At 45.8% G+C, this 72089-nt stretch overlaps 1 protein-coding gene across 2 annotated transcripts; it reads left to right on the top strand.

Moving 5' to 3' along the window:
* Positions 1-8332: 8332 nt before the first annotated feature.
* On the top strand, positions 8333-26775 carry LOC119168123 (mialostatin). 2 transcript variants are annotated; one of them, XM_037419534.2, is made up of 4 exons: positions 8333-8640; positions 11947-12015; positions 15946-15999; positions 26654-26775. In XM_037419534.2, exons 1-4 carry the CDS (start codon positions 8410-8412, stop codon positions 26750-26752), a joined length of 453 nt encoding a protein of 150 aa, XP_037275431.2. In that variant the 5' UTR covers positions 8333-8409; the 3' UTR covers positions 26753-26775. The 2 variants fall into 2 exon arrangements, with proteins under 2 accessions (XP_037275431.2, XP_037275432.2); XM_037419535.2 differs by having other exon boundaries at positions 11947-11991.
* The last annotated feature ends 45314 nt before the right edge of the window (positions 26776-72089 follow it).

Consider the following 72089-nt stretch of genomic DNA (forward strand, 5'->3'; position numbering starts at 1 on the left):
CAAATTTAAGGAAGATCACAGAATTGGCGAAGGCGGCCCTGCACTTGCGATGTTATTGGTGGCATAAATGAGCACTAAACGCTAGAAGCTTGTTTGCTGTGCAGCATGAGTGTACATTATATGGAGTTCTGCATGATTGCATAAGAGATGGTGTGGGAAGCGACCGGTCTGTAGTTTGAGCCGTTGGATGGCATCACATTGTGTTAAATTGTGGTACGCATGTTTCGAGCTGGTAGTACTGTAGGATGTCTGCATACGTGGTGAGTAGTTTGTCGCGCGACATATCTGTGTCAGGGAAAGGCGCACGGTGAACCCTACACTCGGCTCGGCAGCTAAGATCTTGTGCGAGTGTGTGCACCTGTGCGTTTCCGCTCAGCAACTCATGGGCTGGGGTCCAAAAGAGTAAGCGGGATGTAAAAAAAGAGGCAAGCAGAGAATAGGATGTGCAATGACTGGTGACAGACGTGGCTGTCATCATAGTTGTGGATCGTTTTTTGAGAGTTATTGGTGACAAATTCGCTAATAGAGTCAGCTTGCGCAAGCGCGATGGCAACCTCCTCTGCTTCGGTGATCATTTCTGTTTTGCGAATGCTGCGTGCTGTGTGCTGCGCTACGGTAAAATTTTGCCGGAAGAGGTAGTGCCAAGGCGCAGATATTGCTCATAATTGGTGACATTCATATATATTATTTGGACGTGCACACAATACAACACAGATAACACAAACACCCCAGAGTCATGGGAGCCCCTCTTGCTCGCGTGCGAACCAGAAGACTAACGCCGGCTCATCCAGCCCGTGGTGGAGGCTGCGGTATCCCAAGGGTACTCCGCCGACCTTTTCTCAGATAGTGCAACCAGTCTTGGTACTGGTCACCTCCAATTTTGTTTTATTTTTTGCGAGAAATAAAGACCCCACCACCACGATGGCATGCCTCATAATCACCTCGTAATACATATCTAGAATCAAAATTACTTCATAATGAAATATTAGTCATTCCACTGATGTGCAATTAATAATTGGTCGTGATAAGTTGTTTGCCATTGTTGCATGCCTACTCATTTAGCTTGCATTTTTTTCACACCTTGTGTACGTCAGAAATGTATATGTCTCTGTTCTATGTTTTGTTTTCTTTGTCCCCACAGGTAGTAGCTGTGTGCAATATTGATTTCCACCACCAAGTTGGAACGGCGACACCTAATATGACATCATTCAAGTGCAATGAGCCATTGTTCGACTGAATTACTTACCATTCCTTGTATGATAACAGGTTCAGTGCGGTGCAAATAACAACAAAGTGTTCTACTTCTCATCATAATCTTTCACTAAGCAGTGCAGTTTCAACAAGCGTGTTGTCTCATTTCTTGTCACCATATTATTGTAGTCAAATTTGTGCTACTTCATTTACGTGTTATCATGACCAATCACCAACTAACCAAGTTTTCAATCCTGCGTGATTTCTCTCCTTGAAATGCTTCAGTTTGCCTCGAAGAGCTGCAATAAAATGCATAAGAAAATTTATTAAATGTGTTGGCGATGAATCAATAAGAGACAAGGTTTTTCTGAAGAACACAGGTATATCCTAGGCCACTAATAATTCCTGTCCGGCCGGCCGCAATATTATTTAATGACGTCTCTCATAATCATATGGTGGTTTTGGGACGTTAAACCCCACATATCAATATTATTTAATGCTGCAGTGTTTGGAAGGAGAGTCTTAGACACGAACAAATGGTAGATTTTTTTTATTTGTGCCGCATATTACATCAGCTATCACTAGTATGCGGTGTGAGCGAGTGAGCCAGCAACTTTGTTTGGTCCAGTAAAGAAAGATAAAGAATCAGGTAAAAAAATGTGCTACAAGAAACGCAGAAAGATAGACACACACAAGAGGAAGATAAAGAAAAAAACGCGACCCAGCCCCGTTGTTTCCTTATTTCATATCGCAAGTGCGATTGTGCCAAGTGTTTCTTGCAGCATTGACTATCGCTTCGTAAACTAAAAAAAATCACGAGATAATGCGCAATGTCAGCGTGGTGAGGACGTTCACAGAAAAAACATGCGCATTGAGTTTCACATTAGAAAAAAACAGCAATTCCGTGTGGTTTCATGGCCTAGCCATGCTACCTAAGAAAAACAGCTTGGCCGTTGTTTCATCCGATCTTCCAAGAAATCATTGGTTTCATTTGTCTGGCTACTGAACACGTCTTCAACTATTGTGGCTCTAAAATCTTCATGACGTTATAGTCTTCTCGCCTTTAGGCGCGACAAAGGAACCTACTCGAGCAACCTTGTACGTGCGGCTGTACTGTGCGCGCTCTATACTCAAAATGTATAAATAAACAGCACAATACCTTGTTGGAATAGGTTGTTGGAAAAACAAACGCTCAGTGCCTTGCGAATGGACTGACGTTCATATTCGAGATTCTTACAAAAGCATTTTTGAGCAATTGACGTCGCATTTATAAGGAGCAAACGTAGCAACGTTGCCGTGCTGCTTGATGTTTTAAATGTTGTGCTGCAAAAACGCAGCAAAAGGTCTTGCGTCAGAGTTTTCTTAACAAAATAAATATAAGAATAGCTTGCGCAGCATTAGCGGAAAGCACCTAGGTTAGCTGTTGTTGGTCGTTCAGTGAAACTTTGATTGATTGATTTTGTGGGGTTTTACGTCCCAAAACCACGATATGATCATAAAAGACGCCGTAGCGAGGACTCCGAAAATTTCCACCCCCTGGAGTTCTTTAACGTGCATTCAAATATATGAGCAAACGGGCCTGCAACATTCCCGCCTCCATCGGAAATGCAGCCTGCAAAGCCGGGGTTCGATCCCGCGACCTGCGGGTCAGCAGCCGAGTACCTTAGCCACTAGACCACCGCGGCGGGGCCTGGTGAAACGCTGCTACCCTTTTGTTTGTTGCGCCATTGGTTACTGCTTCCCCTGAAGTGCCCAAATTTAGGCTGCGTTGACGTATGACGGCGATAACGAGTGCCTTCACTAACAATCGAACAGCGTAAAGAGACAGCACTCCCAGCGTCCAGACGCCTGCAAAACGCGAAGGTACAAAACGTTGTATAAGTAAACCAACATCATCAGCATACCACGAGGTGGTAGTATGCCGCACTAATGCCTAGACCAAAAACGCCAGGCCTGCACGGAAGGCGCCGCACAGTCACAGAGAAAGCTAGAAGAGCGCGTTTCAGTGCCTTTTCAAAACACTCATTCGGTAACTACTGCAAGCACACTTGCTTGATATCCACTAGGGCATTAATGACAAATTTTAGGTAGTAGGCCGGCATTCGCTGAGCTATTTTTCGTGATTCTTCTCAGAAGCGTGGTATCCGCTAAACAAGTGCAAGAAATTTTCTGCCAATTGTTCATGCAGTGGCCGATCACGATGAAGATTTATGGCTGAAGTGGGTATGCACCAGACGTAATGGGGTAACAAGAACAAGCTTTTGTGATGAGGTGGAGATGCTTTAAATGTTAATATATTTGAGATGACACCATCTGTCAAACCAGTCGGCCAAGTGCAAATAAAGTTTGACGATATCTTCCCCATGAACGCTAAACACTTGCCTCTAAACTTTTGATTGGTTTATTAGAACAACACCTGTCTCAATTAGGTACTAATATAGTAATTGGAACGGATGCATCTATGAGTAGCGAGAAGGCAGGTGTGGATATTTTTTCTCTCTCATTATTCTGGTCATTTTCATTACGCCTCCCAGATTATACACAGATATTTGAAGTGGAATTAATGGCCGTTATACTAGCTATTCGTAAACTTCCTGCGACTCATTCAACAGCTGTGATAGTGTCTGACTCGTATTCCGTGTGTTCATTTTTATCATCGTCGTCGACATCAGCAGTACTACAAACTTTTGAATCATTAATACCAGCAAACATTCGTCTAGTGCGAATGATATGGGTGCCAGGCCATCGTAGTATATTTATAAACGAGATGGCTGACACACTTGCGCGAACATCTCTTGATCTTCCGTTTGTGCCAATCATGCCTCCTACAGCTTATGTAACAGCAGCGAGATTTAGAAAACTTTCTGTTCTTGAAGACTCATCAAAAATCGTGATACCGAATCCAGATTTCTCACACCTGCACTTCACATGTGTAGTGGAGCATACGCACCAACGCGTATGCGCCTTCGGAAGACAACAAAAAGCCCGTGCTCTGATTGCGCGAGAACCTGTGCCGCCTTTGCCAGACTTGCTGTTCACCCATTTTCCGTTGCGACCTCGTAACGACTCCTCTGTTCGAAGAAACATCATCGCATTTGGTGGAGGCTGCTGAAATCCCTAAGCAGACCGGGAGCTCCGCTCTCGCAAGTTGGCCGAAAGACCTCCGTACAACATGACTGACGCAGTCGCCAACCAGCCCATCCCAGCACAGCCAGCACCATCGGCTGCCCCGTCGACCTGCCCCGGTGCTACCCGTCAGCGAGACCCACCAATCTTCAGCGGCAGTGGTGAGCAAGACCTCGAAGACTGGCTCTCCTTGTACGAACGCGTGAGTGCCAGCAACAAATGGGACAACGACTCTAAGCTTGCCTATGTTATCTTTTACTTGGCTGACGTCGCCAAGCTATGGTTCACCAACCGCGAAACCGCCATCGCCAGCTGGTCCACCTTTAAGACCCTCGTGACCGAAGCGTTCGGCCGACCAGAGGTCCGCAAGCTCCGCGCTGACCAGCGTCTGCGCCACCGAGCCCAGCAACCTAGCGAGACCTTTACTAGCTATATTGAGGATGTGCTCGACCTCTGCAGGCGTGTTAACTCATCCATGCCTGAAGAAGAGAAAATTCGACATATTCTCAAAGGCATCGAGGATGGCGCATTCCAGATGTTGCTGGCGAAAAGCCCGACCACGGTGGCAGTCCTCGTAAGCCTGTGCCAGAGCTTCGATGAATTGCGTCGTCAGCGTTCCATCGCCCGACAGAGTCTCCCATCACCAGATTCGATATCGGCCGTCGCACTCGCAAATGGCAACGTTCACCAAGGAACTCTGTCGAACCAGATTAAAGACTTCATCAGGGAGGAAGTCGCCCGACAGCTCTCCCTGCTGCCGCATAGCGACGCGCCCACGGCAAGCCTCCCTTCGAATATGCAGCAGGCCATACGCACTGAAATTTGCAATGCCCTCCTTACAGTTCCGGCCCCTTACCCATGCACTTCGGTGCCATCTGATCTCTCAACTGCTGGCTACGCACCAACTGCGCCGCCTTCACCTCTCAGTTACGCAGCTGTGGTCGCGCGCCCCCCACCGCATCCAGTCGCCTTATCGGCTCCACCTCCTCCAGCCTCGCCTCCAGCTTACAGGCCCCCACCTCGCTTTTTCCGTCCAGCTAATGAGTGGCGCACCAGAGACAATCGTCCCATCTGCTTCGCGTGTGGCATCGCTGGCCACATTGCACGCTTCTGCCGCCGCCGTCCCACACCTGCGCACGCATACTTCGGAGCTCCTACCTACGCACCGCAGCAGACCACCACGTCTGCACATGAACAGAGGCACTCTGACTCGGATCGCCACCCATCGACTGCTCGTTTCCCATCACCTCGTCGCCGATCGCCATCGCCTATGCGTCGTCGACCACCTCCTGAGGAGGGAAACTAATCAGTGCAGTTCCGGAGGCAAGAACTGCACCTTGTGCGCAATTCCCAAGGCCTCCATTTTCACCGCAAAATGTTGTTGATGTCGATGTTGAGGGAGTCGCCACATTAGCGTTAATTGATACCGGGGCCGCCGTTTCTGTGATGAACGCAAAATTTTGTAGGAAAGTGAAGAAAGTGACCACATCTCTCAGTGGCTTGGTGCTGTCCACGGCTAGTGCGCAACGCATTCATCCCTCGGCTGTGTGTACGGCGCGCGTCGTCATCCGAGACGTTTTGTACGTCGTACAGTTTTTTGTTCTACCATCTTGCTCTCATGACCTTATCCTGGGTTGGGATTTCTTATCACGTCATGAAGCTATCATCGATTGTTCCTGTGCCGAAGTGTCCCTTGTGCCAACATGTGAATTTCCACCACCTGTCCCCTCTCCTCTGCTCTGCGAACTCATCGCTGATGACGACATCACCTTGCCTCCTGAAGCTTCGGTCCCTATTATTAGCCTTTCATGTGTGGCGCAACCTGACGGCACGGTGGTGTTTACGCCATCTCCTGTTTTTACTGAACGCAAGGGCATCGTTCTCCCTTTTGCTGTTCTTACAATTGCGTCTGGTTTAACCGTAATGCTGGTCACCAACCACTGCAACTACCCCATTGGCTTACTTCGTGGTGAAACGTTAGGATATGTGCAACCTGTCGACCATATCGACGATATTATTCTTCCCGACGAAACGCCATGTCACATTGCTGCAATCACTCATGCGTCTGAGCCATCAAGTTCGTCAGCCTTCGACAATGCTATTTACACGACATCCTCGGTGAATTACATCATCGAGCCATTAACACAATCACCAGATTTGCGCCGTCGAGGACGCGAGACCGTACACGTCGACCGTCTCAAGCCCTACTACGACCCCCTCATTGTGCCTACTCCCTGAGTCGCCAGGATGGCTACCCTTCACCCCGGGGGTATTGTAGTGGAGCATACGCACCAACGCGTATGCGCCTTGGGAAGACAACAAAAAGCCCGTGCTCTGATTGCACGAGAACCTGTGCCGCCTTTGCCAGACTTGCTGTTCACCCATTTTCCGTCGCGACCTCGTAACGACTCCTCTGTTCGAAGAAACATCATCGCACATGGAATAATAAATGGTGTCCCACGCGTGAATTGGAAATCTTGATAACAAAATTACGTTGCTGTGTACCACCTCTTAATTTCTACTTAAACAAGTCTGGTCTGGTGCCATCCCCTCTGTGCTCAAGCTGTAACGAACCTGAACATATCGACCATTTTTTTATCACATGTCACCGTTTCAAAAATCAAAGAAAAAACTGCTTCGAAATTTTATTTAAAAAACTAGGAATATCACTTAATACTCCCAATATTTTGTCTTTTGGGGCCACTTCATTGGGACACAGTGACAGAAACATCTTCGGGGCTCTCTGCGAATTCATATATAACACGAAAAGATTACCTTGCTGAGTCAGCGATCAGCTCTCGAATTTTACTAGCCACACTACCACTTATTATTTAGCTGATACACTGCAATGATTCAGCTTTCAGGAGAATTTCATATAACGATTCCACCTCAGATATTCATCAAAAGCTATTATTTCTCTCCCCCCTTTTTTTCTTTTTTTTTACATCGCACCAAATTATTTCACAGTCAAAACACAGTAATCATATTTCCCTAGTCTAGAAAATCTAAAGCTATTTACTTGCAGTAACCACCGGCTTCTTGGCCGATCCCCCTTAGTGGGTGAGAGCCACAAAAGAAGGGAACAAGCAAGCAAACATTGGACGGGCCACTCGTTACGCTATTCGCATTGTGCGATGGCTGGTTGTTATTTCGCTGTTTTCAAACGCCTTATAAGTCGTAATAACGTGACTACTTTCCTAACATCAAGCCTGTCGAAGGCAAGTTTGCCAACAAGTCATGAGCACCAGAGTAGCTCAGTGGTAGAATACTGGGCTGGCACAGAGCGGATCCGGGTTGAAGCCCCACTGTGTTTTTGGTGCTATATTGCGGGCACCAGCAGCGGCGGTAGCGGGGGACAACTGCGCGTGACCAGAGCTGTGATCTCACAAAAGTTTTCACTGTAAAATAAACTGCCAATGCGATAGGCGTCATTGTTTAACGAGGACATGAACGTTTGTTGGTAGAGCTCTATGCAGATGGTTGAGAGAATCTGTGGAAACTCTTCAAAAATTGCTCAGCATTCTGCGCAAGTAATACGAATAATGAAACATAATCCAGGTATGGGTAAATTATGGGCAAGTGTATATATATACGTGTATATATTTTGGAGTGCTGCAAAATTTATTACACTAGAAAATAGAGTTCGTGTGTTGCGTTACCAGGTGAGCCTGGGGAAATATGTGTGTGTCAGTATGATTGGGTGTGATCGTTTCATATCGCAATCTTTTCTTTGATAATATATGGCTCGCTTCGTACGGCGCATAGACATTCCACGTATAGAGCTCATCTCTTTACTATGCACTCTTGCGTTATATAAACTGTTAAACTAACCTCCACAATATTTGCTAAAGATATTTTTTTACTGAAATTGGACATTTCGCCATAGCACATTTCAGCACTAAAAAGTACACTCTCATACTATGCTTTGTTGAAAGCACCGTCTTTCGCGGTGAAAGTAAAAAAAAGCAAGTTTTGTGGCTTATATGTCATCCATTGTAAGCCGAGTACAACAGAGGCGATGAACAAGTGCGAGCCGACAACGGTTTCTTTGAAAGGACACAATATCAGAGCTGACTCCACACACACAAGACGATGACCGGAATCCGCAGCGTCGTGCTAATTTTCTGCTTAGCTGCGGTAACGAATGCCAATTGGGAAACAGTGAGGCGTTCGACAAGTGGGCTTGTTGGAGGATGGAGGGAGCACAAGTACCCGTCGGAGTCGCAGAAGTTTATTACGCTTGCCTATCAAGCCTTCGCTGATGCCCTCGGTGAACCTTACTTGCACGGAACTAATTTAAGAGTTTCGAAAGCTTCGACACAGGTGAGATTCATACGTTTATGGCCAATTTTAGTGAAAAATTTGTTCTTAAAAAGATATCTTGACAATATCTATCTATCTATCTATCTATCTGCCTGCCTGCTTGCCTGCCTGGCTGTGCAACCGCAAACGTCTGCGATCTTGCGGTCGCGGTTTGTTCAACTTCTAGTATAACAAACTTATTATGGCACTGTATTGTAGCCTAAAAAACAGGAATCATAACCTTTCCACCTGATATGAACTCGTACGCCTTGCCATAAATAATGAGAAGTGTACGTCTTGAGAGACAAACCTTTTTGTTTTAGTACACAAGTATGCTCCTTACCAACCAGTAGCGATCACACAATTACAGATACGTTGATCTACCAACAAATTATTGTTTGCAGACAATACCAAACTTTGTCATTTTAAGATAAAGTTTTATTGGTTCATATAATAGATACATGCTGGAGTTTAACCCAAAAACATGATATGATCATGAGGGACGCCTTGTAGAAAGGTTCCAGAAAGCTTGACAACCTTGAAGTAGGTGCACGTTCTTTAACGTGCACTTGAGTTCAAGTAGACTAGACTCGTACATTAGACTCGTGCGTCTTCACCTCCAACGAAAGGGCAGCCACTGTGATTCACGTAAATTAACCATAACATGGGACAAGAATTCAATTATTTTATCTCCGTATCATTGTGGTAATTAGGCTGACAGCAGGGTTCAATCATTGTGTTCTATCACAGCAGTTTCTATGACGTGTTTTATACTGTTATATACGAGGCTGCGCTAAAGCATCTTTATCAAGCTTATGATCATTTTATTTATCTTTGGATTCGGCGACATTTTGAGGCGAACGGTTGAAATATATGAATCTGGCAAAGTCCAGGATCACACGGCAAATCATCAAAGGGAGGGGTGAGAACTTGGATGGCTCAAAGATCAAATTCGCTGAGCTGAGAATAATGCACAAATCTGCGTTAGTTTTTGCTATAGTTTGGTTGTTTTAGTTTTAGTAAAGATGGGGCTAAGTGGCGAATGAAGTAAGCCACTTGAGGTCAAAACCATAGAGTTTCTCAGTATACACTAGAGGGAACTCTGGCGCTATTGTCTCTGGGAGCTGCAACACACGGCGCTTCAGCGAGTATGGGAATGATGGGTAGTACACACATTTGTCTAATTTTCGTACTTCTGGCCTGCTTCTGGCTCCGTGTGTGTTCGTGTGAGTTGGAGCTGTTTTTGCACGAAAACATAAATTAGTACATGTTCACCGTTCGCGCTTCACAGCCCTATTCTTTCAGGCTTGCCATTTCGAATAAAGTCACTAAGTTCAAAAGTGTTCGTTCTTTCTTTCAAAACAAAACTGAAACACAGCAATAAACAAAGCCGCAAGTATGATTTGCCGCCCGCAAAAACGAAGACTAGGCAAATGTGTATACTACCGATCATTCCCATGGCCGCTGAATGATCGCAGCGCCAGAGTGCCCCCTAGTTAATTTTGGGAAACTCTATGGTCAAAACATCGTGTTGGCCTTGAAATAGGGAAAGACGCGCATCGGGCTGGGGACAGCAGAATATTTATTCAGAAGTTTCAGGTTCCCGAACCCAGATTTTCATCACTTCGACAGTTTTGAACTTTATATCTGTTAAGTATTAGTGTTTTTCTACTAAATAAAAATGCCCGTGAAATACAAAAAGTATCACATGACAAACACGCTTGTGCGACATTGCAAACAATCATAGCATTTGCCCCATTGTACTGTTTCGGCAGGGACGCAACAATGGTGGTGGCTTTACAATGAACACGTTTTGCTATCGGCTACAAGAATGATAACCGCTGTGACGGCTTATCGCTGTCATGAACCGTTGCGAGGGAAACGTGTCATTCGTACGCGGAGCGTTAGGGTGCACTATAGAAGCGTCGTGCGCACTGACACGTGAGCGAGTTCGCCTCGTGTAATTTTTTGTATTTCGTGGGCTTTTGTAATTAGCAGAAAGACACTGAAACCTAACAGATATAAACTTCAAAACTGTGAATTCGGACATTTTGCAAACCAATCTACAACTTTCTCAAGCAATTTTTATCCATCTTTGTTCCTTCAAAAGTTAGGTAAATAAACGAATTTATTTAAACAATATTTGAGAACACAAAAAGTAGTCTAACTCAAGGCAATGATGAGTGACATGCATTTGGTCGTATTGTAATTGCGTGTTCTGGCGTATTTTTAAACTGTGGCTAAAATTACCTGCGACACCCTGTATATGGCAGCGACCATGCATCTGAGGCTGCTCGATCTGCACATAACGGCACGCAATATGCAGCCATGTGGTTCTCAAGAATCAACGCAGCTACAAGGCTTTATTCACTGGCCCTTGACCTCACAGTTGCTCAGCAGAACTTGATGTTATTCACGAGCAGTCGTCTACATATGTTGGAACCCACTTTCAAGCTCTCTGTTCCATCAGAAATATCCCAAGCTGATGAGACCCTTGTGCGCTGCCTTATTAGGATGACCATAACCTGTAGGTGCAATGACTGCAGCTGCGAAAAAACAATCGCTCGTCTTCTGCGGAAGTGTGCCCGTCTGAGCGCGCCAAGACAAGGAGTTGTCAAAGCTCTAGATAGACTACATGGTCGCCCTTTGTCGGAATAAAGAATTTTGGGTCATTGCCATAGTAGATTTTCAGCGCAGAAGCCTTTCGAAGCATTATTACGTTTTTTGCCAACAACTGGCCTCAGAGACAAATTTTAAGGTCGGATTCTCTTTAGTTTTCCTTTTCCTCTTTTGCAATTTTCGTCTTCTCTTTCTGTCTTTTTGTAACATCTTTTTTCATCAACTTTGATTCCTTTCACTTTCTCTCTCCAGAACAGGATAGGTAGCTGGTCTAAGAACTGGCTAATCTCCCTGTCCTTCCGCTTATTTCTTTCTAACTGCTCCTCCTCTTCCTCCTCATTTGAGGTTTTTTATATCAGAGCTTGGCGTTTCATTCATTGACAGCATTGTTTCAGTTGTGCATCTATTGCGAGCTGCTGGGATTCAGGGAAAGAAGATTTACAAACGCTCTAAAAATTCACAAGTTTTGTACCTGTCGTCAAAACAGTTCCCCATCACGGCGGACAAATACTATTAGAGCGAAGCAACGCTAAACGTTCACAATACCGACATTTATATGAGCCACTATGAAGCAAACGAATGATTTCCCATTGATTGCATTTGTACTACTATGGTGTGACTTTACATTCATTGTAAACGTGCAATACAATACATTGCGCATTTCCACTGCCTCATTACGCGATTATATTATCTTACTGCTTTCGCCAGGTCGTCGCTGGTCTCAACCACAAGCTCGAAGTAGAGCAAGCTCAGGTGAGCTGTGGATTCAAGCGTCCGGTAAGTGTTGCCTAAGTACGCCGGCTTTTTTTTTTGCTTCCAATAGAGCATTTCACGTGAAATCAATATACTCCATTGAATTATTCCAAAAGTCAAGAAGGTAAATGAGCTAATATTCATTTGGCCGCTAAACTATGTATTGAAAATTCTAAGAACAAAAGTACGTCAACTAGAAATAGTCAATCAGTCTTAAAGTGGTCATGATCCCCCATTTTCAGCCATCATCAGTGTTGTGTGGGTTGATCTTTGTACGTTCACAAATAAGCTGGCAAAATCTCACCGAATTCGGTCGCGTCGGTTAATTATAATTGAATATTTTTATAAAAGAGCGAGGGTATTGGTGGTCGGGCAACACTGGCGTGCTCGCTAGCCGTGACGTAACAAATCGATTGCTTCGTGAGTATCTGCATGGTGTGCAGCATGAAGGACTATTGTGTTTCGTGGTCAGCTGCGCTTGCAATCGAGTTGTTTCAACATTATTCAACGTGTCACTGAAACTGGATGACTTGTAGCAGTTGAAGCAATGCCACCGCGTCACCCATGCTGCACTGTAGGGTGACAGAGCGTACAGAGTAGAGAGAGTATTGTGGCATTATTTAAGTTTCTTATAGAGCCCACCAAACGCAAGGCTTGGGAGATAAACGTGCGCAGGAAGGACTGGTGTGCAAGTGACGCATCTGTGTTGTGCTCAGCGCACTTTGCGGCAGGCTACATTCATAACCAGCGTCTTCTCGGCGAGTTCGGTATACCAGTGAAAAAACCGAGGCTGCGGCTGAATGCTGTGCCAACCTCGTGGTTGCGAATGCAGCGTCTCCTAATCGTTACATTTTTTGTCAACCTTACAAGCTTGAAATAAAGCTACTTATCAATGCGAAAGGTTGTCTGCAGCGTCTACCACAACAACGAGGTCGTAGGCATCTGTGTTCGCCCCATCTTCGATCCTTTCTGTGTCGCTAGAGTTGTTGGCGATGGTGTCGAAATAAAAAATGGCAGCATATCCACGGAGTAAATGATGGAGAGTGGGGCGAAGCATTCGTCCGTCCAAGCGTCCGTCTGTGTGATCGTCCATGCGTCTGTTCGTGCGCCCGTCCCTGCGTTCGTTCATGCATCCGCCCCTGCGTCCATTCATGCGTCCATCCATGCATCTGTCTGTGTGCCCGTTCGTCCATCTATTCAACACTCCAAGTCCCACCATCTCGCATCTTTTTATCATATATTCCCCATATAGAAGCACCGCAATTCAGTGGACATTCCAACGACTAAACGAGAGGTGGCACACACACACACTTTCTTACAGCTTGCGCTTTGGGTCTGCTTCCCACCTTCAACCACCTTGAGTTCATGGTATATACTAGTTCACTGTATTCATGGCACTGCGGCCCAATGCTCGCTAAACCTTTCTAAAATCAAGGAGGTTACGCCCAGCGAGTATAACGTAGCAACCTTTTCCTGTCAGATAGTGCTCAATGTATATGCCAGTGGCTGCTAATGTGAAATGAGAGACAGAAGGATTCAGCTTTTTATTTCTTACGGCTTGCGCTTCGTATCTGCTTCCCCCCTTTAACCACCTCGAATCCATTCATGATATATACTAGTTCCTTGTGTTCATGGCCCTGCGGCTCAACGCTCGCTAAACCTTTCTAAAACTAAGGAGGTTACACCCAGCAAGTATAATGTAGCAACCCTTTCTTGTCCGATAGTGCTCAATGTACATGCCAATGGCTGCTAATGGGGATCGCCGCGTGCGCGTTGACTAAAAGGCGAATGCTCCTGTCTCTCATTCCCCATCAGCAGCCATTGACATGTACATTGAGCACTATTTTGTATTGTTAAACAACGCAAAGAAGAAATCTCTCACTGGCACCACCTTGGAGGCCAAATGTTACACCTATTTTGGGTATGTGCCACTGGTGGTTACGTACTACGAGGGACGCACAAGCCACGCCATAAGGAGCTTCGCCCCTAAAATGCGCAGCATACACTACGTCATCGCCGCTTGTGCTTCTCGATGAATCTTTGGCCAAATCTTGAGCTGATTATGGTGCCGACAACATATCGATGGTACCGGTACCATATCGCAACATTTAAGACACATGCGGACCACGCAGAAAGCAACACCAGCAGCACAAGAAACACAATGACCACGTACCAAAGGGGCCGTTTGGTAGCAGATGACGGCAATGCTTCAATCGGTTTGTGACGTCATGCACGCCACAGCCAAATGAGAGTCGCCGGAGGTGGGCTGAGTTTAGATCCGAAGACTTTTACAGCTTATTTTGGACTGAAATATTCTTTGAACTTCCTGTTTTCACGCGTGTACAAGCATATTCACCCTCCACCTTCGTTGATCACCGAAAACCGTAAATTGTTTGGTGACGATGCCATGACCCCTTTAAGAAATGACAATGCAACGAGCAACGAGCCGGTAGCCTCAATGAAAAGGTCGCATTCGGCTAAACATTTCTCGCTTGTTTACAGAGTGCAACAATTAGGCGCGTACCGTGGCTCTGACACAGCGTTGTTGGCGCTTGCTGGCGAAGCTAATGGTCTATAAGCGTCGAGAGGATGAAAATACAGAACTATCTGGAGGATGAAGTATTAACATTGATACAGACGACAGCAACGACAGAAATCTACAGTGCAGTATTCAACACGAAAGTGGCGGCAGATAGCAGCGATCAAGGCAGTACGTCACAGCGTAAGCGGCTTACTGTGATCAATGGTTAGTGCAAACAGCCAACCGTTCACAGGAATGAATGTCCACGTCACCCATACTACTGACAGTGTTTTCTTAACGCCACACCAGGCGGCCAGGGTAAGCGACTTGTCTAACGGTGCAGCTAAACGAGCCACGCTAGCACAGGCTCTTGGTGACGCTGACGCCAGAATCCGCGGGTTCACGTAGGTGAGGCAGTTGCTGGACGCGACCACGACAATGACTTTTTCTTTTCAGTAGCCCAAGCAGGATACCATAGCCGCTATCCAATACATACAGTCACCCAATAAGTACACGAATGCTCTGCAACATGTTCTGAAACAGTTTCATGGAGGCTAGCACCGCGTAGCTTTGAGTTTGTGTTGCTTAGACGTTACTCATGCATGCTGAAGTTCAATTTCAGCATACCGAGGTATTATTGCGGCCACACCACCGACCGCTTTGTGAGTCGCATCAGGCGAAGTAGTCCAGGTAATAGGACGAAGAGTTTGTGTAAAATTTGCTGACGACTCTACATGAATCTATTTTGAATTCTTCCCCTAGTGTATTTATTGCAGCATGAAATAAACGAGCAAAGCGTTGATTATTTTTCTGCTGCTTTTTATCATAGTCTCAAAGAAAGTGAATTATGGTTATGCCATTGATTATACTGGTGCCTTTAAACTTATCACTTTTCGCTCTTTCTGGTATCAAATAACTGACAGCACCTTTTCGCACTGTTGGCTGTACTATTAATCCAGGCTAAATGTACCTATTTGGGCCCAATTTAGGCCACCTGCATGGCTAATCTCGTAGTATCAACTGTTATTTTTCTTTTACCTATGGTTGCAGAATAATATGGTTCTCCTGCGTATTTTCGTGTGCATACATATGGCAGTGGGAAATAACTTGAAATAAGGGAGAAGAATGTATTTAAGCTCCTATTATGCAAATGGTTATGACGAACACTGGTAACCTAATTACAACGTAACATAAAATCTAGTTATGCTATAACAAATGCTGTGACTAAACAGCATCATACTTTACCAGAAATTCTATGGAGTGTGATAAACGTTGCAAACGCTTGTTTGGCAACCGGTGAACTAAAGTGCACGACAAAAATACCGATATTTTTTCAAACTTCTGAAACCCCTATAGATTTCTTGGCGCAAATGCACACTTCACGCTGCTTTCTCGTCTCGCGCACTAAACCTTCTTACTTTTACTACCTGCAGCAATTTCCCGGTGCATGGCAGAATCCCAACAGTCTAGTCTGCTTCACAGGCAAGGTAAGAAATAATTCATTCATTGAAAGTAGTAAGGAAGAAACACATTGGTATATTTACGACGCAGTAAACGCAATTTAACATGAATATATAGATGACAAATGTTTGTTGATATATGAATATGCCAAGCCCACCGTATCCTCAGTTTACAACACAAAGTGGGCCCATGGTATTATTAGAATATCTGCATGTCCCACATGGAGTTTACCGCGTACACCGATCCCCACTTTGACATTACTTTATATAATACTTACGCAATCACCAGCATTTTTCGTTTTCATCATTTGTTAATGAGTCCCCTGTAGCCATTGAAACTCCAATAGGATAGCGTTAAGGAACTCCAGTTCCGATGGTATTTTGCTAGGCAATCGCTAGCCAAACCACAGAAATTAATGCTGCTTTTAGAAAAATTCTTATTCAAGCGTCATATAGGGGCAATGCCTATTTTCGTAGCACTGTTGGTCTTGCGCTTTTATAGCAACGCATTAAACATAATACATCAGTGCCTATAACTTCGGAAGCCATCCTCAGAAACCTCTGCCCCAGTATACGACGATGAATGCTACGTATGGTGCGTATGTGCCGCACTAGAACAAAGAGGAAGAAGCGAAGGAACGCGAACGAAGAGGAATATCTCTGCGGCATCCTGATCCTGCACGGCTCGTCATCCCAACTGTGTACCAATACTCCTCGAACGCCTGCTGAGGACGTAACAAAGTGGTGGAGTTGCTGAGTATAATAACCAACGACGGGACCGCTACCCTTAGGACTTCACAGGATTCGTCGCTTCGCCGGCCTGCCTCCTTGCTTACACACAATGTCCAAAAACGAAGACGCTAAGGAAACCACGCCCGGTCCTACATGGCCGCACCTCAAGGAGCCAAGGGCCTTCTCAGCCAAGGCGCCTGAGGACGTACTTGACTGGCTCAAGCATTACAAGCGAGTGAGCAACTAAAACAAATGGATTGCTGCTTCCCAACTATCACGTGTGGTTTTCTACTTCAATGATGTTGCCCTCGTTTAGTACGAAAACCACAAGGATATACGGACTACATAGTACCACTTCGAAGAGATCAATAAGTGTTTCGGTAACTAAGCTGTAAAATTATGGCAGCATATTCACGGATGGAGAGTGGGGCAAAGCATTCGTCCGTCCATTCGTTCTTGCTTCCGTCCGTCCATGCGTCTGTCTGTGTGACCATCCGTGCGTCTATCCGCCTGTCCGTGCGTGTGTCTGTTCATGCATCCGCACGTCCATCTGTGCGCCCGTCCCTGCGTTCCTCCATGCATCCACCCCTGCGTCCTTCTATGCGTCCATCTGCCCGTTGAGTCATACATGGGTTTGTCCATGCATCTGTCTGTGTGTCTGTTCGTCCATCTATTCAACACTCCAATTACCACCATCTCGCCTCTTTTCATCATATATTCTTCATATAGAAGCACCACCATCCAGCGGACATTCCAAGGACTAAACAACAGGTGGCACACGCACACTTTCTTACGGCTTGCACTTCGTGTCTACTTCCCACCTTCAACCACCTTGAGTTTATGGTACACAATATTTCACTGTATTTATGGCACTATGGCTCAACGCTCGCTCAACCTTTCTAAAACCAAAGAGATTACGCCCAGCGAGTATAACGTAGCAACCATTTCTTGTCAAATAGTGCTCAATGTACATGCCACTGGCTGCTGATGGGGAATGACAGGAGAGTTCAGCTTTTAGTTAATGCGCACACTGCGATTTTATTATTGTTGAACAACGCACAGGAGAAATTTCCCACCGGCACTACCTGGCAGCTCAAAACGTAAGACTGCTTATACACTACGACTACGACTACTACGACGGACGAACAAGTGCCGCTTTAAGGAGCTTCGCCCCTGAAAAGAAGCGCACTGAGCAGAGTCTTGCACAGAGAGCCCAGCAACCCTATGTGACCTGCGCCTGTATATACCGAAGCGTTCCTGAGGCTGTGTAGGGAAGCCGATTTCAGCACGTCTGAAGAAGACAAGGTTGCGTATTTGCTAAAGGAAATCGCAGACGTGTACAACTTCCTTAACAGCAGGGAAAGCCAGACCTGTGTGTCTGACGTTCTGCGGCAGTGTTGTACTTTTCAAACCTTGAAGCAGTGCAAAATAGCACCGAAGTTTGGTCGCCTGGCAAATGTTACCTCAGTGGCCAGCTTTAAAGTGACATCAACTGTTGACCTTTCAGCAACCATCCGTCAAATTGTTCGGAGGAGTTGCTCGGACACGAATAAATGACACGTGAAATGGCAGCCGCCACATCTTCATCCTACTTCCTGTAGGACGCTGCTGCCCCACAGCTTTCGGTCGGCGACCACTAATCCATGAACACGCGCAGGTTGCGGAATCCTGGTGTTTTCAGCTGCCAAGTTCAGCTTTTTTACGAGAGATCGCAATACCCTCAGGATTTTTCATTCCGAACGCTCATACCGCCGGCCGACAACTTATTTCTTCAAGTGTCGCACTTACGCGACCGCTCGTAAACGTGACAGCGTACCTAGACACTTCGAAAAACGGCAACGACCTCGTACTGCACCTGCGCGCTACAGCTGCACTATAACTGGTCAAATATCAACGTATTGCGATCGTTCGCTCATCTAACGCAATGAACCCTTGACTGATCAACCTGATGTTTCATCTTTTTAAGGACACTGGCCAACCAATTCACGAACCGGTAGCAGCTTCCGGCACAGAAACTGGCGACACCACTCTCCTGCCTGTGATCCAAGTGTGACGCCACTTCCAGCGCCTCGCTCGCATCGGTCTCCGTCGTCACGTCACCGCTCACCGACACCACACCAGAAAAACTAGACAGCGTGGCCGATGGGAGTTAGGTCTCCAGTGACTTGCTGCAAAAGGAATACCTCCCCGTGTGTTTATGTTTAAGAACAAATTGCAAGTTTTTGTTGATGGTGTGTGTACGATGGCCTTGGAGAACACTAGTGCAACTGTTTCCATAATGAGGGCTGCCTTTAAAGACCGTTTGGGACGCAAGGTGATGTTTCTGTGGGAGAAGGCGACCAAATTCTGGGACGTTGGTGATAACGTCGTGCGTCCCATTGGAATTCGTACAGCAGAAGCGTCCGTGGGTAATCAAGTGTTTGCTGCTGAATTCACAATTCTTGAAAGGAGCACACTTGGCATAGTACGGGGAATTTATTTCCTTCAAATGTGTGGTGTAACAGTTGATTACGCAAATGTATAAGTTTTCATATGTGATTGCGACCCTCGAGGGCTGTTGGAAAATTTGGCAAGAGAGCAGGGCGTGCTCCGGATTAGTGAAGATACCGTTGTCCCGGCATTCTCGATGATGTGTGTTCCCGTATATTCTTGACGCATCGAAGGCATTGATATTGTGCTCGACACATCAGTTAAGCCTTTTTATTTCGGTTGTATTAAGAACAACACATTGGTGCCGCATTGCGTAGTTTTATTCATTCAAGGACGCACAGGACAATAGGCGGTAAACTGTTCAGCTGAGTCGGTGGTTCTTCAAACAGGCTGAAGCTTGCTGTGTTCAAAACATATTCACTGATGACCACGACAGCCCTCCGTGAATATGCAGGTGGGGCGCAGCCGATACTTGTTCATCCTATTCAAAAATTTAGCTATCATCAACAAACCACATTCTACCGACAAGAACCCATACTTTAAGACGTCCTGTTAAACTGCTTGGCGGTTTTCGATTTTTCCCACAGTTATTATTATCCTCCATTCCCGCATCTCATACTCGCCACAGAATAAATAAAGGCACAGCACAGCCCACTCATAAAAATTCGTACCGAGTGTCGACCTCTGAGCGCAAAATTGTAGACGAACAAGTGGGTGATATGTTGCAGAATTGTGTCATTCAATAATCATCTAGTCATTGGGCAGCTCCAGGGATTCTAGTCAAAAAGAAAGATGGTACCTGGAGATTTTGTGTGTACTATAGCCGTCTGTACTCCGTCACAAATAGAGATGTCTACCCTCTCCCTTAAATCGATGATGCTCTAGACTGCCTCCATTCAGCATCCTATATACTTTTCGTCAACAGACTTACGTTCAGGCTACTGGCAAACACTAGTGCATCCTAAGGGCAAATAAACGACGGCGTTTGTTACCTCGGACGAGTAAAGAACATTCAATGTCATGCTCTTTGGTCAATTCATTGCGCCCGCTACAGTTGAGAAGTTCATGGACACCAATTTGCACGGCCTAAAGAGCAGCATCTGTATGTGTTATCTTGACGACGTTGTGATCTTAGGGGGTACATTTAGCGACCATAACGAACGGGTAGAGATTGTCCTGGAGCGTATTTGAAATGCTGGCCTGGTTCCTAATGCGAAGCAGCGTCGTTTCGGCGCGTCACAAGCATTGGTGTTTGAACACCTCGTCAACAAGGATGGCCTCCGGCCCGACCCATATAAGACAGAGGCTGTTCGAGCTTTCAAACCACCTCGCTCCACTAAAGAGCTCCTCTGCTCTTATTTCCGCCAGTGTATTACCGCATTTGCTGAAGTTACCTTTCCCCTTAGCTGCTCTCTTTGTCAAAGTGCTAGTTTTGAATGAACTGCTGATTGCGAATATTTCTTCAAGCGACTGAAGTTCTTGCGCACGTCACAGCCTATACTTCGGCACTTCGATTCTTTTGCAGCGACTGATGTTCACACTGACGCAAGTGGCATCGGCATATGTGCAGTCCTAGTATAACAATATAATCAAAGCGAACACGTGATCACATATGCCAGTCGCCCGTTAAGCAAGCTGGAATAAAATAACACTGTGACCTGGCAAGAATATCTCACATTCGTCTTCGCTGTGCAGCAATTGCGCTCATACATGATTGGTTGTCGTGTTCAAGTAGTTATTGATCAAAATTAACTGTGCTGGCTTGCAACATTCGCGATCCGTCAGGCCCCTCTTGCACAGTAGGCTCTTCAATTGCAAGAAGACTACTTCACAATATTGTACAAAAGCGGCAAGAAAGATGCTGACGCAGACTGCTTTTCGAGGATGCCGCTCTATAGGACAGTTAGCGACGCTGACAATTTTGATCATCTCAATTCGTCCGTGGCACCAACGTTCCCAGAGAAAGACACCGTCAAACCTGAGCAGTGTAAGGACGCGGGCTTGAATTCGTTATTCTTCCATGCAAGAACATCCTCTCCGGAAGGCCCGTTTTTTGTTGGTAATGGCTTATTGTACAAGAAAACCATCGCTAGCACCGGTGCACCATTTGTGGTGGCGGCTACAGAGACACTACGCTCATGTGTGTTGTGCGCCATGCATAACGACGCTACTTCAGATCACTTGGGAGCGACGCGTGCTCTTCATCGTACACAGGAACGCTTTTACTCGCCACGCATGCGCCAGAAGCTTGAGCTGTACGTGGCCAGTTGTGCCTAATGCTAGACGCATAAGCTTCTCTCAGCAGCTCCAGTTGGACGTCTACAGCCTGTGACGCCTCCAACTTCTCTGTTTGAACAAACTGGCATTGATTTGATTAACTATTTTCTGCCCTAATTGAAAGACAACAGATGGATTGTGGTTTGCGCAGATAATTTTACTTGGCACTGCGAAACGGCCGCACTTCCATCTGCGACTGCTGGCCAAGTGTCGTCCTTCCTTCTCTATTCCATCGTACTGCGTCATGTGCCTCCAGGCGTCATCATTAAGTGACCGTGGAGACTACATTACGGCTGACGTCGTCGAGCAACTTCTCCGTATGTGTGGCTCGGAACTTAGACATTCGACGTCTAATCACCGGAAGTTCAATGGCCTCACCGAGAGAGCCATTCGAACGCTGGTGACCATGCTTTCGATGTACGTTGCTTCGAATCACAAGAACTTTAACGACATCTTACCATTCGTCCCGTATGCCTTTGACACTGCGCAACATGAGACCACCGGCTACAGCCCATTGTTTCTCCTCTATGCTCGACCCCCACGTCATACTCTGGTTACCATATTTTCCTTTTCTGACTATAACGCTACACTGCTAGCAGAAACTCCTTGCCTCACCAAAAAAGCTCACGGTCTTGCCTGTTTACGCACAATAGCCTCAAAAGACGGATCGAAAATCCGTTATGACAGCAAGCACCACCAAGTCACGTATAATCCGGGAAACCTCGTGCTGTTGTGGAAATGTTTGCGCAAGAGTGGCTTGGGCCAGAAACTGCTTGCCCACTGCACGGACCGTTCGCGATTTTTAGACGCCTGAGCGCCATCGACTACCGCATCGCACGCCTCACAGCTAGTGGGAGACGCTCTCGCAAGACAGAGGTCACGCATGTGGCTCACCTGAAACCTTTCAGTCAGCGAGACGTTGCATGAAATTTGCGGTGCGCTTTGTCTGCGAGGGAAGCAATGCAACGCGGCGTATGTGCCGCACTAGAAAAAGGAGTAAGAAGTGAAGGGACACGAACGAAAAGAAAGATTCCTCTTGCAATTTGGTCCTGTACGGCTCGTCATACAAACTGTGTACCAATTAACCTCCAAACGCCTACTGAGGACGTAACTATGTGTTGTATGCATCGTCGCACCATAGATTTAAAATTTGCTGCGATGAAACTAGCTTCTGTGTCTTTAAGTGAGTACCTACAACGCGTTGCACTATGAGCTGCCCCGTCAATACCACTGCAGTCGATGTGCCTAGCAAGGTTTCGATTTGCCCATAGCTACTCTATTTATCCGAAGACTTTCATGCACCTTGCAATATTTGACTCGAGGCAAAATTGTAAACGACCATTTGGCCTGCTTGGTATCCCCTACACAGTCAAAGCGAAAGATAGAAGCGTAGGTTTTCTAGAGTGTTCTTCTAGGCAACGTTTGGGTAACTGCTGCGAGCAGGCTTTCTGGGTACCCACTCTGCATAAATAAAGTGTAGTACTGAGGCATTCACAATGCCATCTTTCGTGATTCTTCGAAGAAGCATGGTACCAACTGAACACTTTCAAGGACTTTTGTGCAATTTTTTATGCTGTTGCTGACGATGACGAATGAATTGTAATGGGATGTACCATTCGACGACTGACTCGTTACGCGATGCTCATTGTGTGACGTATTTATGCTCCTTTGCTCTTCTAAAGCACTTTATTATGCACAATATTGTGATTCCTTCACCGAGATGAAACCTACCTAGAGTAAGATGTCAACAAAGTTCCAAGCAGCGTCGTCGCTCAGTGGCACAATCCTGGTCTGGTGACGCGGGCTGAAGTTTTGTAATGTCCTTAGTGCATTTTTTTAATTCTTTCTCTCATTTTGTGCGATGATGGTTACCAACACCAGCTACGGTGGACAACTACGGCACACTTGACTTTCACGATCTCATAACAGCTTTCGCTGTAATAGACTTTGGCTACCATTCGCTAATGGCTAAGCATGAATTAGATGCTCACAACGTCTGGCATCCGCTGGAACAATATTTTTTTTTACTTTAGAATGAAACAACCAGGTGCAAACAATTTACTATGATGGTGAGAGTCGTTTAATGCTTCAAACTCACGTCCGCACGTAACCTGGAAAAGTGGTAGCTGCGAAAACTCCACCACACACTCTCCCTCACCCAATAACACCATGGAACAGTGGAGCATACCAACAGTTGCATCGACACAACTGTGGCCTCTGGCACTTACACGTTCTTATCAATCACCTTACTGAAGGCCACCGGCTTTCTTCGAGCACGCATTGAAATGGACAAAGTTTTCTTGATTTTCCAAAGCATGCGCAATGCATTTCTATATGGATCAACGAGAAAACGCATTGTCGCCCGATGTCACAAATCGAGCGCTCAAAAAAGGGCGCGCCGCCAAATTCTCGCGACGAAGCGCCGGAGAGACGTCTCGAGGTCAACGATAAAGAAGAAGACAAGCATCCTAAGACTCCCCGGGTGCGCGACTCTCTCCCCTCAGAAGCGTAGGTTCGCCGACAAACCTCCTCACATCGGTGGCCGAGCAAGCCCTGGAAGGTTCTCAATGGAAAGGGGCGTGGTGATGCAGAGTTGCGTCATCTGTCGTGAACGGCCCTTGAACCGTCTCGCGCTTTCCCCAGCCTCCGCTGCGTATCGCGCCGACTAAATGATGAGAATTTTCTGGAGTCTAGCGCGGAAGGTATTTAACTGAGCAGCAGAGATGGGAGATCAGGAGAAGAAGAAAGTATGCGCCAGAGTGCGTAGGGTGTTTCGCCGTGTCGTCGGCCAAGGTTTTGTCCTCAGTGACAAAGCAGGAGAAGAAGGTAATTCGCGCCAGAGTGCGTATGGTGTTCCGCCTTGTCGGCGAAGCCTTTTGTCCTCAGTGACAAAGGAGGAGAAGAAGAGGATTTCCATCTGAGGGGTGAAGACTCGCGCTACAGGCAAGAGTGTGTGTCTACCACCAGCGAGCGAAGACGCGTGACAACAGCTGCGCGTGGGAAGCCGACGTGTTGCAGGCGAAGAAGTTTGGTGCTTGGAGAGCGGCCAATTGAAGACGCGAGGTTTCCTGGAAGAGGAACTTCTGGTGCAGCGGAACGACAACAGCGCTGGACTTTGAGTGAGTGATTCTCGAAAGAGTATCATTCAGACTTTTGTTCCAAGGGCTTTGGACTGAATGAGTTTTAGAACTCTTTAGTCTTTAGGTGTCTTGGTTGTTCGATGCATGTGACTGCATTGTAGTGTGTGTTGTTGTTTGTGTCCGTTGCTTCGAGTGTGGCTGATTGTACTGTGTAGTACGTTGTTTGGTTGGTGACATATCGTATTCAACTATTGTCGAGTGTGCATATTTTTGTATCGATTTGATCTGCCCTAATTTAGGATATAATTTTGTTTTGTTTATCAACTCTCGGCTCTGATTTGTTCTTTGGGCCACAGCCGGCGTCCGCTGGCGCGCCAAATAGGACCACATCTAAATTGTCCACGCTTTCGTGGTGAAGTTCGGGGGGCCAATATTTCGGCCCTCGGAATTAGCCCGGCGATCGCCTCCCTAAATAACGGGACTTATGACACCTGACTTACTATCAAAGAAGTTCTGCACAGACAGCTACATTATGAACAAACTCATTATCAATAAATTTTAGGTTGTACAATTGTTAAAATTGAAGTAAATGCTGGTACGGGAAGGAAGACGACGCACAGATAAATGTATGCTTTCCTTCTTATTTATTAGCATGACAATGCCTCCCTAAGATAATTGGAGTAACCTTTTCATTCGTTCTGTTTCGATGAACCGCACACAATATGACATCAATTTTTACTGGCGACTCGCTACACACCCCTGAATGCCGCATGCCTGCCATCAGAAAATATGGAGCTCTTTGAAACATATATAACATTCGGTGGGGTATTCTTGGCATCCTACTTGGGATATTCTTGGCATCCTAATTGGGATATTCTTGGTGGTGAGGGGAATCAGACAGATAGGAGTACCCACCGGAACATATGAATTACTCATATCTGACTTTTACGGATTTACCTTTGCCAAGTTCTGCGAAAGTAAAATCTTCTCATCTCAGTTTCAAGAAACTTGCTTCAACACGAGACGCATGCCTCGCTCAACAAACTCGTAACTAGGAGAAGCCACAGACGATCGCACAGCGAAATAAGCCCTTGTCGCTTTCACGAAACACCATTAGGCATGTGCGAGGGACGTGGGTTCAGTCTTGACAAACAGGAAGAAAGCTGTCGTGGAAAGAGGGGTCCTAGCTGTTTATCTTCACTGGCAGTTGAGACAGAACCTGTACTCTTGGGCATCACCCGAGTTTGTGCAATAAACGTCGCTAACATATTCCTGTAGTGGGACTTATAAGGTGGCTAACCCGTTCGCCATCGACCCCAGTATTGTGAAATGAATGGTAGGGGCTATCGAGACAGGTGAGTGTATGTTTATCTGTGACATCAAAATTCAAGGTGGTTTCATTAGCATACGCTTCTCGCTGTCAGCCCATTTGTTTTTGGCTCTCATGAATTTTGCCCATAGAGCTGCCCCCCCCCCCCGCCACCTGATTTCCCTACTTTAATTTTTCTGTAAAGGGCGGTGCTTTTTTTTCGACTTACCCACGTCCCAAGTTTCACACATGGTGCATTTTCGCTTCCATGTACAGACAAAATCACACTTCCCTGGGTTGGTGGAAGGCAGGCCGATAGACGCTGTTGTTGCCCGCACGTTAGCTGCAACCTTGGGTTCTTAAAATACAACACAAAAGCTGGCATGCAGTATTCCTAGGCTTGGTAGCAGGACGGCATTCAATTTGCATATTTTTGTGGAAAACAGCAGATTAAGAAGCCGGCTGGGCGCTCCACACAAGTTTGATTCAATCCTTACTATAAAAAAAGAACGGATAAGCCATGAGCCGACAAAAAAGTACAAATTGTTATATTTCATTCAATCTATAGCTGAGAGATATCAAAAGTCCTTGCCGTTTTTATACTTATTTTCAACCAGCTAAGAGTGGGTGTAAACAGACTACAAAGCCCTTAATTTTGCATGTACACCACCTCGACTGTCCACACGAACCACTAATAGATACTCACCATACTGCTTACTGCTCATAGCTTCGCGTTTTTGTATTTTTTTGCGATTGGGTGCACACATACTTCTTTCTGTTGTATAAATTTGCAAACTTTTCCATATAGAGTAAACGACTTTTTGTTTTTTCTTTTTCTTTGTTTTTTCCGCAGGTCATTGCTGTGTGCACGATTGAGTACTTCATTCCCATTAAAACATCGACACCGAATATTACTTCTTTTGAATGCAAGAAACCATCCTTCGAGGAATAAATTGACATTGGTCTGAACAACTATTCCTCGCCCAGAACTGCGGCGCTGTGCAATACGTGTACTGCATACTGTTCCAGCATTCACTTACGTGAGTGAGTTGGAGATAGAAGTAAACGCTTACAGCTAAACACTCTTCCCAGCAATGCCCGATATCACCCGGCAGCAAGCGGGCTCTGAAGAACAGCTATCTTCTGGCTTCGGCTTCCCTCTTTACCCGGGAGACAATTCCTCTGGTTAACCTGACTCTGGTCTTCCAGGTCTTCCAGTGTTATTGAACAGTATAAACAAGACACCAGATAGAATATTATGGCGTCGAAGTTTCGGTAAGAATATTCGTAAAAGAATACTATGGTGAGCCGTAAAGTCCATTACAGTACAGCAGTCACTGCTTCCTGTTGTGCAACGCCAGGTGTTATTCAGAACTGCGCTTATCTTTAATGAAAAGTACACGTCTTTTGCGTCTACTGATTGTATCACCAGTGTTGCACAGCTATAGTAACACGCAATGCCTGCGAGTTAGTCGTGCTATCGGGCACAGTGGCAGTGAAGCGCCCATCGACCATGAAGGGAGCCTAACAATTACGGGGTAATGTTGACACCTGCTCGAGGGCAAATTATATTGACGGCATTATTGCTATATACTGATGAAGACAGTGATATCATAACGAGTTTGAGAGAATGGCGTGCACAGGTTGTAATTGCACCAACTGAATGACCACAGTCATACAGTAGCGATGAGATAATTTGGAAGCAATAACAAGATTTTTGTGAAGAAGAGAGTAGATAACTCAATGGGTAGGGTATAGTGATTGCGAAGATATCACCACAATAGTTGAACGCAAGTTTTGGAAGGCAACACATGGAAGAATTACGACCGTCGTTTTGCGCGTACACAAACTGCCTATTAGGATGAGTATCTTCAGTTGTGAAGTTGAGTTGAGGTTTGCAGGAACCTTACTTGGTTCTTAAACAAATTTGAGCCATTACGAACGTCTGCAGCAGAGTTTCTTCCGAGTTCACTTGAGACGAGTACTCTCGCTGCATCGCGCCTCCTGTTCAAAGAGAGGGACAATACAGGTAGGTGTAAATAACACGTGGTATTAATCATTATAGCTGTGTTGGCTCTGGGGCACCCTAACTCAGAATGTGTACATAATACTTATACGAATAAATGGGGCTACTGCTCTTGGGGACGTGGAATGTGCGTCTCATCACTGTGGTACTTGGGCTTAAGCCTGCGTACCTGACCACCTCGGCTGGAACGTGGGCACTACATGGTGCCAGAAGCAGGGTCCCTGGTTCCCAAGTTTCAACAACATTCCCATTCCCGCCGGTAAGAAAACCGCTCCTCCTGGTATCACCTACACGGTCACCGTTTTAGGGGCGAAGCTTTTTATAGCGGTACCCGCTCGTCCCTCGTAGCTGTTTTAATGTGTAACAAGTATAACATTTTGACATCCAAGGTGGTGCCGGTGAGAAATTTCTTCTGTGCGTGTTGAACAATAAAAGATAGTGCTCAATATACATGCCAATGGCCACTAAGGGGGAATGAAAGACAGGAGCATGTGGCTTTTAGTTAACGCACATGCTGCGATCACCATTAGCAGCCATTGGCATGTACATTGAGCACTATCTGACAACAAAGGTTTGCTACGTTATACTCGCTGGGTGTAACCTCCTTAGTTTTAGAAAGGTTAAGCGAGCGTTGAGCCGCAGTGCCATGAATACAATGAACTAGTATATGCCATGAACTCGAGCTGGTAAAGGTGGGAAAAAGACACGAAGTGCAAGCCGGAAAAAGTGTGTGTGTGCCACCTCTAGTTTAGTCTTAGGAATGTCCGCTGGATGGCGGTGCTTCTATATGGAGAATATATGATGAAAAAATGCGAGATGGCGGTGCTTGGAGTGTTGAACAGATGGCGAACGGACACACAGACAGATGCATGGATGGACGCATGAACGGATGCAGGCGCGGATGCATGGACGAACGCAGGGACGGACGCACGAACAGACGCACGCACGGACGGGCGGATGGATGCATGGGCGGTCACACAGGTGGACGCATGGACCGATGGAAGCAACGAATGGACGGACGAATGCTTCGCCCCACACTTCATCATTCACTCCGTGGATATGCTGCCACTTATTTTTTGTGGCCTCACTTTCGCCCTTTTCAGTCTCTGAAGCCCACCTCCTGTTTTCTTCGTTGATGCAGGCGAATGGCTTCCCTGACAACAGCTATTCGAGACTGCGGCTTCACTGTCAGCATGCACGAAAGGCTGAATAAGACGCGGGTTAAGACGCTGCTCAAGTGCATTTGTTTTTATGCACGCGTCATCCTCAGTTCGCTCATAAGTGACAAAGACGCGTACAAGTTCTACGTGGAAGTTACACGGCAGCTCACAAGCTAATTAGTTTTCCCAGTGAACTAAGTGCACGAAAGCTCTCGTTTCCGCAAGCAGACGCAACAGCCCTGCGAAAGAGTCGACAGTTAATTCGTGGCCCTGCGAAACATGGTACGCAAGGGCAATTATCCGTCACTTGCTGCCGAAGAGGCAGGCAGGCAGACAAAGAACTTGATTAGTATCCAGAGGCGTCGCTCAACCCCCCTTATGGGGGGACACCGGTACGCCACTCCTACGACGGGACGGGGAGGGTAAACTCCACGGCCATGTCGCGGCCCCTCTTGATGCCCTCAAGCTGTTCTCCTTTGTCATGGTTTGTGCGGAAACAGTACCTGTCCGCCTCCGTAGATGGAGACTCGCTGCTCTAGCGCAACGCAGAGCATTGCCACACCATGTGTTGAAGAGAATATTTGGGGTGACCACAACGCGGGCACCCCATATCTATGCCATTCATCTATTTAGAGCAATTTAGAGGCAATGCATACACTTCCGTCTGTAAGAGTCGTAGAGTGATGGACATAGGTTTTGTTAAGTGTGGGTTTGGTAGTGGGTATCTTCATCTCTCCAACTGATAGTGTTTTCAAATTTTCAGAAAAGGAATGAACGGGTGTCTGAAGCAACAAGTAACGTCCTCAGCCTTCGAGTGGTTCTCCCCGTCGGGGAATGTGAGACGTCACGACTGAGAGTGAGCCAACTCGTTGGCATCAGAGATGATTCCGTGTGCGTGTCGTCAACCGTGTGCCGGGAACCAGATTATGTGCTTTTTGTCTGACCGATTGGCAGAAGAGAGAACGCGCGCGGCTTCTTGACAAACAAAGCCCGTCATGAAGGTCCATGTAGCTGCGTGCGAATCTGTATAAATTACAGTGCGATCGGTGGCAGTGAGAGCTAGTACAACAGCAACCTGCTCGGCGCGATAACCGTAATAATTTATTAAAGTCATATACGACAAGCGTTTGCCTTTGAGTGTTGTGACTACTGAGACAAAGTGGTTAGTAGAGCCGTACTGCGCTGCGTTTACAAAGGCCACGTTATCCTTCATAGCAGCTGGGGTACTGAGTAGGGCTCGCGCCCGTGCCTTACGTCTCCCCATGTTATGTGTGGAATACATGTTGCGGCGTATCGTGGATCGCGTAAATTTTGCGCGCAGGTCTTCGGGCAGTAGCCAAGGACATTCTTGGGATACGGTATATTTGAGCCCGAGGGGGCGTAGTAAACCTCGCCTTGCTGCAGTGGAAGACAGCCTTACAATTCGAGATACTTTTTGAGCTTCTGTTTAGAAAAAGTTTATTCTATCATGGGACGCAACAAACCTAAGGAACGAGCGTCTGTACGACAGGCACAATCACAAACAAAAGACAAAGTACAACATACTATACACATTTAAAAAAAACTGTCCAAGTCCATAGGATGTTCATAGTTCATGGTACTAATAAATACATACACTACATACATACACTAATCACAATATGGACAATGTGCACGATGATATATGTACAGAATTTACAAGACTTGGTGAAGAAGTTAGAGAATAAGTACAACAGGTACGAATATTCATAACAGTTACATAACACACAGCGTTAGAATGAAGTGCATATATAGAAGAGCTCACACCCCTATGGGACATACACAAACACATAGAAGTAATAAACACATAATGATTACATGCACTAATCAGACATTGACAGGTGACCTGGCTATAGGAACCAGGCCAGGTGGAAGACTAATCGAACGCGTCTGTCAACTACGGACAGAAAGCGGCACGACCATTGTCGCAGAAATTCTTCCTCCCAAAGGAAGAACAATTCTCTGACAGAAACGATAAGAGTTCAGAGTAGAGGTGTTCCAGAATCAGAAAGAGAGCACGACGACGATGACTTGCCGCAACAGCTTCGCATCCATTACGCCACAAACAAAAAGCTCCCACAGCTATTAGAAGGCGTGCAAAGCAACTACGCGAGCAGCGACCAGATGTTACAAAATGATTAACACCAAAGCCACGAAAACTAGTGTTTACTGACTTCCAAAACACCTTTGCAATGACACATTGCTGCAGCATATGCTGGTTAGACTCCTGTAACGGGCAGTTAGGACAAGCGAAAGATGAGACCATGCCCCACTTCTCCAGTCTGTCCCGTATTGGGAGTACTCTCCCTCCAAGACGCCGCATAATATCACGGAGGTGACGAGGCAAAAACGACGCCATTATCGCGCTCCACGAGAAATGTCTCGGTCGTGCTATACAGGCTGGAGGAACCAGAGGAAGCAAAAGAGCCACCGTTGTAACTACAATGCGGCTTTCGAGAATGTCCACATCGGGACAAACCTGCTGCGCATGTCGATAAAATGCTACTGCCGTTGAGTAAAATGCAGGCACGTTAAGTGTTTGCAGGGTAGAATTAAGCCGTGCATCTGGTAGTAAATAGCGTAACTTGGTGCCTAAGAAATAGCAGGCAAGATCACGCGCAGGGAACTGATCACTATGTAACAACTGAAGAGATTATCATAGGCCAAGCAGCCGGCAGCGAAAAAAGCAGGATGGGAATGCTAATCCACCGCAGTTTCTCGGTTGCCGAAGAGCTGCTCTGCAAACCAGCTCTCTTCCACTTGACCAGAAAAAAGAGCCAATGAGGGATTGGAACGACCTAGTGATTCGTAATGGGGGCTGTAAGACATGAGATATGTACCATGCACGGCCGCAAAACACCGTCTGTGCTAAATATCTTCTTTCTAGCATCGATAAATCATACTCTTGTACATCTCGGACGTGTCTTTTCACATCTTTGACTACTGAATTTCACAAGGAGGCTGATGTGCCGTAGCAAATATATTCAAGCCCCAGAATGCGAATAGAGTCACTTTTTTGAAGACCAAAAAAGGGACTTAGGCAGGCGTCTGGGGAACTAATGAATAAATATCGACATTTTAAAAATTTTAACGCAGCACCTGAAACCATGCCATACGTAGCAAAACGTCGTTGGCTACGGGATAAACTGTCCTCATTCTTCAAATACAACCTGATGTCATCAGCAAATGGTGTCACCGTCATGGTACTACGACCTGGAAGAAGAAGGCATATAATGTAAGATTCAGCGATTAGCGATTGAAGGAATGGTTCGAAACTGAGTACAAAAAGTGCCAGGGATAAAGGACACGCCTGGTGAGCACCACGGGTAACAGGAAATGGCACACTCTCTAAACCATCAAGAAACAACGTGCTGCGTATCTTTCGGTATGCGTTTCTGAGAAGCTCAACGAAGTTTTGCGAGAAGCCAAATGCTGCCTTTAAGCTAATTATAAAGCTATGTTCGAGGCGATCGAATGCCTTTTCCTGGTCAAGTGAAACCAAGAGTCCCCGAGCTCATTTTGTTAACGTGTACGCAACTATATCATGCGTAACAAAGGAGAGACTGCGTATTTCTCTTCCAGGAATAGAGCACGCCTAATGATGACACATTAAGGAGGGCATCAGGCTTCTCAAACGCCGAGTGATAACTGCCACGAAAGTTTTGTAATCAACATTGAGAAGCGTTATTTGGTCTCCACTCCTTTGGGCGAACCGACGATGGGTCATGTTTAGCTATTGAACAATTCGACTATGGCGAAAGCTATCAGGGATATCAAGGTTCTCAAAACAGCGGCAAATACCAGAGGTGAAAAGAGCACCAATGTCATCTCAAAACGTTAAATAAAACTCAACAGGCACACCGTCCGGCCCGCGGGCTGAGCCACGCTGCATGGAAGAAAGTGCCTCTTTCACTTCGTTCGCTGACGGACTTGTGCAAAGTTGTTCAGCTACTTCAGATGAAATTTGAGGGAGCCTACTTAACATTGTGGCTGTCTCGGTGGTACCGCGATGTGATGACATTGCCGTACGAGCCATGTGGGCAAAGTGATCTAGGAAAACTGATTTATCACGTGTCGGCGGCAACGCAGTGCGTGAGGATCTGGCAGCCGGAGTTGCTAGTCGACTCGACCGGTTGAGAAGCGAGCTTTTCGCAAAGCGTAGAACCTCAGGGTAAGCACATGGATTACGTCTGCAACGCCAAGCAGCCGCCGTCAATGACGAAGCTGCAATAAAGCTTTGAAAACGACCCCTTAACTCTCGCTTCCTTGCGCGCATTAAGGGAGTTAGCCGATCAACCCGAAGAGCAATACGCAGCTTTGTGGCAGTGTACGCTAGTTCTTCAGACATACGGCGTCTAAGGGCCCGCCCTGCTACTGAGCAGTGTAAATGCCACTGTGTCTTGAGCGCGTTCCACACCTCCGGACCGCATCCCAAAAGAGAGGCGCGCAAGATTCTAGATAAACTGCAGCGTGAGCGCGTGTCGTGCAGAATGCGGATGTCAAGACGCCAAGGTTTAACTGATGGTGAAAAGGGAAAGTGGGCCTCGAGCGTCACTGGTCGGTGGTCTGATATATAAACACGAGATGATAGTAATGTTACTACACCAGAGTGCGCTACGTAAGAAGCTGGCGCGCTCGGCACATAGAAACGATCCAACCGGCTAGAAGACGTGCTACGCTGCCAAGTCCTGGCATACTGTGGTCCATGCACTTTTTGAGCTTCTACATTTTCGTTTAATGTGTTATGAATGGCTAGCTCGTTGAACTTGGTCGTGCGGGTGCCGCCCGGTAACCCGAGAACCTGTTTAATGGACCGGCGGACAATCACGTCGAGATGGCGTATGTCTCTTTTTTGCCAGAGGTAGACGGGAGTCACACAGTCTGCGGAGATTCTCCTCAAATAGTCCCCCACGCCAGTTAGCTACTCTGCTAATTAATATAGCCATTTTTTCGGCCTTCTTAGAGAGAGAGAAAACATTTTAATAAGTACAATTAAGCAAAGCATGTGGGAAGAAACCCTAGTCCGGGTTCCGTATGACAATCTCGGCGACCAACTTGCCCGTTGAACCAAGACCTGGCGAACCTCGGGAGGCCTGTCGCAGAGGGCATCGTTTCTCATCTCTTTGGTGTGGAAGGGGTGCAGTATAGCGGAAAGGGGAGGAAATAATTTTGTGGTACACTCCATCGTGACATGAAATGCTGTTGGAGAGCTGCCACATCTCGGGCAATACTCTGTGAAGTAGTCAGGGTAGAATTTATGCACAAAGGGGAGGCTGGAGAACGTATGCGTTTGGAGTTGGTGGAGTGCCACCTCTTCGTCTCGTGAGAACGACGGTGAAGGTGGGTGCATGATGCGTCTAGCTCCAGTGTAACACTTCAATATGTCTCGGTATGTAAGTGGAGAGCCCACTTGATCTGGACTCCCACCCTCATCATGCCGGGAAGCTCGGTGGTTAAGTTCTCGAGCGACTACTTTAACGCGATCATTACCTGGCACAAAGGCGTGACCAGGAGTCCAGAACCGGTGGATACGTAGAGGGCTGGGTGTTTCGATGTTTGATGCCTTCAGTGGGATGTGGAAGGCTGCCTTGAGAAACCACGTCCCATAAAAAAGGCTCGCCATGCATGCTGTGAATCGGTTAGTATGTAAACCTCCCTAAGAATGTCAAGAGCGTGTCGAACAACGAGCGCTACTCAAAGGACTTCACCGTCCGCAGAAGTAGAACCCTGCTAAGAGGCAGCTGTAAGTAATTTTGCGTTGCCATCCAACAATACCGCGGTGTACCCGTTGCTGCATCGTACAGAATTGGTATATAATGTGTTGGCGTTCATGATGTCACTGAGCATGCGCATCAGGTACCCAACACGGGTGCGCCGGCGTCCCGCTTCATGCTCAGGACTCATGTTTCAGGGAAGCGGATGCACCTTCAGGGTACAATCTACCCAAGATGGGACACCAATTGCGGCATCTTCGACGTGATTGTACGAGACTGGGTATCCTAGTCGCGAGAGCACGTGTCGCCCAGTGAGTGTGAGCAAAACGTGTTGTGATTGGCTGATCCAGTGAGCTTTCAATACTTCTGAGAGTGTGTTATGGTTCCCTATGGCTAGTAGACGTGTCGTGGCAGTGTAGTGTGGCAGGCCGTGGGCGAACTTGGTCGTCTTTCGCAGCATTACGTCGACCGCCCCCCCCTGCTCTGACTGGGTAAGTGTGTGGGGAAGGAGATGGTTTGTGACGTGGCTGACTACGCAGGCCTGCATCAGCCGCAGCAGATCAGGTTCTCGTAGTCCTGAGCACCTGTTTTACACCCTTCGTATTATGGCGATAATCTGTTCGGTTTGTCGGGACAAAAGAAAAATACTCTAGTCCGCTCTTCCGTTCACTTGAACGTGCAAGCCAAGTATTTGAGCACGCTCGACTTGAGGGACGGCAACGCCATCCACGTGCACAACAATCCGGGGGTGGCGGCGTCATGCTACGCGCGCGGATAATAAGAAGCTCGGACTTTTGAGAAGAACAGGTCTCGCTGCACTGCCGTGCGTAAATGGTAATGAAATTGCATGGGCGACATCGGGGATCTGATCGAGCTGCTTAGGCAGTCTTGCCAGGGCAATATTAAACATGATTAGGAAAGAACTGAAGCCGAATTCACAAAGATTTTTCTTGGCTACGCATTTTCTTAGCCAAGAATTCTCTTATCTGGAGGGATTACCATAGCGCGGGTATAAATGTAACTTATTCGGCACTTAAGAGGGCGAGAAGGACACACGATAGCCGATGAAACGACAAGGAACGAAAGAAGTGTGTGCCGATAATCTCAAGGTGGCACGCAAAGCGTCTAGCATCGAGAGTATACGATGATAGCCATTGATTTGCTGCAACTAGGTTTCAGTTCCGCGAGCGTCTGCTACAGCGCTTAAGGGATGCCGCGTACGTTTCAATAGACGTTTTGGTGTGCTGTGCGAAGTCACGCACTCGCTTTTCATCAACGACTGTAGCTAAAAAAAAGAAATTGCTCCATGGCCTTAAGCCACCGAGAAATCCATGCACTATCGCGCCAAGTACAAGTAAACAACACTCCAGGTGCACCACATAAGTGAAACCACACATAAATCCATGCACGCAATGTTTGAAAATGTGCCTCAAATGTCTTCCCCTATTTAACGCGACCAGTTACCTTACATTTCAATGAAGCTGCGCTGCTGCTTAACTAATTCGGTGCAATCTAGCACGGTATAGTGGTGAACGTAAGGGTGTTTTGTACCTATAGTCAAAGGTGGCCTTTGTTACAATACTCTTATCACAAGACACATGAGCGACTTTGGTGCCTGCAGACGAATTGTGCGGAAATAGATAACAGCAGTAATCAAATGAAATTGTGAGCAGAATTTCGCTCGTTCCATGAACCGCAGCATTTTTATTAAGCCGGAATGCGAGAACGTGCATACGCTTACGCTTAGGTATGTGTCTACGTAAAATGAGGGAGACTAGTCGGGAGGTGTCTCAGGGCTAATGCTTTTCACAAAACATGGTGCAAATATTTCGTCCAGCGTTGTTTGAGTGAGCAAACAAAGCAAGGAACGTGTATACGAGTCTTGAGGTCGAGAGACGTTATCACACGTGCGAAAAGGACGAAAAGCGAGAGAGAAAGACTCTCGTTCTGGCTTCTCGAAAGCTTGAAATTGATAGATAATAAAGACAATTTTCTGGCCCAGCAGACGTCAGGGAAAGTTTCCGCAAAGCAGCGTCAAATCCTCGGTGAGAATAAAAAAGAGGAGTACGCGTTATATGGGAGTAACAGCCACTCAGAAAGCGAGATGAAGTGTGACTGTCTTTAGATGTGAGGATCAATGCTAATTAGGAGAGTTGAGTTAATGACCCAAAACTTTTTTATATAACGATAATGGAAACAAACTGAGTATTTATCCAGTGAAAGTGACACTAGTGACAGTGAACTCTTAATAGTTGATTAGCGTTGTCACAGGCCGATATATATTTTTATTTTCTTATTTATATTTGGCAAATTATGAGACGGTAACCTACGTTAGAGCCGGCTATCACAACGTCATGACAGTAATGTACAAGAATAAATAGCGCACGGTTATACAGTCACACGTGGCGGTTTCTATCTTCTAGTAACCTTGGGCGAACGCATTTTAACTAATTTTTTTTTTATTTTTGACAAAGTTTCACCAGACGTTTTTGCATTTGGCGTCATTCGAAAGAATGACGATATATCAGCAATAGGGCGAACGCAAGCACTGCTGCAGTGGACGAGCGGTTGCAGCGCTCAACTACAATCTAGGAGGTACTTGGTTCGATTCGCAGAGTCACCAAACACTTTTTTTAGGTTGCTAGACCTGACATTATGCGTGGTGGCGGGTACTAATTTTTTGAGAAGGTGGCTTTCGCACTTGCTTCTTTTACTCCTCTTTTGACGCAAAAGCGCTGTACTGTGCTCCTTCATAAATTACACAATTCAGGGTTCATAATTTTCTCCTTCATCCTCTCTTATCGCAAAAGTGTCCAGCGCTGAAATACCAATATTATACCTGGTATATTACTTTTCACGTGTTTGGATATTATCTGTACGTTTTGTTTAGATAAATTCATTCCCAATAAGCTAAAAAAACGCACTAAGTTCACTCCGTGGGTCACGAGACCTATACTGCATCTAAAACGAAAGGCTAAACGTCTCAGGAAAAAGAGGGCAGCTTCCCAGCGCCTAGGTGAAGTCCGGTCTGCTTTACACGAAGCGATTCAACGCGAGAAAAGCTTTTATTTCAATACCACACTGACTAATTTTATTAAAGATGACCCGCAGAAGTTTTGGGCCTATATTAGCGATCGCAAAAAGAACGTAGAACAAATTTCTGTGAACGGTTCTCTGGTATTGGATGCGAAAGCGATTGCTGATCATTTTAAATCTTTTTTTCATAGTGCTTTCTGTCAGTCTTCTCAGCCTGTGGCTTTTGTGCATGATTCCGCAGATACTCCATCAGGAAATTTAAATTCTTATGAAGGAGTTTTAAACATGGTTCTTCGAATAAAAGTAAAATCCTCCGGTGGGCCAGAAGGAATACCGAACGAATGTTTTCGACGGTATGCCGAGCCCTTGTCCGAATACCTTGTTACAATTTTTGAAGCTTCAATCCGTACTGCAACGTTACCTAAAGAATTGAAAATGGCTCGTGTCAAGCCAATTCCCAAAAAGGGAGACCCTCTTCTTGTCTTCCATTATCGGCCAATTTCGATTATATCGTCTTGTAGCAAAATATTAGAACACATTGTCACAACATTCATATCAAAACACCTAGATGAGCATAACTTTTTATCTCCGTATCAGCATGGTTTTCGAAAGGGCTTGTCGACAACTCAGTTATGTACAGTCATTCATTCTCTTGCATCTGTGATTGATAAGAGCGGCCAAGTAGACGTCATATTTCTAGATTTCTGCAAAGCTTTCGACTGCATCCCCCATGATAAACTTATGGTTAAATTACAGCTTATTGGACTTCCAAATTTTCTATTAGCCTGGATTTGTAACTACCTGTCTGATCGCTTCCAGTCTGTGTGCATTATTAATCAGAACTCAATCCTTCTGCCGGTTACTTCAGGTGTCCCACAGGACAGTATACTCGGTCCCCTACTATTTTTGATGTACTGTAACGATGTAGTAAATTGTGTAAACCCACCTGTTAACGTTCGACTTTTTGCAGATGATTGTATTTTGTTTAACTCGATAACTAGTTCTAATGACCAAGCAGCTCTCCAGTCCACTCTAAACAATATATGTCTATGGTGCAATCAATGGGGGATGAAACTAAACTTGGATAAATCAGTTCTGCTCCGTGTCACTAACAAGAAAAAGCCAGTGCTAACTGACTACACCCTCTCCAACCAACCTCTTAAAGAAGTTAAGGAATACAAGTATCTTGGTGTCACTCTAACGAATAATTTAAGTTGGAATTCCCACATTAAACAAGTTTCTTCCGCAGCTTTCCGCAAATTATGCATGCTAAGGCACAAACTTAAGGATGCTCCTACGAAAGTGAAATTTTTAGCTTAGCAATCCTTGATTCTTCCTAAATTAGAATATGCATGCGTTGCCTCGGGTCCTAATACTAAAACTAACATTGATGCATTAGAAAAAATTCAGCGGAGAGAGTTCGTTTCATTTATTCTCTTTACAAGCCTGGTAGTTCTGTAACTAGTGTAATACTTTCAAATGGTATCACATCTTTGCAGTCGAGACGCACATTCTTACGTCTCAAATTTTTGTACCAACTTTCTAACCGCCAATTCGCTCTGAACCCTGACCCCTACCTCACACCACTAAGAACACGCTAGACTCGGCATTCACACGCACTTTCTTTAACACCATATTTTGCTCGTACTAACTTGTTCAAATTTTCCTTCTTTCCTCGTACCATTGAAGAGTGGAACGATTTGCCTGCAAGCAGTTTACACTCTCTCAATCTTATTTACGCTGAAATTTGAAGTTGTTTTTCTAACTATTCCAACTATTTTCTCTTTTCTCTCCCCACTCTTTCCTTTTGTTGCTTTTGTATAAATATGTCACGCTTTCCACTTTTTACTCTCTTTATTGTTGATGTTGTTTTGAAATGTGTATGACAACTGTATTATCTTGCCCTTCCGGCTTTGGCCTCTGGCCAGCAGTATTTGTAAAATAAATATTCGAACAGCGATCAGTCGTCACGGTGTTTTGAAGAAAATCAACACATGCAGCGAGCTAACTGCTTGCAGCCAAGTTGACTGCCTTTGTAGGGACACGCTTTCGTGCTAACTTGGTGGGCATCATCACATGCAGCAAGACCAAAGAGCACGGACAGCCAGGGCTGACACAGAGCGATTAGTTTGTGTCTTCTCTCCCGCTATCTGTCATGCTACGCGCTTCAGTGTAATGTCGCTGTCAATGGTTAAAATGAACTATAGCAGTTAATCAAGTTCTGCTGAGAGGGTCCCCTATTGTCGAAAATGAAACAGAACAATGGCAATTTAATTTGTGTGATAAAGAGATACTCTGCTTTTGTTTACTAGAAGAAATTTTTAAACCGAAGTTTATTTTTTATTAACAACAGTTCTAGTGTAGATGAAAGGTGCATGAACGAAAATCGTGTATTCAGCTTGACCAGGCTTGTGACCTTAATTGTAATTGCGAACCGGTATTACAGTATGCATAAATATCACACACATATACAACCATGGGTGATAGCTTGCTTATTCTGATTAAAACTGACATGTTGAAATTGACATATTCAACCAACGCAATGTGTACTAGATATGCCATGTAGAGTAGCTATGCTTGAAACTAATCTTCGCAGGTTCGTTCCATTTTACCCAATTTCTTGCTCATGACTGAGGGCTGATAAATGAAACAACTTCTTTGAACAGACATATTTTGTGTAAGGTTACATTTATATTTATGCAGTACAAAACAAATTGAAATGTATAATGGCTCAGAAGAAAAATAACTAGAAACAAATTCAGCCAAATCATTACCAAACTTACTCACCAATGATAAACAGATTCTTATTTAAAAGATACATATATACATACACACATACATACATACATACATACATACATACATACATACATACATACATACATACATACATACATACACACACACACACATACATACATACATACACTCAGGTGTAAATATAAAATAAATGGCTATAAAACAACAATTCTAATACACTCATTTTGAATATACAGAAAGTAACTTACGAGATAAATCCACCAGCACTGTTATATCTGAACAAGGTGTTTCGCGAACCATCTCGCAAAAGCTTGATGCATAGTTTACGCTGCTCAGTAACAAGCAGTTTTCATAAAAAATCACAAGAATAAAGCCCTTGACAATGTCATGCTAAAGAAAGGGGCTGTGCATCAATATTTTGTACATGTCTGCAATATCACTCTGTTTATTTACATAGCTTGGCTCATTCAAAACCCACTAACAAAGCATGTTACGACACTTGGGCTGAAAGTTGGCACAGCACAAACAAATTCTAGACAATATATGAATAATACAATTATAAGGTACTAAGCTTCTTGGTGCCAACATTGTTTATACTGACAGCTATAGGCACCATTTCGTTTCCCAAAAACACTTTTCAAAAGTAGAATCAACTTTATTTAGCTAAAGGTTTCTATTCTGGCGCGTCGTGGTGGTCCAACGGGGAAAGTGACTCTTTCGGTCAAGAAAAAAAAAAACAATTATTTTTCCAGTTCGTGAATTCACCCCATGCTAACATTGAGGCAACTGGTAGGAGTGGTTTTGGAGAGAGGAAACCACCACATTCCCACCAATTGTGGCCTCGGGTAGCTACTTCACTTGGACTAAAATGATGAAAAACACTCCTCAAGAAGACTTCAAAGTTTGCACATCAACACAGTTCCCATACTGCCCCGCCGCGGTGGTCTAGTGGCTAAGGTACTCGGCAGCTGACCCGCAGGTCGCGGGTTCGAATCCTGGCTGCGGTGGCTGCATTTCCGATGGAGGCGGAAATGTTGTAGGCCCGTGTACTCAGATTTGGGTGCACGTTAAAGAACCCCAGGTGGTCGAAATTTCCGGAGCCCTTCACTACGGCGTCTCTCATAATCATCAGTGGTTTTGGGACGTTAAACCCCACATATCAATCATCAATCAAGAGTTCCCATACAGCTGTCTATTAGTCTGCTTGAAAAATATTTATTTTACTTGTGGGCAAAGACTGTACACTATGTGAGGTGATGCTACAGTGCACTGCATGTATGTCTTCCTGCTGGCCTTAACTGCGATGTTGCTCCGCACATATGAGTAAAATAACAACTAACACTGTGCCACTTCAAAGTAATTATGTGTCATTTGCATGAAACAGAGACCACAATAAAAGAACATAACAACATTTGCCTTCACACAGTTCAAAAAATGTAAATAAATTTCCACAGAGCTTTTATAGTTCATCTGAGGTTAGTAATATTGGTTGAAAACGCATTGTTACTTCCACTAACAAACTATTTTAAGATGCCAGATTCAATATTAGAGTATACCTGTACCTTTGTAGGGCTAAACAATTGTACAGGCACCTAGAAAAACATAAGTAAATGAATGCTATAGCTACATATAAATAAAAATAAATACTTTTATTTCTAGTCTGAGTGGAGCCGCATAGATGAAAAGTCACTTGCATTACATCATGAACAAACCTATCCGAGCAAAGTATACATTTAAAAACTTACACTTGCCCAGTAGATAAGTAGACTGTTGAACGGCGGACAGGCAGTGGGATAATACACAAGCACTAAAATCTACTGTTAAGATATACTAGCAGTAGTGATGATCCTCTTTCTTCCAAATAAAATAATCCACATAGATTCACTTCCCAGAGCTTATACACTCATGCAATCATTGGTACTATACAAATGAGTGTACACTGAAGGATTACATCGACTAAGTACAAAATTACTGCATCTATGGCTTTACTTCTTGTAATACAAAGAATGCAAACACAGTTACCATTGGTGATCACGGATGCTGTGATTTCTGACATGTAAACGCAGAGGTACGCAGGCACTTGACACACATGTTAAAAACTTCAGCTCAAAAATATTTGCCCAATAACACTACACCATCCTTTAAATTAGTGTCATAGTTTGGTATCTTCCATGCAAAATTTAAATAATTTCAATTGCAGGCAAAGGAACTGCTGTATAATGCACTGCTAAGAAGTTAATCAGCAGCTCCTCCTTACATCACAATGCGCTCTTTCTGCTGTTGTAAACTTTGAGCAGGAGAACAGTCACTGGCAGTTCCTTTATACTTGTTAGTGTTCTGTGCTCTGTTCTTGATACACTGTACATGACCGTGGAGCACCGAACCCCTTGTTACTGCTGGAACTTAGAAAAATAAAGATCATTGCTAACACCATGCTACATGCAAGAGTGTAGAGTTGTTAAATATGTGCTCATATATACAGATATTGTATTTTCAGAGGCCAATGACAAGCCTAAACACACACAGAAACAGTGAAGACTGAAAATATGTTTTATTATGATACAAGAGCAAAACTACAATGTTATAGATGAAGGCATGAAACTTCTGACAGGCATAAAAAGCCAAAAAAAAAACGTTTTTTCTATTTCGACTTTACACTAGGTGCGAGCAGCAGATTACAAATAAGTTCACTAAGAAACACAAGTTATACTGCATTACAACACAACAGCCAATGTTCATAGTTTTAAGTCTGTCTAACATAGCCACCTCACCATACCGCATATAGGAGCAAATGGGCAGTCTAGAAGAAACAAAGAATGTGTGGATTATGAGTGTGCTTGTTGCTGACATTATTCTATATGAAGAAAACATTCCAAAATCTCACTTCATCAGGGGAAATATTCATACGCAACAACCACAACGGGCTCCTACAGGTGCCACCAACACTCAGCATTATTGTTGATACCAATATCTTGGCGGATGGATATGCTGCGTCCTGCACAGAGCGCCAAAGAAGCGCTCCATGACTTGGCTTGTATGTGTGCTATCTGCATCGCTCTGCTGCTGAAGTAGGCTAGCCACAGAGAGAGAAATGAGAAGCCATGGCTTTGAAACACACTGAACGTCACCTTTAGAGATCAACAATGCATACTTAGGTCAGTTAGACAAGGAGAGCAGAAAGGTGGGTCTTAAAATTAATCTGCAGAAAACGAAAGTAATGTACAACAACCTCGGCAAGGAGCAGCGCTTCGAGATAGGTAATAGTGCACTTGAAGTTGTAAAAGACTATGTCTACTTAGGGCAGGTAATAACCGCAGAGCCGAACCACGAGATTGAAGTAACTAGAAGAATAAGAATGGGGTGGAGCACATTCGGCAAGCACTCTCAAATTATGACAGGTAGATTGCCACTATCCCTCAAGAGGAAGGTATATAACAGCTGTATCTTGCCGGTACTTAGCTACGGAGCAGAAACCTGGAGACTTACAAAGAGGGTTCAGCTTAAATTGAGGACGACGCAGCGAGCAATGGAAAGAAAAATGGTAGGTGTAACCTTAAGAGACAAGAAGAGAGCAGAGTGGATTAGGGAACAAACGGGGGTTAAGGATATCATAGCTGAAATCAAGATGAAGAAATGGACATGGGCAGGGCATGTAGCGCGTAGACAGGATAACCGCTGGTCACTAAGGGTAACTGACTGGATTCCCAGAGAAGGGAAGCGGGCTAGAGGGAGACAGAAGGTTAGGTGGGCAGATGAGATTAAGAAGTTTGCGGGTATAAATTGGCAGCAGCAAGCACAGGACCGGGTTAACTGGCGGAACATGGGAGAGGCCTTTGTCCTGCAGTGGACGTAGTCAGGCTGATGATGATGATGATGATGATGACTTAGGTCAGGTAAAATTTGTAGAAAAATATATATCACTATGCAATTGTGGTGAACACATTCTGCTGAAACACAAGCCACAGCACCAAGAGAGAAAAAGCTACATTAGGTAAAAGATGCAGTTACTGGCCCTATGTCATCTAAGGCTTGTTTGAGAGATATCTTTTCTTGCAAGTTGTGAACAGCCAGGCAATTTTCACCCACTTGCTATTTCCTTCCAGAGCACTTGATCCACAGAGGGAGTCACAAGCTCGAGAGCTCAATAAGAAATCAAAGTATTTGTGCTCGTTTATAAGCACAAGCTTTTGAGTCTCAGATAATTGGAGTTTCGTTCATAAGCTGTAGACTTTCAGTTTTTAACATTCTCAATTATCTTGCAATTTAGTTCTATAGATGTTGAATAAGAATTATGTGTAAGAATATTACAGGTATCCACTGCAAGCAACCATGACTGGGTTTTGAATTTGTGCACAGTAAGTGGTGTTCACGTAATCGTATGTATTAAAGAAAAACTAACTTTGCAGCTAGCCGTTAGGCAGTTTTGTGCCCTGGAAGCTCCCAAGCAGATCGCAGTCCTTCCAGATGAGGCTGTCATGCATGCTTCCAGGCCACATCCGCTGAATGATAACAGTGCCAGCAGTGACATAGACTTGCGCAGATAGAGAGCACGTGTCCTTCCTATTTTTGTACAGGTGCTCCAAGTCATGATGAGGATTGATGTGCAAGTGTGTGCAACCGATGCATCACAGGACCTTAACAAGCCAATCACTGCGATCTGTGAAGAGCCAAATACGAGATATTTAAAAACAATCAATAAAAGCACTCACTTTTAATACTTGTTTGTCGACGTTATCACTTCGTTAAAGTGATCCAAATCTGCTATAATCGCTTTGAAATAAACTGAAGCCTCATGTAAAGTTTACGTACCGTAATATATATGTCCTACTCAAGTATAGTACTACCACAGTGGTAATCGTATATAGAACTAATTTTCCAAAATAACATGAATTTCTTAAGTGCAACCTGGCTCCTGAATTATAAATTCACATTAACTTTCCAACTATCAAACGCGGTAAATCGACAGGCCCAACCTCATAATCTAAGAAGAGCTCACTTGTATCAAATCACAAGAAACTTCTGATGTATTTACTCCATAATGTATGTATGTATATAACAGTAGCAGTATATTTTTCATGCTTCAACTTACCATATCGAAACATCCACAACAGAATGAAACACGATCCACAACAGAATGTAGCATTTCGCAGCTTTGATTGATCACATCATAGCGCTAGGACTATGGTTATCACAAAAAGGAGAAGTGACGAGTTAACAAACAAAAGCGCCAAGCTCCACCACCGCAACTTCGCAGGGCAAAACAGTTATCAAAGCTGCCTTTCAATTTTCGGTCACACGAGCACAGCTTGTTCACAAGTCTTGGAACGTCAACACAGCACGACTGTTCACAACGAACATCGTTTCACTCCCGAAAACTAGATTGCTCTCAAGTAAATAGAAGCGTACGGGCTAACCAGTGGCGAAGCAAGAACCGAACACAGCGCGTAGTTCATACGTTTCCGTACGTACTTGGGGTCACTCAAGTAACGTGCCAAAGTGCTGTCAATTCGAAATCTCGCACAGCACCCAAAAGAGAGACTGGAAAGTCAAGCAAACCAACTGTTACCGGCACACAAACACGCATTGCGGGCTTCTCGAGTGTTAGTTGCCGTCGATACATCGACGCTGATCCCCGCTTGATAACCACACCGACACACAGGCTTCGCTGCGCTTCACCGTACACCATTGCCCTGCCGCAGCTTTCCGCACTGCTTACACGCACCAAAAGAGCTGCCGTAATCACAACGCATCCGGTCGAACGCTGAAGTAACTCGTGCGAGAAGCGTTTGCTGAAAATCGCACCGACCGATATGCTGTTTACGATGCCATGTTGTTTTCGACAACTGCACCGCACGTAAGAGAGCTCTTAGAAAGTACTTGCGCTATTTTCACGGCGTGACGAAATTTGCTCTTATGTGCGAGGGGGGTAATATGACGAACAGGACAGGCGTGCCAGATGAAAGAAGTGCTTTGGCAACGTCACGGAGTGAGCTGATGTAGAGGGTATTGCTTCACAACTAATCACAAGCTGTGCCTGTCGGACAAGCCGTCGTCTGCTCGCGTTTGTCGTCTGCTTCGATCAGAGCGAGCGACAGGGTATTCGCCTTTGCAACGCTATTATTCTCAGGTCAAGTGGTCACTGCGTAGCACAAAATACATGTCAGTGGCTCGCTCTACCTTTGAATGATGTTCGTGCGTCAAGTTAAATGGCTGGTAATTATCGTAGGGATGAATTCAGCCAAGGTTTGTTCCAGAATCGTGAGGGTTTGCATATTTCCGGTGTAATAAAAAGTTACTAGGGTCATTTTATTCTGACTGCTTGCCATATTATCACGGTCCATGTCGGTGTATGAACAGTGAAGGGAAAAATGAGTGATTTGTTTGTAGTTCCATGCATAATCACGCACACCCCTAATACGCTTTGGTTTACAAAGTTTCACATCATCTCAAAGTTTATCGACAACTGTACTTCAGAGATCGCACCCATTGGACAGTTAGAGCCAATGGAAGTACACTAGAGCACAAGCTTTATCAACCACTCCTTAAAAGTTCCTCTCACTTTTATTTCCGATAGCGTGCAAGGAATGTGCTCCCATTAACCTCTTTGGTGGTAATTTCCACCAATATGGCAAGAATCTTAAGGCACACTTTTAATTGGATGAGATGGGGCGCAACACAACAAAAAAACAAATAAGGTTGATCCTATGCCATGCCGCGTTTGAATGCGCCGACCATTCACGTATCACATTAGTTTTCATCCAACCACAAATCTTTACATGCATAATTTTACGCCATTGACGCCAAATAAAATTCTTCAATTACTGCGACTTCAAATTTATTTGACGACGGTGGTTGTCAACACCATCTACTGCGTACAAAGGAAACAACACACGAAACTCAAAGCGCCGAAAGAAATAAAAACGTACCAGCAATCATCAGGCAGCCCTTCATGGGCGTGAATTAACTCAAAAACAGCCAGGGCACCAAAGTTTACCGCCGCGGCGGGAAGTTCTAAGTGGCCACATTGTTCCTAAGAGTGGTCCCGACCACTCTTATAATTTTTTCTCAGCCACGCTGTTTTTACGCACAATTTCGCTTCGTGAATCCACTTACGAGCACTTTTCGGTGACGTAAGCAAATATAGCAACTGCATCACTATCGCTGACATGTTCCCGGGCAGTCACAGCGCGCTTTATAGCAGCGGCTGATGTGACAACGATGGCCTCTCACCACATTTTTTTTGTTTCGTGAATCGACTTACGCAACAAAATTTCTCTTGGGCGAAAATGTTTTCGTAAGTGAGTTTCGTGAATGCGGCCCCTGATTCATGAGGAGAGCCGCGACCTGTAAGGCAAATCGTGTCCGGACAGTGTGGCCCTATCCCGATGCTAGCTGTCCTGTCACGCAGAAAAAAAACGAATGTTTTATACATACGGCAGCCGCAATTAGACTCTGCTAGATTCTGTAGGATCAAGTCGTGTGCCACGTTATCATATGCTCCTTTTAAATCAAGGGCGAGGATGGCCTTTGTCTGGGCCCATGACGGAGGGCCCAGAACCTCTTCGTTGCGTTGTAGAAACACGTCCTGCGTAGAGAGATGTGCCGAAAATTCAAAATGTGAGTATGAAAAGAATGACTGTCGCTCGAGGAAAGGCTGCAGACGCCGTAAAAGAACGTGTTCTATTGACTTCCTAACGCATGAGGTAAGGAATATCGGCCGCAGTTTTTGTATGGCTAGGGGTTTGCCTGGTTTAGGTATTAAAGAAATATCAGCAAGACGCCATGCCTGTAGTCGTGTACCCTTATGCCAATAGTCATTTAGGAGGTTCGTTAGATGGCTCAGATCTGAGTCACTGAGGTTCAGAAGGACAGTATTTTGAATGTGATCAGCACCACGTGCCGTATTTTGACGGAGATCTTGAATAAATGCGCGAACTTCATCAACCGTTTGTCCGCGTCGAATTCCTTGTTAGATTCCACCTCATGTGGGTAGTCAGGATACTTTGGCATGGGAGCGGTAGCGATGAAACGTCGTTCAAGTTCTTTGAGGAGGCCGGATGGATCGTCGCTGTACAAATTAGCGATGTAGTTGGTGAAAAGTTTGCGTTTTGGTGGCGGATGGATTTATAAGGGCGCGAAGTATCGACCATGTTTTCGCAGTGCCCTGAGGGCCTGAAAGACGCTCGTAGAAACGCCGCCAGTTGTTGCGGAGGAGGTGCTGCGCGTATTCTTGTGCCTCCTACGAGAGTTGGTCGATATGCCAGCGAAGCTTGCGATTCAGGCGTTGGCGCTTGCAACTCCACGTGAGCACTCTGCATGCTTCCCACACTTGCAGAAGGTGTGGGTGCACGTCCTGGTTTGCGGTTGTGGTAAGGATTGCGCGCTTACACGCATCTAAATTATCAGAAAGAGACTCTAGCCTTTTGTTACACTATGACTCTTCGGGAAGGTTTTGTTGGCACTCATTGAACCACACCCAGTCCGTGGTACGCACCTTCCGCTCGGGACAGCGTGCATTGCGTAGTGTTAGTATAGGGACCACAATATAGTGTGGTCACTGCCAAGATGTTCGTCGAGAGGACCATGTGTTATTACTGGTCCTGTGTTTTTTGAAAAAGGTGAGGTTGCGGCATGTGTCTCGGGAGACACTGTTCGCTATACGAGTAGGGTGTCCGGGATCTGTACGCAATGTTTATCGCAAGTTGCATATATCGTCCCAGAGCATAGTTACATTTGCTGCCGATTTGCGGTATCCCCAGACTGCGTGCGCAGCATTGAAATCTCCGCACATGGAAATGGTGCGCCTAAGACGGCCAAATTTTATTAGGAGATGATGGAATGAATGTGTGCGTTAGCGAGGAGAACTGAACACGCTGAGTATATAAAAACTGCAACTTTTCTTGCCATGGGTGATTATTTAAGGATTTGATGAGGAATATCGATGCTTGCAGTGTGAGTGTTGCATGTGATGTTTTTTGTAAACTAAGGCTCCAATGAGTGGACAGTTACCTGCAAAAGAGTTGAAACCAGATAGAGTAGATGAGCAGTTTGGCCCCTGTAGGATAATTACATTCAGAGGGTTAGTGGCCATAGCAATGCACTGTTGCAGGGAGCCTCTTTTTTGTCGGTATCCCCGGCAGTTCTATTGCCATACCAAGATTTGATATTGGTTAAGGGACGCCATCATCATTTCGAGAAGAGGTGGTCGGGTGGAAGAATGGGTGCGTCCACCTTGCACCTGTGAGGGGGGCTGAGGCCGCATGGACTCAAACCATGAGACTAACACAGTGAAGAGAGTGCGGGCGCTCCCGTGATGCCTGTATGACAGGTATTATTTCCTGCAGACACTCCTGCTTTGCACTCTCTAGAGCTGCTTGAATTGTAGAGCTCGTACGCTCTATTCCTGATGCTCTGTTCCTGACGCTTTATTCCTGACACATTACGCACATGCATCTGTGCGTAATGCGTTTCCATGTCATGGCATAGCCGGTCGATTTCGGGGAAAGGGTCGGAATTAGTATTTAGGGGTAAAATGGGGCGGGACTTACTTTTGCGTGAAGGTTTAGGGCTATGGAGCTGTGCGGGACTCTGCCCCCCCCCCCCCATTTACCTCCCGAGATGCTGCCTTGGCTTTGCTGGTCTCCGAAGACTGTGGTAGCTAAAGCTCCGTGCTAGCACTTGTAATTGCGGGCTCGCCTAAGAGTGCCTTCTTTTAGGGTGACAGAGGCATGCCTGTGATGCCGAGATATAAGAACCCTTCGCCTGGATACTTGGTGAAGTTGACTGGGAGTGGCATCGGGATCGGGACTTCGATTTTGTCCGTGCCTTAGAGCGGGATGTAGACCGTGCCTTCGAACGGGACCGCCCACTATTTGTCAGCGGAGTTGCAGACACATCAGTTGTCGACGATGGTGGAGGAGCTTTCTCGGTAGATTTCATCGATTGTGGTTGTTCCTTGTGGATGTCTGTTTGAAGCCAGGACCTGTTGAAAGGTGGTCGCTGGGGTCATGGGCACTGCGTATCAGTTGTGCCATAATCCCCTCCACAGGATTTGCACCGTGGAGAGCATGGGTGCGATGGTTTTAAATTATCGATGCCGCACGGCTCACTAACAGTGACGTTCGGAGAGGGGCATTGGTCAGCTCGGTGTCCCATTTTGTGGCACGTTTTGCAGACCTGGTTTGGGGGGCGGGGGGTAGCAGTGTAGCTCTGCTCTAAGGAAGTGGACGAAACGAGGCACACAAAGGCTTTAAAAAGTGAAGAGTGCAATATTTGTCTGACCCATTATCCGAGCTTCTAGTATCTTGATTCCAGTCGCTTGCAATTCCTCTACCATCCTATGTGAGGCGGTACCTAGTTCCAGTCCCGGAACAATACTCTTGCACGAATCGTTGCGGGCTGTCTGATATGCAGGTACATGGTAGGTGCGCTGGCCGAGTGACAGCTCTTGGAACTTCAGGAGGGCGTCTGTAACGTGTGATGATGGGGTGTTTATGACGGCCAGGGTTTGCTCTGGGCGGGTTCGTAGGATGAGGTTTATGTGGTCATTGGTTCATTTGTTCAGCGGTGGTAGTAGCGGTTGGAAAGACGGGAGACTGGTTTGTTCAAATGTTGCAGAAAACCACACGGGCCTCTTACGCCTCGTGCAGACCACGAGCTGTCTCGAAGGAAATAGGCCAACCTGGAAACATCGCGTTTTTTCTGAAAGACAACTCAGGGTTCCGAGTTCTTCGGATCTGACAGTGCTGGAACTTTGACAGCGCGGATACTACATGGGCTTCGCAACTATCGTGACGTCATTGAGCTGTGTAAAAGAACCAATATCATCAGTTACCGTCGCATGTTTTCAGCTGTGGAGGTGGCGGATGTACGGGAGACATATTTCTTCAAATCTTGCAGGAAACCACACGAGCCTCCCGTGCGTCATGCAGACCACGAGCTGTCCCAAAGGAAACAGGCCAACCTGGAAACATCGTTTTTTAAATGCGAAGCATTTCTTAGCGAACTACGGCGACTTTGAGCGTGTCTATCTATCTATCTATCTATCTATCTATCTATCTATCTATCTATCTATCTATCTATCTATCTATCTATCTATCTATCTATCTATCTATCTAGCCGTCTACGAATTTTAGTTCTCCTGACTGTTTCAATTATGGTAGGGCCGTTTCAATACCAAGCTTGGTATGGCATAACATGACTGTATGAGGAACATATTTAACTAGTCATAACATGAAAATCATGACATGTGTGATGGTTAAGGACGTTCGTCACTATGTTTGCCTATAGCGGACGAGAAAGGATTAACATGAACAATTTAAGCGAACAAAAGAAGCTTTATATTGTACACTAGAGAAGGAAGTGACAGGAGAAAATAAAACTGTATGTCCAACCCTATACGCCAAGCATCACGCAACATGCACGAGAGTCAGACCGCCATTAATATGCACAGAGTTCGCGGCTACGCTAACTCAGTGTCCAGTGCGTATAGTTCTCGGTTCGTAAGAAGAAACCGCTGTCTCACCGTTTGGGTCCCCGTCGTCCCGACATGATGCGGTCGTGGACGTGCGCGAGGGCAAAGGTTGCACGGCTGGAACGGCTAACGGCACACGGATGCGCTACCGTGTGCAGCGCCGTTGAGTCGGACGTCGCGGCCAACCCAGAAGTCAGGGTCGCAACTCCTGAGGTCCAGGATCAGCCTATGGCTCACGAGGACCACACCCGGTAGGCCTCGCCCACGAACCTGCTCCCGGCCACTGCACCCAGACATCAGCCGTTCAGCTGGCCCCGTCCTTGGTGCTTGTACAGGCCGACGGACTTGACCTCGAACAGGCACACCGGAGCTCGACCTGGCCGACACGTACGGGTCCCACGTCCGGCTCAGGAACGCTGCCAGGAACTCGTCCTCTCGAGCGGCGCACCCTGAACCTCGCCCGGCTCCGTGGTCCTCCGTACACACATCCGCTTCTCGCCCGGCAGAACGTCTCGCTCGTCCCTTGTCGAATTGCGACGCTCTGGTGACACCGGCACTTGAGGGCATGCGTGCGGCTACGGAGCAGTCACCCCGCATCGGAGACGCGATGCTCCATGCGGGGAATGGCCAGCCCGTCCAGCGAAGAGCGTGCGCCGAGACGCGATGCTCGGTGCAACCGTGACTATTGGCCAGGCCACGTTCATCGCTGTGCCGAACGACTGACCATGAAGACGCCTCGCCGAGATCCTCGATGCCCTCGGCAAGGAAAAGAACAGCAGGCCAGTCCGCGCCCCGAGATGCAGCACTCGTGCCGGCAATGCCGCCCAGCTGGTGGTTGGATGGCAGCAGCGTGGACGGCCGCGTTCCCTGGCCGGAACCTGGATCACCTGCGTCCGACACTTCGGCCCGCTGTCTTCCGTCTGCCGCTGCTTCGGCTCGTTCCCAGCCACAAAGCCTACCGCCACGTAATGATCACACGTGGCCCAATCGTGGCACGCCACTTCTATGGGCCACCGCTAGTCATCAGCTGGTTAGCGCACAGTTGCCTCGTAATCGCACGTGCCTTGTCCCGCACCTTTGTCGTTGTCGTTTTTCTCGAATCCTCACAACATGTATGTGATGAATGTCATTATTTACATTTCATCATCCTGCAGCTCTTGCGGTGGTTTTCTTCACATGACATGTTACAAAACTGGTATTGTATGACATGATTGCATGGCGAACACACGCGACAGACCCTAGCATGAAAATGATGACATGCGTACCATGTAACAGCATGGCTTCATGCCACGCTCATGATGCGCTCGCGACCGTTTCGCTAGCGTCACATATACAGAATTGCGTAATACGGTACGTGAATGGATGACGAAGGTATGATACTAGTGCTAACATGATAAACATGAGATGCGTGTCATGTAACAACATGACAATACGCTACGCTCATGATGCGCTGGCGGTTGTTTTGCTAGCTTCGCATGTACCAAACTCGGTATTACGTGACGCGAACGGATGACATAGGTAAGTGACACATCCAAACATCATAATCACGACATGCTTGTCATGTAACTACACGACTACATGCGATATTTATGATGCGCTCACGGCCATTTTGCTAGCTTCACATACGACAAATTTCGTATTACGTGACGCTAATAGATGACGGAGGTATGTGATTGGTGCAAACATGATAATTATGAGATACTTGCCATGTGAGAACATGACTACATGCCATGGTGAAGGCGCAAATACATTTAGACGTGATGGGGTACGCGCGCTCGCCGGCGTTAATTTCGTTGCGCCACGCCAGCGTTGCCACGTAAGGGGCCGGCCCTGCCATGTACTCGCAGGCACGCGCCGCGCTTCGTTGCTTTAACGTATGCGAGTTTCAGTGCGTCTGGCGTCCCTCCGTCACCAAAAGAGGGAGACGCAGTGTTGCCTGTGTAACGCATCAGCACGAAATTCAGCATGTCGCATTTCGCGCCGGTTGCCGTCGGGCGGCGTCTACGGACGCTGGTTTCGCCGGTCGCTCTTTGCGTCAGACTATAGAGTGCTCGCGTTTTACTAATCTAGCGTCGCTGTGCCCAGCGTACGCACACGTCAACGCTACATTGGAGTATATTGGGCCGTTCATGATGCGTTTCCGGCCGTTTTGCTGGCTCCACATATACCAAATTTAGTGTTACGTGATGACATTGAATGACGAAATATATGACTGGTGCAAAAATGATAATCCTGACACGCGTGTCATGTAAGAACATGACAACATACCACGCTCATAGTGTGCTCTCGGCTGTTTTTCTAGCTCCACATATACTAAATTCGGTATCACGTGACGTGAAAAGATGACGAAGGTAAACGAGAGATTCAAACGTAATAATCATGACACGGAAGTGATGTACGGCATCATTTACCTCCACCTGTTAACGTTGTGGCGATTTTAAAGTGACATATCAACCGCTCTCATTCGTGCTTCGCATATCATCGATTCTCACTGTAAGTGGGATCTGCCAATTTTTTCTAAGAGGCAACTCAGGGTTCCGAGTTCTATGGATCTGACAGTGCTGGAACTTTGACGGCGCTGATACTACGTGCGCCTCACAATCTTCGTGACGTCATCAAGCTGTGTAAAAGAACGAAGCTCATCAGTAACCTTCGATTTTCTTGAGCCGTGTTGCAGCGGGCGAACGCACTGGAGACTCACCCCCGTATTCTAGACCGTCCCTTCACTCAACGTTTTACCTTCACTAGAGTAAGCCGATGGAAGCGCCCTCTATAGGCAGGGCAACTCATTGCAAATCAACAATAATGTGGTGCGACTCTCGAGCAGCGCAGCGTCCATTTCAGCCAAACAGCGACGCAGTGTTCAACTCTGTCAAGTGGAGGGTGAAAGTCAAGTCGAGGATCGTTAGTGAATACGGGCGTCATATCTTCAAATCTTGCAGCAAACCACACGGGCCTCACACGTTTCGTGCAGACCCCGAGCTGTCCCAAAGAGAACAGGCCAACCTGGAAACATCGTTTTTTTAGAGGCAGCTCAGAGTTCTGAGTCCATCGGATTTGACAGTGCTGGAACTTTGACAGCGCTGATAGTACGTGGGCCTCGCAATCTTCTTGACGTCATCGAGCTGTGTAAAAGGACCAAGCTCATCAGTTACCACCGTGTTTGTTCAGCGGAGGTGGTGGCGGGCGGACGCACGGCAGACTGATTCCTTCAAATCTTGCAGGTTAGTCACAAAGCCTTAACATTTTCTTCTTTGTTGTGCCGCCCACCATCACCACAAAATCGCTTTTTCGTTGTTTGTATGTCGCTGTTTGCTTTGTGGGAGATGCGTGATTCGAAGTGCTATACTTTTCGGGTGTGTACTGAAAATGGCAGCTTCTGCCTCGTGTTTAGTGTGCTAAGAGGCACTTCCCGATCCTGGAAGTTTCCCAATGTGCTCCTATTGTAGTTACGGTTATCATATTGGGCCCTGCTATGGAGTAAACGGGTCTGCATTTAAGACAGGCGACGAAGAAGTAAAAAAGGCATGGAATCCTCAAGTGTGTGTTATTCTAGCTGCACGTGCAAACGCAGGCAGCCGGAAATTGCAGCTGCAGCAGATATCTTACACTGAAAAAATGCTGGCTGAAATATATCGCAAGTTGTCAGGAATACTCACCATCAAAGGCGAAATAGATTATTTCAACTGAAGGACACAGTCCAAAATATGGAACAATTGGGTTAGCACTTGTCAGAGTGGTACGATGAAGTACTCATTGAGATAAGGAAGAAATCATGTGAAATAGCTACTCTAAAGAAAAAAGTTGAAAAGATTGAAGCAGCCAATGACACTCGGGAAATTCAGAAGCTGCGACAGCATCTCGATTACCTAGAGCAATAAAGCAGCCGTCAAAATTTGTAAATTCATGGTCTCCCACATAGCCAAGGCGAACAGTTGCTTGGTAAACTGAATACCCTGGCCAAACAGTTAAACCTTGCCGAGCTCACGCTGGTTAATACTGACGGCTTTCACAGGTTTCCGCCCACGCCAGGTAAAGAACCAGCGGTGCTCGTTCGCTTTGTGTTGCGCGCTACATGGAATAAATGGATGGCAAAAAAAAGGCAATTTGAAGACTTCGAAATCAGATATCTACTTCTCAGATAATCTGGCAGCAGGAAACGGGAGGCTTTTCTGGCTGATGCGGACTAAGGCGCAAGAGAAGCACTATCAGTTCGTTTGGCAGAAAGACGGAAAGATGTTTGTGCGCAAGGCACAGGGCGAGTGAGCGATCCTAACTGAATGTGAAGCCGATTTAGATAAGATACCATAAGCTCCTCATGATTTTGTGACGTCTCTTTCTGTGTTCGCGTACTTTTCTTTCTGCGATGACTGAATCTTCTAGCATAAGCTGTTATAACAGCTGTATTTTCAATTCTACCTTGCGGAGTCATTTTTTAAAACCGAGAGATTACTTGTTTATTTTTCATGTGATTACCAGAAGCTTGTGCGGTAAGCTCATGAAATTAGAAACGGCTCTGCAGGCTTCAGATCATAAGTTTGACATTTTTGCATTTACAGACACAAGGTTTTCGTCAGTTTCTGATGCCAATTTTCTCGACGGTTACAAGTGTGAAAGTGTCAACAGAAAAGGTCGTCGAGGAAATGGTTGGTAACTTCATAACAGAAATAACCTGGACTACTTCGATCTAGCTAAACTTTTGGCTGGTAATAGTGTTTATGAGTCGATTGCTGTCAAATGTTGTCGTACCGTGATTGCGGCTATCTATCCCCCTCCTTATTGTGATTTTGATGAATTTATTTTGTCTGTTAGCAAGATTCTTCAATACGCTACCAAGATAGGTCTGTCGGTTGTTCTAATTGGTGATTTTAATAGCAACCTATTATTATCCAATTAACAAACGCAACAATTTAAAGATGTCAAAGAGTCATTTTATTGTTTTAACACTATAAATCGAGCCACTAGATGAAAACAACTTGTTGAAAGCTTAATTGATTTGTGCATAACAAATAATGACGGCACTGATGCACTTTCAGGAATTCTTGCTTTCGATTTTAGTGATCATCTGCCCGGCAATCTTCATTTTTGTTCCACGCCCCAAAAGACAAAAACTTCCATGCACACGGTGCCCCATTTTTTTGGAAAAAATTTTAATAATTAGGCACTGAACGCATTTAGGCAATTGGTCGATAGTAGAGATTCTACAGATGTGTACGATGAGAAATATCCGAATTGATCCTACAATTTATTCTTTCAGAAAGTTAAGCACTCGTATGACACCGCTTTTTCACTACACTCAAATAACGGTAATCAAAAATCCAGAAAACCGTAGGTTACCCGTGATTTATACCACAGAATTAGAATTAGGGATGGATTGTTTGACACTTTCGATCGCGTAAAAGACGAAGATATTCTCCGGGAATATAAAAAGCTCAGGATCAAGCTCGATTCGGATCTTCAGAAAGCTCGCACTTAATACTACCAAGGTGTGCTTGCGTCGACATCAGGTGACCCTTAAAAATATGGGCTGCAATTCGTAAACTCAAAGAAAACTCGCATCCTGATCTCTAGCACACTTATGTTCGATAATGTGGAATATACCATACTTCACCGGTGAACAAATTGAACGATCACTTTTTGCATGCTGGTATTGCAAATAATCCTGGTATAAGCAATTGTAAAAAGGATCTACTTCTATATTTATTATCTGACAGTTCCAACTCAAAGTTTTTTTTCGTGTACTGCAGATGAAATTCATAGATTATTAAAACCTCTGAAAAGAGATAGCGCAGCCGGATATGATTAAATCAAAGCGAGACCAAATAATCATGTTACTGATGTATTGTGTTTCCCGCTTTGTCATATTTATTAGCGTGCTATCTACCAGAATTTTTTCTGCTAGTATGAAAACAGCCAAAATTGTAGTCTTGCAAAAAGGTGGATTCTTCAGTGACCTCAATTACTACAGGCCAATATCTGTGCTATCTATTTTTTTAAAGTACTAGAATCAGTTGTAAAGTTTAGGTTAACCCAATTCCTCAATAAAAATTTGGCACTTATTGATAATCAATTTGTTTTTCGCAAGGATAAATCAACCGAGGAGGCACTGCTGAGAATTAAAGAAGAAATAATTGATAATTTAGAAAATAGGTTATTCACTGTCGGAGTTTTTTTTTGACTTCAGGAAAGCTTTCGACTCTCTAAAGCATCACATTTTGTTTCAAAAGCTTCCTATATATGAAATTAGAGGCGTTGCCTTAGAACCTATAATTAGTTATTTTTGAGATAGATTTAAATTTGTATGTTATAACAACATATGTTCAGAGATGAAGCGAAGAAAGCGCGGCATACTTCAGGAGTTCATTTTAGGTCTTCTATCTTTATCATTTATATCAACAATATTTCGAATATACCACTTACGCCTAAGATGGTTCTCTAGGCCGACGATACTAGTTTATTTTTCTATGGTCATAATTTAGCTGACTTGGCAATAGCGGCAAACGATTGGTTGCACGAGTTGCTGATCTTGTTGTCTCTCAACCAACTTCAGTAAAATGATACTAAGACGAAATACATTGTTTTTAAACCTCTAAATATACCCGATGTCATTGAAATTTCTTTGTTTTAATGCTTGCGCTATTGAACGGGTATCTGTATTTAGGTTTCTGGGAGTATTGTTCGAAGAACATTTGAACTGGGCTCACCACGTCAACAAATTACACACTAACATTTCGAGGCCCAATCAAATGTTTTCAAATATCCGGTATCTTGTTCTGCCTAGGCTAAAACATCAGCTGTACTATACACTCATACATTCTAAACTAAATAACTGCCTCTTAGTCTGGGGAACTACAAGCAAAACAAACTTATGTAGGATGACAGTCTTCCATACAAACTATTCGACACATAGAAAACATTGCATGGCTTGGCCATACAGCACCGTTTTTCTTAAAAAAATGTGATATTAAAAGTGAATAAGCTATACAACCTCAAACTTGCTACATTCATACACAGAAAGATGCGTCAAAATAGATCGTTGTTTACCAATATGTACTTGAATAACCGCAATCCATATAGTTTACAACATAGCCACCTCGAAGTTCCCCTTTGCAGAAGAAAATACCAAACCAAACAACTTAAATACATGATCCCCAGTTTCTTAAACCGACATCCGCAAGTACTTAGCAATGTGTATGAATTTTCATCAACATCATTGTTTAAGCGTGTTGTTAAATCATATTTGTTGTCCTGATGATGATATGTGGTGGTTTTTGGCGCAAGGGCCATTTGATGGCCAAAGAGCGTCAGTTCATGATACAAAGAATGTGGACAATGATTGTGATTAGCGGCTGTATAAGGGCCATATATTCCTCGCAGTAAGGCGGGTAAAAACATACAAGTAATAAAATCATGACCATGCCGTTAAAGGTGTGGGTGGTGTGAATAGGTGACAAAAGTTGGTGATAATGAAAAACGATGGTGGACATGTATGGCATTAGCACAAGTACCTAACTCGTTCATACCCTTGTGTCCAAGGGCCGTGAGGCAAGTGCTTTCCTGTGTAGCCACCGCAGCAAAAACCTCTCTCGAGAGGTTGTGCTACGGAATGCCCGGGTATATGATATGAAAATTATTGATTTCTTTTAAAAACGCTAACAATGATTTATTACTAAAAAGCGGTTCCCTACCAACGAACATTGCAGGGTGTAAAGGTATATGTTGTCGGTAGGGTAATGGAAAGTGTTGTCTTCTTAGAGTGTCTAACTGTTTACATTGAATTAAAACGTGAATAACTGTTAATGCCTCACCACATTTATCACACAATCGTGGGTCACCACCGGACAAAAGATGTGTGTGTGTCGTCTATGTGTGTCCTATCCTGAGTCTTGTTAGTGTTACCTCTGTTAGGCGTGATTTTGATACTGGTGGCCAATGACCTAGGTGTGGCTTGATAACGTGTAGATTGTTTTGTGTGTGTGTATCCCACTTGCTCTGCCAGTAGTCCCTGAGGTTTCGTTTGAGAGACGGCTTAAGATCAAGGACCGGGATTGATATGGGTGTAGGGGCAGTGCTTTTGTGGACGGATGCAGCGAGCTGATCGCCCTCACGTGGCCTTGGATCTCACGGTGCCCTGGCACCCAGCACACTACAACATGTTGTTTGAGTGTGTAGAGTGCGCACAAAATGGAGTAAAGTTAGACAAGGACCGGGTTTTTTTTTGTTTTTTAAGACTGTGCAGAGCCGTCACCACACTGAGCGAGTCTGTATAAATTACTGCTTTTTGTATTTGTAATTGTTTGATGTGTTTAGATGCCACAAGTATCGCGTAAGCTTCCGCTGTGAAGATACTTGTGCGTGGATGTAGAGGGCCAGCATCCGAAAAGGATGGGCCGACAGCAGCGTAGGACACAGAGGAGTTAGTCTTGGAGGCATCTGTGAAGAACTCAGGACGTGTGTATTTGTTTTGAAGTTCCAAAAAGTATGTTCGGATATGGGCAATAGGTGCATGTTTTGTAACTTCTAGGAAAGACACATCGCAAATTATAGTCTGCCACTGCCACGGTGGCGGGTATGCTACAGGAGCCATTAAACTGTGTTCAAGTGACACTGCAGTTTCTTCAGCTAGACACTTCAGGCAAACTGAGAAGGGCTGCATCATCGAAGACCTGTTTTGAAACAGAGTTGAGCTCGACAAATTAATAATTGTAGAGTATGAGGGGTGCTTTTTGTCTGCTTTCACCTTAAGGAAATACACAAAGGACATGTAAGTTCTCTGCAGATGAAGCGACCACTCATTTGACTCAACATAAAGGCTTTCTACGGGGCTGGTGCGAAAAGCACCCGTAGAAAGGCGGATGCCCAAATGGTGCACAGGGTCCAGCATCTTCAAGGCACTTTGAGTAGCAGACTGATAGACAACGGCCCCATAATCTAAGCGGGTGCGAATGAGGCTTCTATAGAGGTTCATGAGGCATTGCCTGTCGCTACCCCACGTAGTACGTGACAACACTTTTATAACATTCATGGCTTTTAAACATTTTGTTTTTAAATACTTGACATACGGTACGAAGGTCAACTTGTTGTCCAAGATTAAGCCTAAGAATTTATGCTCGGTTTTGACGGACAGACGTTGCCCGTTCAGTCGAATGTCAGGTTCCGAGTGCATGCCTCTCTTTCGAGAGAACAAGACACACGTGCTTTTTTGTGGGTTAAGTCGAAATCCGTTTTCATCTGCCCATTTAGAGACCTTATTTAAACCCAGCTGAACCTGCCGCTCACAATTGGCCAAGTTTCATGACTTGAAGCCAAGCTGAACGTCGTTGGCATATGTACAATAGAACATATTGCGGGGAATGGACAAGTGCAAAGAATTCATTTTGATAATAAAAAGTGTGCAACTAAGCACGCCACCTTGTGGCAAGCCTGTTTCCTGGACAAATGTTTGGGAGAGCACACTGCCCAGACGGACACGGAATGTCCGGTTTGACAGGTAACTTTCAATTATATGAAACATTCTTCCGCGCACACCAAGGTGGGACAGGTCTCTTAGAATTCCGAAACGCCATGTTGTATCATACGCCTTTTCGATATCGAGGAACACAGAGAGAAAATATTGTTTATGGACGAAGGCGTCTCTGATCTGTGCCTCGATACGAACAAGGTGGTCTGTGGTGGATCTACTTTCTCGAAACCCGCACTGAAATGGGTCGAGCAAATTGTTTGTTTCAAGGATATGTACAAGACGGCAGTTTATCATTTTTTCGAATACTTTGCACAAGCAGCTCGTAAGTGCAATAGGCCTATAACTTGAAGCTAAAGAGGGGCCCTTGCCCTCTTTCAAAATGGGAATAATAATCGCCTCTTTCCAGGAGGTAGGGATAGTGCCAGAAAACCAGATAGCATTGTACAAACAAAGTAAGGTTTTTCGTGTTTGGGCTGGTAGGTTTTTTAACATTTCATACACCACACGGTCAGAACCTGGGGCAGAAGTACTGCAGGAGTTTAGAGATGTTCGGAGCTCCGCTAGACTGAAGAAAGCTTGGTTATATGCCTCGTACCCAGTGGACCTATGTTCGAGTTTCTGCTTTTCTATTCTTGTTCTGTATTTTTGGAAAGTGTCAGTATAGTGGGACGAGCTGGATACCCGTTCAAAATGTCCCCCGAGGAAGTTTGCCTGATCTTCCAAGGTATCACCTTGAGTGTTTACGAGTGGAAGTGTGTGTACTTGTTTCCCTGCTATCCTACTGACCATGTTCCAGACTTTGGCCTCTTGTGTGTATGAATTGATCCCTGACAAAAACTTCTGCCAGCTTTCTCTTCTGGCCTGCCGACGCGTTCTCCTAGCTTGAGACTTTATTTTCTTGAAGGTGTCAAGATTTTCGGCTGTCGGTGAGTTCCGAAGCAGCCTCCAAGCTCTGTTTTGCTGTTTGCGCGCGTTTCGGCATTCAGAGTTCCACCATGGCACACGCCGTTTCCCAGGGTGTCCATTTGTTTGTGGGATGAATTTTGTTGCAGCATCAATCAAAAACGCTGTGAAGCAGTTGACAGCAACATCAATGTTCAAAGTACAGACGTCATTCCTACCTAGACGAGCGATAGTATAAAACTGTTCCCAGTCGGCTCTGTTTATGAGCCACTTGGGAACACGTGGTGGACATTCAGTTACTGTATTTGTGCTCAAAACTACGGGGAAGTGGTCACTTCCGTACAGATTACTGACGACTTTCCACTGGAGTAGAGGCACAAGAGATGGAGATACTATGCTTAGGTCTATGGAGGAGTAGGTGTTATTGACGAGATTTTAATAGGTTGGTTCTTTTCGATTTAGGAGACACGCGCTCGACGAGAGAAGGAATTGTTCGATCAGTCGACCTCGCGCGTCATACCGAGAGTCACCCCATAGCCTACTATGCGCATTAAAGTCTCCAAGGAGAACATAAGGTTCCGGAAGTTCATCAATCAAAGAGTGTAAATCACGTTTTTGCAGCTGATAGCTAAGAGGAATGTAAATAGTGCAGATTGTGATCAGTTTATTAAAAAGAACCGCTCGAACAGCCACTGCCTCAAGGGATGTTTGGAGTTGTAAGTGTGTGCATGCAATTCCTTGATTCACTATGATGGCAACACCTCCGGATGATGTCATGGCATCATCACGGTCCTTTCGAAAATTAGCGTATTTACGAAGAAACTTTGTGTGTTTTGAATTAAGGTGTGTTTCTTGTACACACAGCACTTTTGGTGAGTGTTCGTGTAGGAGTTCTTGGATGTCGTCAAGGTTTCTGAGAAGGCCCCTGACGTTCCATTGTATAATTTGAGTGTTCATGGTGAATGTAAAATAATGCTGTGCGTACGAGAAGCGAGTGGCTGTTTAGACGGGGAGTTTGAGTTCACTTAACAGGGCCGTCACCAGGCCCTGTTATTTGCTTTTTTGTTTTCTTGGTGCGCTCCAGGGAACCACGCCGCTCTTTCGGCACCAAGGGTGCCGACATATCCATTGCCTCCTCGGAGGCACTGGATGCCCGCACGTGCGGGCTGTTAGTTCGGATTTCGGGCCTCGCCTGGTGAGGGGAGGCCTTGAGACCCGAAGACTCTGGAGTCTCCGGTCTCTGTTTGGGAGTAGGCGGTGTAGCCTGGGCTACAGCCGCCTTGGGGGCAGGTGCCACAACTGGCGGCTCGGTATGCGCGGGCCGAAGGAGTGGCGAGGGCTGATGCGGCGGTGCCCCCTGACGCGCCGCATCAGCGTATGTAGGTCCATAGAATGGATCGACTCTTCGCCGTGCTTCCTTAAACGTAATGTTCTCCTTCACCTTCAACGTAATTATTTCTTTTTCTGTTTTCCAGTATGTGCAGGAGCGTGAATATGCGGCATGGTTTCCTTCGCAGTTTACACAGTGTGGCGGTTGTTTGCAGTTCTCAGACACGTGGCCTAGGACTCCACATTGGGCACAAGTCTGGTGACCACGACAGGTTTTAGAGCCATGGCCATACCTCTGGCATTGGAAACAACGACGAGGGTTTGGTATATACGGCCTGATAGACGTCTTTGTGTACCCTGTTTGAATGGAGTCCGGTAGTTCACTGGATGCAAACGTATCAAGTGTTTAGTCGGTATTTCCTTATTATCTCTTCTTATGATCATTCTCTATGCATTACTGACATTTTGGCTCTTCCACCCCTCCAAAAGTTTCGTCTCAGTCAAGTCAAGTACGTCCATGTCAGATACCACTCCGCGAGTTGTGTTCATTGATCTATGTGGTGTTATGGTTATTGGTATGCCACTGAAATCTGAAAGACGGTCTAGCTTTTCAAATTGTTCTTTGTCACGTATTTCGAGAAGAAGGTCTCCACTAGCCATTTTGGTTACCTTGTACCCTGTGCCAAGAGTTTCGGTAAGACATTTAGAAACCAGCAAAGGAGAGACGGTTCTGGCTTGCTTTTCAGTTTTTTCACAGTGGATAACATGATAGAGAGGATATGTTTCTTTGGGCTGGTTAAAAAAGTTTATATCATCGGTGCGTACCGGCTTTAAGCCGGTACGATCAGACAGTAAGGGGAATGCTCTGTGCATGCCTGTCTTATTTTTGTTCAGCAGCATTGGTGGCCACCCCCCACGGAGCCTAATGAGGGGACGCTACAAGTTTGCAAGTTTGCGGATGCTGAAACCTGCAGACGCCACCCTTACAACGCCACTATAACCCAACGCGCCTAGACCAAGGTAGGCTATTTGCACAGGGTTAACCCTAGCCGCCAGGAAGTTTGGAAGTAAACGGAAGAGAGTAGAAGACAGGACAGATAAACAGAGATAAAGACGAAGATGAGCGAGAGAGAGATAGGAAAAGGCGACTGCCGATTTCCCTTGGGTGGGTCAGCCCAGGGGTGCCGTCTACGTGAAGCCGGGGCCAAAGGGGTGTGTTGACTCTGCCGGGGGGCCTTAAAGGTCCAATCACCCAGCGTCGGCTCAACCCCCAGGATCCCCTTTTCCCCGGACACGGCAAAGCCACGCACGGCTAGGCGTGGGAGGGTGGTCAAAACTCCACCGTTAGCTCGGGTCCGTGGTGTCGCTACACACCAAACGCCTACTTGCGCAGGCGCCCCTGCGGGTATATTTGTTGTCCTGCGTGCCTTCATAGTATGAGTATGACCTCTAACATCATGTGGCTTATGACCTGTTACATTATTATAAGAAAGGAAAACAAACCCGATTGTACTATACCTGCATCTATGTCTCCATCCCTGGCAAATAGTGCAATGTAATGTCTCTTTTTCTTTATTTGCGTGCAGACCTTCCGCCTTCTATTGTATAGTTTCTTAATTATAGTCACAACACTTTTGGACAGTGCTTGGGTTGTAGGGCCGTTGGCAGGCAGTTATTTCTGCCTTCAACTGTACCATCCCTCTACATGTATTAAGTAGAAAATAGACAATTCAATTCAATTTATTTGAAAAAAAAAATTGGCAGATGCCACGTACCGTGGGAATCGATGATATGCGAAGCACGTAGGAGAAATGCTGATATGTCACTTTAAGATCACCACAACGTTACAAGATGAAGGTAAATTATGCCGTATACGACTTCCTGGTCATGATTATCATGTTTGGATGTGACGTTTACCTTCGTCATCTATTCACGTCACGTGATGCCAAACTTAGTACATGTGGAGCTAGCGATATGGTCGCGAGCCCGCTATGAGCATGGTATGTTGTCATGTTCTTACATGACACAAGTGTCAGGATTATCATGTATGCACCAATATTGCGTCATACATTGACATCCCGTAAAATCAAATTTGATATGTGGAGCGCACAAAACCACCACGGGCGCATCATGAAGAGCCCAATATACTCCAATGTAGCGTTGACGCGCGCGCATGCAGGGCACAGCGACGCTACGTTAGCAAAACGCGAGCACTCTAGAGTCGGACGCAAGGCGCGACTGACGCGACCAGCGTCCGTCGGCACGGCCCAGCGGCAACCGGTGCGAAAGGCGATGTGCTGCATTTCGTGGCGATGCATTACTCAGACAACACTGCGTCTCCCTCTTTTCGTGATGGCGGTATGCAGGACGCGCTGAAACGCACATGCGTCAAAGCAACGCAGCGTGGCGCACACCTGCGAGTATATGGCAAGACTGACGCCTGGCGTGGCAACGCTGGCGTGACGCAACGAAATTAACGCCAGTGAGCACACGTACCCCGTCACGTCGAAATGTATTGGCGCCTTGACTGAGGCATGCAGTCATGTTCTCACATGACACCTATCTCATGATTATCATGTTTGAACCAGTCACATACCTTCGTCATCCATTGGCGTCACGTAATGCCAAATTTGTCATACGTGAAGCTAGCGAAACGGCCGCGAGCACATCAGAAGTGTGGCATGCAGTCATGTAGTTACATGACACGCATGTCATGATTATTATGTTTGAATGTCTCATTTACCTATTTCGTTTGTTCGCGTCACGTAATACCGAGTTTGGTACAAGCCAAGCTAGCGAAACGGCCGCGAGTGCATCATGAGCAAAGCATATAGTCATGTTAAAATACACGCATCCCGCTTTTATCATGTTTACACTAGTATCATAACTTCGTCATTCATTAACGTACCGTAGTACCAAATGTGGTATATGTGACGCTAGCGAAATGGTCACGAGTGCAACATGAGCGTGGCATGAAGTTATGTTGTTACATGACACGCTTTTCATGATTTTCATGCTAGAATCTGTGGCTTGTGTTCGCCATGCAATAATGTCATAAAGTACCATTATTTTAACATGTCATGTGAACGAAACCACCGCAATAGCTGCAGGACCATGAAATGTAAATCATGCCTTTCATGACATACATATCATGAATTTCATATTCTTCATACAGTCATGTTTTGCCATATCAAGCTTGGTATCGAAACCATTATCGAAACGGCCAGGAGAGCTAAAGGTCGTAGGCAGATAGATAGATGGATGGATGGATGGATGGATGGATGGATGGATGGATGGATGGATGGATGGATGGATGGATGGATGGATGGATGGTTGGATGGATGGATGGATGGATGGATGGATGGATGGATGGATGGATGGATGGATGGATGGATGGATGGATGGATGGATGGATGGATGGATGGATGGATGGATGGATGGATGGATGGATGGATGGATGGATGGATGGATGGATGGATGGATGGATGGATGGATGGATGGATGGATGGATGGATGGATGGATGGATGGATGGATGGATGGATGGATGGATGGATGGATGGATGGATGGATGGATGGATGGATGGATGGATGGATGGATGGATGGATGGATGGATGGATGGATGGATGGATGGATGGATGGATGGATGGATGGATGGATGGATGGATGGATGGATGGATGGATGGATACGCTCAAAGTCGCTGTAGTTTGCTAAGAAATGCTTCGCATTCAATAGACTCACAGTGTCCGCAGTGGTACTCGGGAGCTCCGGCAACTTGGTGTGTCCAACTGTGCAAACGAATTAGATGCCACACTTGACTATCTTCCGAAAGAGAAGATTGAAACGGGAGCCCGTGTGAAACGCGTCCACACGATGTGGCCTCCTGACGGCGGATTGGCCTTCTGGGAAATATGTGTAATACTGACGTAATTAAGCCTTGGGCCTGAATGACCAGGCCCAGAATGCGAACTTGGTTCACTGTGGGGATGGGTGTTCTATCCGCCGTCAGGACGTTGATCCCCGCGTATGCGTCTCTGTGCGCCTTGTATTTCGGGCAGAATAAGACTAATTTTGATTTCTCTGCGGATAGCGAAAGACCGGCCTGCCGTAAGAAAGTTTGTACCATGTTTACCGCGTCTTGTAGTCGCCGCTGGATATGGCCGTCATTGCCGCTCGTACACCAGACAGTTACGTTCTGCGTAGAAGGCGTGACTGATGCCGTCGATCTGTGAGAGTTGTTGCGACAGAGCGCGCACGGAGAATTTGAACTGGAACAGATAAATCACGACCCTTCGGAGTGTGTTCCTTCTCTATTTAGCCGAGTTGAATTCTAGCCATCCTGTCGCACAGGAAGGAGCTCACATAGTTATAGAAACTCGTACCTAATCTTGCTTCGCGAATCGAGTCGAGGATGTGAGAGTGCTTTACGCGGTTGAATGCCTTCTCGAGGTTGAGCGCTAGAATGGCTGTAGTGTCTCTGGTGATCCTGTGCATCAGATTGTAGTTCAGCGCCAGCTTTACATCCTGCGTAGACAGGGATGGGCAAAAACCAATTTGGTTGATCGGTAGAATCTGACACTCCTCCACGGATTTTGTGACTCGCTTGAGTACTACATGTTCGGCCACCTCAACCACGCAAGACGTGAGCGAGATGGGACGAAGTGGGCCTATCGCTAACGGTTTACCTGGCTTAGTTATAAGTATGACGGTTTCATTACGCCATTCAGGTGGGACGTTACCTGTCTCCTATATTTTATTATTGTACTCGGTGAGAAGCTTTATGTCCTCCTCGGGGAAAGTTTTGAAAAGCTTACTCTTTATTCTGTCTGGGCTCCGGGCCGAGCGGCAGCTGAATTTGGAGATAACAGCCCAAACATCGGCGCACGTGAAGGATGATTGGAACAGATCCTCCTCCGTATCGCGCGGGGCAGGCGGGTAATCGGATGGGTAGCTGAGTCCGGTGCTTAAGTAACGCTTGGCTAGCTCGTCAGTGATTTGAGTGTCAGTCTTACCTGTGTTTTGAGTTTGTGTATTATTCTGTCTATTGTGAATTGTTGAGACGCTTTTGGCGGTTGGTCACCTAGTAAGTGTTTCAGCAGGTTCCATTTGGCCCCGTTTCGCATTCGATCATCAACCGAGTTACACACTTCGTCCTATTGTTGACGCTCTAGGTTATGTAAATGTTCCTTGATTTGATCATTAAGTTCAGCTGTCTTTTTACAAAGGTTACGATTTAGCTTTTGCCTGCCCCATTTTGGGTGCAGTGATTACTTAGCTTCGAGTAGGTGAGCTAGCCGGCTATTCACGTGCTCGATTTCCAGTTTGGTTTGCACGCCCTTAGTCGAATTTGTAACGTCCTTTTTTAGTTCCGCAAGGAGTTCTGCTAGCATTTCATAGTGAGTGTCGTAGCGTTTACTGAGCTCTCGAGAGCGATCCCAGTGCGTTATGCAAAACTGTCGCATTTTGTGTGTATATATGTATACGATCGTCTGTATAATGTAATGATTGATCTCCGGATTCTCTCCCCGGGTTAGTCCACGTGGGTTGTCCGGCGCACCTAACTATAGTGAGGTACGGGGTGCTATAACGTGTATTCGAGATACCTACCCAAGTAGCGGAAGTGGCATTGGTTAGAAGCGTGAGCCTATGTGTGTGAATTTGCAATGCAGGGCAGTGCCCTTCCGAGAAGAGGCGTGGTACCCCGAGTCCGGATGCGTGGAGTCTCCACAAATTATGAGTACGTGGTCCCCTGCACTTTTGCTCGCTCTCTGTAAGAAGCCCTAAAATGTAATTTGCTTGTTTCTGGGTGCGCTTTACACGTTGAGAATTACGACTGAGTGTTTAGGCATTGTGTTTGGGATTAACTCTTTGTGTTCGTCTTTGAGATCAAGGCAGACCTCATGGCGAACATTTGCGTACTTTTGGAAATGAGTGTCGCTATTATTTGCGTCCCAGCTCGATGGTCCGCTTCGGTGCGATAGGTGCGCAAAACGGGCTCGGCGGTTAGCGTTTCTTGTAATAGCGTTACGGCAGACCGATTGGCACTAGGTTGACTGAATTGTTGCAAAGCTGCCTTTCGCCTGAGATCGCTAAAGCGATTTCACTGTCAAATTACAAGATTGCTTGTGTGAGCTGTGATACCTACAGAGGGATTGTCGCCAGAACCACCGCATGCTGTCCCTCTAGTGTCTGTAACCGCGCGTCAAGTTCAGTGAGCTGGAGGGTGCGTGGGGTCATATCAGCAGCGCGGTCTGCCTAATGTCTGTGCGGAGGCGGGCAAGTGCTTCCATGAAATTAGACTTGTTGCCGAGCACGTCCGGAGGTTCTTCAGCCGCGTGACGCTTCGCAGCGCGATTAGTGTTCGACGAGTTAGTGGAAGCGGGATCAATGGCCGGAGCGGCGGGCGTCGGCGTCTCAACAGCACGTTCACTCGGCTCCTGGATGTTTCTAATGAGTGCTTTAAATTCTGCCTTTTCTTTGCGCAGCAACGCTTGCTCACGCTTCACCTCAGGAATCTCATAGTTTACATACTGTGGCAAGTTACTGACCCCGCGTAACCGCCAGTCTCATCTGTATCGGCGACTCGGTCGGCCCAAGTAGGTGTCGCAGTCGGCTTCTTGGTGGTGGCGGTAGGCAGGTGCTTCGTCGGTGAAGTCGAGGCTGGTTGCTTCGGCGTCCACTGTTGCGTGACCGAGCCTCCTTCAGTCAATCAGTTCGTTGGTGTTACACCACCGTCTCTGGCGGCGTCGACGTCGAACGACGTAAGCCACTTGATAGCGATTTGGGCATGCGTGGTCGCCCGTTATGTGGGCCTTCTTCACTACGGGTCTCCTTCACGGTGGTTTTTTCGAGCGTTTACTAGACTTGCGTCTCTCCGACAAACTGAGCGAGGTGCGTGTATAGCTTGTCGGTGACAGACATTCCCGCATCGGCTCCGTCAATGATCATTCATTCTTGCAAATCTTCACGCAAGTTTAAAAAAAAATAGCAGCATATCCACGCGGTGAATAATGGAGAGTGGGGCAAAGCATCCGTCTGTCCATTCGTTCTTGCTTCCGTTCGTCCATGCGTCCGTCTGTGTGAGCGTCCGAGCGTGCATCCGCCCGTCCATGCGTGCGTCTGTTCGTGCGTCCACACAACCATCCATGCCTCCATCTATGCGTCCATCCGTCCGTGCAGCCATCCATACGTTCGTCCATGCATCTGTCTGTGTGCCCGTTAGTCCATCTAGTCAACATTTGAAGTACCACCATCTCGCATCTTCTCATCATATATTGCGCATATAGAAGCACCGCCATCCAGCGGATATCCAAGAACTAAACGAGAGGGGGCACACGCACACTTTCTTACGGCTTGCGCTTCGTGTCTACTTCCCACCCTTAACCACCTCGAACTCACGATATATACTTGTTTACTCTATTTGTGGCACTGCGCCCCAACGCTCGCTAAAATTTTCTCCGTCCATTAGTTCTTGCTTCCGTCCGCCCCTGCGTCCGTCCACGCGTCCATCTGTTCGTGCAGTCATCCGTGCGTCCGTTTATGTATCTGTCTGCGTCCGTTCGTTCATCTAGTCAACACTTCAAGTACCACCATTTCGCATCTTTTCATCATATATTCGATAGAAGAATAGATTGAATAGATTAATATGAATGTGTCCTTCAGATCAGGTGGTGGCTAACGCCATCAAGCCGTATTACTTAGTGAACTAAAAACTAGATTAATTTTTTTCTATTAAATAGTTAGGTTCAGTACTCGTACTTTGCAGCGAAGGGTTTAATTTTCACTTGTGCCTTCACTTTTGCAACCTATCAGATAACGTCCTTCAAGTTAATTCTACCCGCTTAAAGTCTATTTTTCCCTCCCTGTCTCTAAACCTCAGTGCTTTGAAAAACTCTGCGCCATCATCCAGAACTATAGGGTGAAGCTCTTTACAAAACATTACCAAGTGTTCGGCAGTTTCCTCTTCCTCTCCACACGCACTGCATACCGTGTCTACCCCATTGTATTTGGCCGGATATGTCTCGGTTCGCAATACTTTGTCCTGGCCTCAAACAGTAAAGAACTTTCCCGAGTATTATCATAGATTCTTTCCTTGGCAATTTCCTGCTCAAATGTTCGGTAGATGTCTAGTGCGGACTTCTTAATCATGCCAATTCTCCACATATAGGTCTCAGCTTCCTTCACCTTCTTCTTACCCGATAATTCTTTTTGGTTTGGCCCCTTGCTGTTTTTAGGTATTTACCAGTAAATTTTCTGGTTCGCTTAATTCATTTTGTATCGACATTCTTCCTGTACTTGTAGCTGAATACCTTCCTAGCCCAACGCTTCTCCCCCATTTCTCTCAATCGCTTCTCAAATATTATCTTGCTGCTAGCTCCTCTGCCCTCAAATGAGGTCCTTCCTATAT

This window comes from Rhipicephalus microplus, chromosome 6 (assembly GCF_043290135.1).
Source record: "Rhipicephalus microplus isolate Deutch F79 chromosome 6, USDA_Rmic, whole genome shotgun sequence".
In the NCBI taxonomy this organism is placed as follows: Eukaryota; Metazoa; Arthropoda; class Arachnida; order Ixodida; family Ixodidae; genus Rhipicephalus; species Rhipicephalus microplus.

Excerpts from the sequence above, each read along its gene's own strand:
- LOC119168123 (XM_037419534.2), top strand. The coding sequence starts at position 8,410 with ATGACCGGAATCCGCAGCGTCGTGCTAATTTTCTGCTTAGCTGCGGTA. Across the intron at positions 8,641-11,946 it reads TTTCGAAAGCTTCGACACAG|GTCGTCGCTGGTCTCAACCA; the intron begins GTGAGATTCATA and ends TGCTTTCGCCAG. Across the intron at positions 16,000-26,653 it reads TAGTCTGCTTCACAGGCAAG|GTCATTGCTGTGTGCACGAT; the intron begins GTAAGAAATAAT and ends TTTTTTCCGCAG.